Here is a 72,089-nt window from a genome sequence, read left to right on the forward strand (position 1 = left end):
AAGAACCTGCAATAGACTTATCTTGTATGGACAAATAGGATGAGTTTACTTAAACTACCTCTTATTAATGTTTTACTAACTAAGTGGTCTTATTCCTTGACAAAGGCCAGTCTCTATATCTCTTGATTCACAAGTCTTAGGTAATTCAGGCCGCAGTAACATGAACTGTGAGTCTGTCATGTATTATGTACACAGAACCCACCAATTTCCTTCGACAAAATACGTTAGTGAGAGTGCATAGAGAGGGTTTATAGAGTTAGACTTTTTCAATCATTTTTAAGAGACAGGTTTCAGTGTTAAAAATAAAATGAACTGTGAGGTTAAACTTTTTTTTTTGATTACACACAACAGTGTATGGTGTCCTAAAAAAACAAAAACGTAATTCCATTTGCCTTTTATTTTGGAAATGCAAGGGAATGCAAAATAAAACAATTAATTAAACTAAATATGCATAAATTAGCAACATTATTAAACACAATCCATTATTAATTATTGCAAACTCTGTAATGTGTAAGCACATTCAAATCAAAAATATTATCACTTTTGTAAAAGACAATATTTGTATGTGTTGTTACTTTATAGATGATTACATGGAATATTCAAACAACTAAGTCTTTACAGTTTCAGAAGAGTCAGCCTAGGAGCTGGTTTTGGTTGGTCTGACCATCACCGAGCTGCCGGTGAACAGCGTGGTGTAGAACTCCATCATGAACTGGCTCTTCAGGCGGTGCTGGAAGTGGACATATCTCACCCCTGGTCCATAGCCGGAGAACACATGTGACACCTGCAGGCCAACACAGGGACATGCAGTGAAACATTTAGATACAGTATAGTCTGATTATTTCCTGTCAGGGGACTCAGTGGATTAGTGTTTTTCTTTCAGGAAGGTTCCTAACGGAGTGAAAAGATTAGGAAGTAAGTGGCAGCCATGATAAGAGCCATTTAAATTCTCTAGATGACAGGAAAGGAGCTGCAACGCTTCCTTTGATATCTTAATTAACATAAGAAACACTGGACCATCCTTTACAAAAGTGAAAGGGATTTTAAATGACCAACTAACGCAGTTCATGTAATTGACGGTGTTTATTAAGGATTTTCATCTTATGCCATATGTTTCTAAAATTCTTATATTTTTTGAACGTACAACAATATGTTAAACCAAAAGGCAAATTATGAACATTACCCTTACAACTGTAAAACTATCAAATACAGTTTCACAGTGTTTACTGAGTTGGGTGGTTTTTCTTAAGCTATTTTTTTATATCACCATGCTCAGATGGTAAATGTGTAGGCCAAACAAGTAATGCATATATTGCAAAAGGCACGCATGCAACTTTTATTTAAATATTTTCATACAATCCTACAACTAATTGGGTTTGATGTGGGATTAATATGAGTGGACAGAAGGTTAAGGTAGAGTGCAAACATCCATTTTATTCTATTAAAGTATACATGGTTACCATTAAAGTATACATGATTGCTACCATTAAAGTATACATGGTTTCAATAGCTCATATACTGAAAATTGTAGTTTTTCCTATGACGTTTTCCAGTGAGGTTAAGAGATATTGGTTAGAAAAAGACATAGGAACTTATTTTTATTCGAAAATGTGACTATAACCAGTGACTCACCTCCTTCCAGTTGTGTGAGTAGTTGCTGAGGTCCTCACTGGGGTTGACACTGTGCTCTGAGATCACTGTGCTTTTGTCAGCACCCAGTAACTTCACCTGCAGCTGGTAGATGGAAGCATGCAGCTGACTCTCCTCATACCTAACAAAATACAGATAATTACATTTTTTGTATCAAGAAATCATCTCACATTTGGCATGTATAAGAGTTGACAGGTGGCAGCCCATTGATTGCTGCCACTGCTGCCAGATATAGAATAAAAGAAGGATAACAATTGATTCTACAGGTCTGCAATCACCAATAGATTTCCAACTGACTTCCATGAAATGTAATCTGGTATTAGTATAACGGAAGCAGTATAGAACATACTCTTTTTTTCTTCTTAGCAGAAGCAATACAGTCATTATTAAATGAAAATGTTTATATCAATAATTCAAATGATCTATTAGGCTTTTAAGTAAGTATGTAATCGATACTTGACCTTGGCGATAATGACCTGCTCCCAGCATATTACCCATTACTTTGGGTATATATATACTGTATATACATATACAATAAATGTTAAATAGTCCTATATGATTGTATACATTTATGCTTGTTTATGAGCAAACTATTTTATTTGTCAAAAGAGATATGCACTTTTATGCTACAAACTAGTAAATTAGTCATATCATAACACTATCTTCTATATATTATCTACACAAATACACACACTGCAAGCAGGACATATGGCCATGCCCAACATATTCAAACATTCCATGAGGGAAACCTAAATGGCACATTGTGTATGATTAACTTTGAAACACACAGTACAGTGTCAGCTTCATGTGTACTAACAAGCTGATAAGACCACAGTGATAAGTATTCACACATGGGTGGGTGAGGTAGGTGAGGTGGGTGGTGGTGCTCATTAACCCACCAGTCTTGGATGAGGATTTCAGGTTGAAACTCATCCAGCAGCTCATCCCACAATCCCTCTGACTTCAGGTCCACTACCTGCTCCATGGTGAACCAGCTGAGGACCAGAGAGACAAGAGTCACATCACAACATGCTCATTATTAATCATTAAGTTTAAAATGATAGTATTTACCACTTATTTAGCGGGGAGATAAAACAAAAACCTGTGTGGTGTTGTAATAAAGACATGCATGACAAACTGGAAAGAGAAATCAGAGGTTTTTTTTATTACTTTATTTGAAAATATCAGCTTAGTTCTGATGATTCTTGACTTATTGTCATAAATTGCACTTAATTAGCAGACAACCACATAAGCAACATCTAGAAAGTAAAATCTGCTACAAGTCAACAGCTTGCCTATAAAATAACATTTCACTGAAATAATTATACAGTGAGCAGGTATGTCTAAGAAACCAAATGCCATTTAGTTTTATCCAAAATATCTGGAAGCTTTTTAGAATAACATTTTTCCAAAGGGGAAGTTTGGATTGACCTTGGTAATGTAATCCATTTATTTTAATTATGGCTTTATATGCACCAGTTCAATCTATTGAAGTTGGATGTCTACGATCATTGGTAATCACTGTTAAAAACATCTGCATGATTAACATATGATACAGGGAGACACTCACCTGCATTGAGGTAATTCACAGACCACGGCACCTTCTGGGATTCCACTCATATCATAGGGGAGGACTTCCAGGCTCGTGGTCCAGTCACTGAAGTCGCCTATAAATTAAAAGAGATTTTTACTAAAACTGATTTAAATGTCATTGTTGTCATTTGTAGCTAATTATGCCACTTTCTCCTGCCTCTCACCATCAGGTTGGAATCGTGGAGGTCCACGTGTTGGAAATTCAGGCAGATCAGGTTCAGGTGGAGGGGTGTCCTTACTCAATCCTGAGTGGGAAACGAGACAAAGAAACAATTGTTATTGGTACCACTCCTACTAAAGACACTGTCGTCACACTGTAATACTTCAAAGCCAAAGAATATATCTTTCCGACAGTCTGGGTCACTGGGTGTGTCCAACTAAAGTATTACTCAGCAGCTCATAATGCTCACGTCAGCATTTTGAGACACTTCCAGTGTAGACATGTTTTATAACATTGAACATTTTTACGTTTTTGAAATTGCGTTTTTACCAAAAGTAACAACGTACAATTCAATTACCTGGTTCCACTAATTCATTTATATATATTTTTTGGTTTAATGTAATGTTATTGTGGGTATACAGTAGATACCAAAGATCTATTACTGTTACCTGCCACAAACAACAAAGTACCCAACAAAGACTTACCAAAATAAAGATTACACAATCAGTTGAGGTTCTTATAAGTGATGCACATAAACGTGTCATCACATCCAGGGCCACTTTCTTCCCATCTCACTTCTCATGTAGACATTTTGATATATTTTAAATATTTTCTACAGGTTTTAAAAGACATTGCTATTTACCAATTCTGACACCACAAACAATTATAATGCCTCCATTTTACTGGGTTTAGTGGAGATCGTAAAAACCTGGAAAAAAATATATCCATGGCTCCAGGCAACAAGGGCTAAAGGAAAAAAGAGGTCTCGTGATAAATGTACCCTGTAACCTCAATTAACTCACCTTTAAATTGAGGGATACAGCTAATCAAACGTGATGCAAACTCATTGCATAAATCAAAGTGAATTCATGTTTTTCCCATGAATGAATGTCATTATTTCTCTGTGTTTAGTGTCCTGTCTGTCTGTAACTTTGTGTGGTAGTGTTACCACTGACAGGTCTCTCTTGGAAATGAGACCTTGTGTCTCAATGAGATTTTACACCTGTATAAATAAAGGCTAAATAAAATAAAATAAAATAAAATAATTTGTTTGTCATTTTTCCTCTTGATGTGTTCAAGGTTCAAGGCTAGTTTATTTGTATAGCACATTTTAAGACACAGAGGCAATTCAAAGTGCTTCACATAAGCATTCAACACATAATAATTAAAAACAAAACAAACAGACAATCAAAAACAAACCAAAAAAAAGACAATTCATAAAAGCGATAAAATACTGGCTGCAACTAAAAGTGCAACGATAAGGCACGGTTAAAGGATCTCAGGATAGGCTGCATTAAAAAGAAAGGTTTTCAACCTTGATTTAAAATGAAAAAACAGGGTTGGGGCGGACCTCAGAATTTCAGGCAGTTTGTTCCAAGCTTGTGGTGCATAAAAACTAAAATAAAAACTAAAAGCTGCTTATTTAAGCTGATAAGGCAGAACAAAATTAATCATTTTAGTAAATAGGCCACACTGCACATAACTGTAGACCCTAAAGAAGAATTGATGAACTTGCAAACCAAACCAAGAAAAGCAATAAGTCATGAGTATAGTTTTGCATCACAGCAGGTATTCAGGTTGCACAAAGCTGCTTTGATGCTGAACAAATCTACCTGAGGAAGTCTGCCCCTTATTGGCTGAATTGTTACACTGAAGAAACTGAAACCACTGCAGGATCAAACTTTGGAAGCTACTTTGGAAACACCCATTCTCAAGTTACTGTAACAAGTGAGCTACGTAGCCTACATCAACATGTGTATCAGTATCCTAGTATGGAACTTTGATCAACTCAATGAAAACTCCCTGAACAGAGTCATGTTTTGACAGTGTTGTGTTACCGTGAGGTGAAGGGTTCTTCAGTAAATTCCTCCCCAGCGGTCTGGCGTCAAACACGGACTTCCAGTCAAGGCTGCCGGGCATCGGTGCGCCTTGCAGGCTCCACTCAGACTCACATCTCTGCTTCCACTCAGACATGGTGCAGACAGAGACTGTGTAATCTTACTCTGTTTGATTCATCCAGGAAGTCTGCGAGTATTTGTATTCTAGTCTGTAATCTACGCCACACCCCAGTGTTGCAATGGAAGCAAGGCAATGCATTGCACGCTGCTCCCTAACCTCTTAAAGCCACAGTAGTTAAATCGTTTAAACACGAGTGGCGAAGTCCCTCCCACTTACTTCCGGGGTATGGGACCTTATTTCGGAAAAATTATGCATTGAAGTCAATGGGGAGAGAAAACTTATCTTTCGATCCCGTTTGAATTGTGCCATGAATTACACATATGATGTTTGTCAAACTTAAAAAATCATTTCCATGTCAAAAAAGTCACAGTTTGTCGTAAAACTGTTGAAATATAAGACTATGAACAATACGTAACTAGAAAGACTACAAATCCCAGAGTCGCGTAAGTGATGTCACAATTGTTTACCTCCACCATTCAGATACCTAAGATCAGCGCAATATAGATATAATCTATCTATATGGCCAGTGGCGACTGGTCATTAGGGGCAGGTGGGGCACAGCCCCACCTAGTGTCAGCAGAAAGTATTACAAATAATGATTACAAAAATGCAAAAAAAAAAAAATATATATATATAAAATATATTTTAAGATCATGTTTAATCATCTGATTCGTCTGTACATTGCTGTTTTAGTCTGTGTTCTTCTAATTAGTGTGTCTACAGTCACAGTGTGTGCCTATTGAGCTGTTTAGAGCCATGTGAGACAAAACCTGATTATGCCCCTTCCTCTCGCTGTGAAGTCAACGGTGACTGTAAAAACTTCACTGCGCATGCTCAGAGTATTTTGTAATGAAATGTGTGTGGCAAAAAAATAATGACCAGAGGGGCATGGAGCTACCATCCCCACCATACGTCATCTCAAATCATTCAGAGCTGATTGGCTGTAAGTACGTGTGCCGCGAAAAGTGTGCTGTGTGAAGAGGAGACGAGAGAGCTGCAGTGGCGCGTCCTAAAACCAGGAAGTAAGCACAAAAAAGCAATGAGATTTCTCCAGAGGATTTTAGAAAATAGCTCGAAATAAGATCTGTGGGAAACGTACCTGTTAGATAAATGCACGTTTTGATTAGCCGGATAACATCCACATGTCTACCCTACTTATATAATTTTTTTATCATAAATCTATGGATTAGATTTATGATAGACTTTTGAAACTACAAGAACATAAGGAGGACTTTTACAAAAAAGTAATAGAAATGTTTGTCCAGAAGGATAGGCAAATGGACTTCATCTTCAAGTCAAGGTAAGACCGCCATTTTATTGAAAATGGGATCTTACTAGGAGAGAACAATTCAATATTTAAATGATAAAATGACATTTTTTGGGTATCCTTTTGTTGAACTGTCTGTTTAAAATTAATCGAAGCATCAGACAAAAAAAGCTTTTGAAAATAATATTATATTTTGGTTTAGGTCAAAATATAATATTTGTAAACCTGAAGAGTCAGTGCCAGTGCCTCACCAGCCATGAACCTCACTGCACGTCACTGCAGAAGCTTATATATAGACATCTAAGTTTTTTGTGCCCCACCACTTTTGTACATATAAAAACGCCACTGTGTAGTGTTGCTTACCTCCAGAAGGACTTTTAGCGCGTTTCCCAGTAGACAGAGCTGTCAGAGCGGTGCCTCTCAGAAGAGCAGCCGCTGGGCGGAGTCACAGAAACGTTCAACTGATCTTCACTCCTCGACCGTTAGTGCCAGTCAAAACATACCGCTTTGTTTCAACCACTGCCGTGTCGCCGTTCCCCCGTGTCCCGCCCTCTCTGTCTGTCTGTGTCTATTTCAGTTTCGCTAGCAAGCAGGGGCGGACTGGGACTAAAATTCAGCCCTGGAATCTGACCCAGACCGGCCACATCCGGGGGGGTCGGCATCAGAAAAAAAATACAGTAGCCTACTATTAGTTATTAGAAATCAGCTGTTTATTAGGCTTATGCAGTTCAAGGGATAATCCTCACCTAAAAAGGGAGCCCTACACTTGTATGTGCCAGTTGAACTGGTTCTTCCACCAGCTCAACTCTCTGTCCCTCATCATGAATGCAGTGCAGTGGCGGCGCCAGAGTATTTTTGTTGGGTAATGTATGGTAGGGCTAACCCATACAGTGGTGGGGCTCAAGTCAGTATTTGCAATGTAATTACATACACGCTATATCGCCCTCCTTGACAGTGAAACGCCATGCGTGAGGTTTAGATTATTTCCCTGTGTCAATCAAAATGGAACTGTATGAAATAAAACGGCACATTTGTCTTGTAGTAAATAAAAAGGGATCACTGTGAACGTGACGTATGATAGTACACGTTGAAGATCCAATGGGGATACTGAATGGCGGTTCCGATTGATCTCAATCAGTAATGCATAACGCAGACCCAACGTTTCGTTGCTCTGATTGGCTGTAGGTCTATACAAATTGCATTCGGAGGCATTTTGATCTGACCGCGGCCGCGCTGATATTATAACTCCAGAGAATTTTATTATTTAATTGAATTTGCTTACTTTAACATCATTTTTCATGGTGGGGCTAAGGTGGGGCTAAGCCATTTCTTGGTATGGCTGTAGCCTACCCCAGCCATACCCTGGCGCTGCGCCACTGAATGCAGGAGGCTGGCTGTATATCTGAACTCGCGCCCTCCTCATTCTCTTCATCATATTGCACTTGTTCTAAGCTGCTGATGATAGTGCTTGTGGCACCGCTGCTGCCAAAAATATCTGTCAATTTGCGACATTTATATGCTTCACCTGCGAGTGACTTCACCTTTTTTTCTCTTGCCTTCTCGGCCCCACCTTTTTCTTTTCGTTTTCTTTGATTTGTATCAATGTTTTTTCATTTTCCCTGTCTGCCGCGGCGTCTAATCCCTTCTCTTCGTGTGGCCGGTAGAGGTGGGCGGATCGATCCCAAAATATCGATACTTCCGATATTACGTTACGTTTCAAAATATCGATACTAGAGCCAATAGGATCGATACTTTTATACTTTTTTTTTTCCTCTCCTCTACTCGTCAATTTCATCAAAAACTATGTGCAGACGAACACAAGTATATGCGCTCTTTTCTTCTCTCTCCACTGCTGTCCTCCTCCCCTCGAGGCTCGCGCAAGCGCAGCGCGCTCCCTGCCTGAACGCCGATTATCAAGCTGACTGACAGCAGCCAGCAGGGCAGGACAGCAGCAGCCAGCGACTCGCGAGTGCGACACACACACGCGCATGATGGCTGAGAGAAAGAGGAGCGTTGTGTGGAGCTATTTCACAACTGACAATGAAAACTTAGCGAACTGTGATGTGTGCAAGAAGGCAGTTCGCTACAGTGGCCACTTTGTATTGTTATTTTTCATGTTTGCACTTTAAATTTGCAAAAATAAAACGTTTATTTGTCTATAAAAACCGTCCTGTCTTTAGTCATGAAAATGAATTCAGATTTAGTCTATTTATGATGCATTCAGCTCAAAAATCATGTCATGCAGCTCTCCCCTATATGAAAGTACATAAGAGGCTTTTCATTTAAAAAAGTATCGGTATCGATATCGGTATCGGCGATACTGGCCCTGAAATACTTGGTATCGGATCGAATCCAGATTTTGTGGTATCGCCCACCCCTAGTGGCCGGTCTTTTTTCTTCTTCGTGTGTGATTATTTGACAGATAAGAACCACACAACTGCATTAGCGGCCGCTGTCGCCCTCTGTCGGCCGTCAGCGCAACTTAAAAGATGACGTTAAACACATTTTTTTTAAAGGGCCGGCCGGCCGTCAACGGCCCTTGACGACCAGCCGTTCTGTGGTTCTCCAGATTCTACAGATGGCCAGTCCGCCCCTGCTAGCAAGACTGCTGATAGACCAGCTTCACCAGCTTCACCAGCATAGACCAGCTAAAACCAGCATAGACCAGCATGACATCCATGCTGGGCTATGCTGGTTTAGCTGACCAGGCTGGTCTTGAACCAGCAAGAACAGCCTGGCCAGCTTGTCCAGCCTGGTAAACCAACTAAACCAGCCTAACACCAGCCTAAAACCAGCTAAAACCAGCTAAAACCAGCTAAAACCAGCTAAAACCAGCTAAAACCAGCAACCATCTTAAGCTGGTCTATGCTGGTTTTTTCAGCAGGGAGGTGAGGTAAAGGATCCTCTCTGAGTGTTTAGTAACTTAAGTTATCTCAGTGGGTCCAAACGGTTTGATCACGATTTATGTAAACACATATTTCCAAGGCACACTGTTATAGATATAAAAAAATAAGAGAATAAATGAAAAACAGGTATGAAATCTTTCCAATTCATGACAGTAAAACAAAAATACAGCTTAAAAGGGGGGTGATTTGTAAAATATGAATAAAGAAAAAGAAAATCTGTATACAGTTCTGTTTCATATGGGTGTTGGTTGAGAGATGTATCCATAGATCTAGTCTCTTAAAGGTGGGGTAGGTAATTTTGGAGAAACCAGCTCGAGTGCGGTAGAATTTGAAAATACACAGCCGGGAAAAATCTGCCACTTCCTTACAGAGCCCCTCCTCCAACACACACGAACGCGCACATGACCAATGAGGGCACGAGATAAATCTGTGCACAGATGGAAGGCTGACAGGCAGGTAGGCCATCCAGTTATTTTAGCCGGGCCGGCTGGTCGTGCTTTTTACAGTACTACGGCTTCCACAGATGACATTTTTTTATGGATTTTTTGTCAAAGCACTTAAGATATTCATTGCTATTGGGATGTTAAGAGCATTCCATGTAATATAACGAAAAGTGTATCTCGAGCCGGTTTCTCAAACTTACCTACCCCACCTTTAATTTTGCCTTCAAAGTACACCAGATTGATGCTTTTAACTTCAATATTAAAAAAAAAAAATCTTCGCGGACCCCCCTAGAGGATATTAGGTCGACATCCCACTTAAATTATGTTTACGTGGATAGGACACTAAATACATTTGCGCACTTTTTATGTCAATATGTTTCTGTTTTCATGCCACAACTGTGCGCGTGCATGCATGCGCGAGTCATAGGTGCGCTCCGGTACTTATAAAAATAGCTCTACACCCCTGATTCCAAGTAACGATGACCTTGAGACGAGTAAAATGCTAACTCATTTGTGCACCACTCTATAATACTGAAGATAAAACAGGTGTCTAATGACTAATGAGTCCACATTTCAGACCCAGGGACCACATTTTCTGCATGTCATCATCTCTCTCTTCCCTTTGCATTCTATCTGCCTCTCTGTAATGAAACTCAAAAGAACTGTGTGTGTAAAAACAAATACAAGGCTTTTTCCCTGCAATCAGTTCATAAAAAATACCTTTATTTTACTTCTCTGTTTATCTATCAATAGCTATATCATTGTTTCTCTCCCATATTTAAAGCAATTGAGGAAAGGTATAAAGCTTTATATCCAATAGTCTTAGTCCGTGGGGCTCCACGGAGTTAATTTGAAAGTTATAAGCCAGAAAACAAGTTAAGTATTTGAATTGGAACTCTATTCTATATTTTCTTAGAATATCATTACAATGACAATGTTATACAGTAGATCCCTGAACACACCTTATCACTTATAGAGTGACATCGGTCAGCTTATTGTTTTGTTCCTAGGAACTCCATAGTAACGAGATTATATAGATACTACAGCCCTGAACTTTGCACTGCTTACATCAATGTACCGAATGCTTTCTATAGGCAGGGGACATTTATTGCACTCAAAATGCAAGCTTTATCTTTTGAAATGTAAATATTTGACATTTACAAAGTCAAACCTATATATATTTATTTCTGTATGTTTTATTTTCAGAATGTTATCTGTTAATAAAATACATACATTTGTAGAAGCTCTGACAAAATAGAGATGAACAACTTTTATCTTTGATGACATAAGGTGCGTGTCGTTTATTTACACAGCTAACAACCATTGAGACAAACGTTGGAAACCATAACTACCCACAATGCATGGCACTCTCCAACTGTAACAGTGTAGTAAGAAGGTAAAACAGATAAGGCTCATAAGATAAAAGCACGTTTACTGCAGACAATGGGGTATTATGTACACTTCTGATTTTATTGCCATATCAACAGTTGTGATGTGTGAGCTCATTAATAATGACAGAGAAAGACAAAAATAGTAACATCGCTCAATTGTAAACAACATATTAAACAGTATAAAACAGATAGGTGACATCACTACAGTACAACATGCAGCCTTAAAAGCAAAAAACAGCAGCAACATGTAACGACCCATTTGATTAAGTGCTTCCAACATCTGCCCTATATTGGATTATTATTGAAGCTGCCAAGTAACCTGTTTTTAGTTTTAAGGAGGCAGATAGCTCTGGAACCTGGTTGTTCTCTCTCTAATTAATCTTAATGAGTAGGAAGGAAAATACAAAGGTTGTAGGTGTGAGTCTTTAAGGCCTTTCTTTTTTAGTCTAGCCTTAAAGAGGTCTACTATGGGGGTGTGCCCTGCATTCAATAATTCTGGATGCAGGGTACATCTCTCTGTCCAGTTATTTCCTGTCCCCCGCTGACAGGTTTTCAAACCAGAAAGTTATTATTGTGGGGATATATGGATGCTCTCCATATGTCCCCACAGCTTTATCTGGTCCGACTGTAAACTGTGTTACTGAGCCGATCCTGTTATCCCAGACTTCCCAGTATACAGTATACGTACGGTGTCTTGCCATTCATTTACACATGGCTGGTGATCTGCATTGACTTGATTATTAAATTAGAAATCAGGTTTTTTTTTTGTATTCAGCAAGGTCACAGTGCAGGATCAACACAGCAGATACTCTACAAATGTCTCCCCCTTGTGGATTATAGCTGTATGTTTGACAGTGCAGACAGTAAACTCAACTTCAACCTGCAACATATTGGTAAAATGTCTACATTACAGTGTGTTACAAACCTGCTACTGCCAATCGGCTTCTTACACCTCACATGAAGATGTAGAAAGCTCCAACATAATAAAGTCATGGCTGTTTGCTGACATCAGGACAGAACATCTACACACCTTCCATCACAGACTGCAACTCATGTGTCCAGACTTAAACAGATATTTTAAATAAATAAACTCTCTATTGCCTAATGTTTTGGTTTTGTACTTGCTGGTTGAATGCACTTTAGATTTGAATAAAACTGTGATGCATGATACCCTAAAGGCTATGCATAGTATATAGAACGGGATTGGAACCTTAAAGAGAATGATATACATAAATAATATGGACTAAGCAAATAAAACGCCTGGCAATAAAACAATTTACTGTGGAAAAATACATGTATTATAAATGAATTAGCAACAGCCGATGACAGATAAACTACAATGCGCGCTATCCTTTGGCTTTTTTAACTAATCTTTAAATTGTTGAAATATGTTTTATAAAAATAATCTTAGTTGTGTGTTATCTTCAATTCAATAAGTGTTACCCAAGTAAATAAAAACAAAGCTACTGCATACAGTTTAATTATTGTAGATTGTGAGTATACCTTCTATCAGTGTCTGTTTGCTTGGCTAACTCTGTACAACATTTGAATGCTAAGAATGAATAATGTGGATTCTTTTTATGCTTTAACCACTGGGAAGTTTTAAGGCTTTAATGTCTTTACACAATAAGATAAAGACAATTGAAATGCAGTTGTAGCCCCATTCATGCCACACACAAAATAAATGATCATAACCAAATAATCTTTTTTTTGTATTTAAAAGAAATCGAATAGAATAATACAGTCAAATAGGCAATAGAAAAGAACAAAGTAGTTAAAAATTATGACAAATTTAAGAAGCTGCAGCAGATGGATGTTTTACATATTGAAAACTGCACATACAGCTTGATGTTATGAAGATTAATTTATAGTTCAGCTGTCCATCATGACATAAGAAGGAGGCAGAGCCCGAGTGAGGAGGGTGAATGTTTGGCAGAGAGCCAGAGAGGCAGCAGGGGGCAGCAGACACTGCCCACAGAGCCAACTGCTGCAGAAAACACCCTCTGCCATAGTAACAGTTCTTAATTCATACACACAGTACACAACAGCGGGGGGCGTACTCAATTAAAATGCAAAAGCTTTGCTGTTAGAGTCTTTTTTGATAGTGCAAAAGTAGGACAGCTGACTGTAAAGTTGTGTAACAGACATTCAGTAATATGATCTCAGCTTCCAATTGTTAGACATGTGTTACTGTACTGTACTGACAGGTGTTTACAAAATGTAGTGTAGACTTCTTAAACCCCTAAGGATTAGTGGCAGTAACAGAGTCTGTTTTTAATGTTTTATAGCTCAACCCCATTAAAATAGAAAAGTAATACAACAAGTAGCATATGTGTGGAGACTGCTCTATTTATATTGCAAAAATTACAACCTAGAGGCTTATTTACTTTGCTTATAAAATTGTTTTGAGCACTTCATTGCAGACATATATGGTGTGATAAATTCCCCACCTGCTTATGTCAGTATGCAGTTGGCACACCTGTTGTCTACCCTCGTGCTCTTGTGCATTGTGGGTTTACTGACCACTGTTTGTTGGAGGGCAGTGTCAGCATCAGCCTGTTCATTGGACTGTCAGCTGTGAGGAGTACCACCTGCTTTAAGTTGATGAAGAAGAATCCTCTCTAATAATATTACTACTGTTGTGTTGTATAATTTCTTCTTGAGCGTATATTTGCGCTCAAATAAACAAACTTTGTTTTGTTTATTTAAACATTGACAGGTTTACAGAACACAACAGATTTGATAGATAAAATGCATAATGACAATGCTGAACTGGAATGTACAAACACAATGCACTGAAAATAAAACATCTATTGTTCCCATGCCAGACAGAGCCCTGCTCTTATTGTCCTTAAGCAATCATGTTTTGAGTTGAAGAAAGGACTCCAACGTTTATACAACTGAAATAGTTCTTCTCTTGAATAAAAGCTGAGAGCTTCAAGATAAATGCATCTCCTGGCACAGATGATGAGTTTTAATAGATTTTGAGGAATATTTGGGGGATTATCTGACCAAAATGCATGATGCAGAATAGATGTTTACTGTCTTACCAATACTGAGAGGTAATGTATGTGCCTTCCTTTATTTTGCACTTAATACAAACCTTTGATACATTAGTGTTAATCGTAATCTATGAATTATCTTAAGTATAAGTCGTTTTTCTATATTAGTAGTAAAACATAATACTAATAATAATAATAAATGTAATTTATAAAGCGCCTTTCACGGGACCCAAGGTCGCTGTACATGGTGGACAGACAAAACAAAACAGACAATGAGGAGCGAACAAAACAAGAAAAATAAAGTAAAGGAAGCCAGGGGACCATGGGACTAGGGTCCGAAGGCCAGGGTGAACAGGTGCTTAAAACATTGGGATAGGTTAAGCCACATATCACCCAACTTTTACTCCTCAAAAGTCACGATTGCATTGTCTGCTGCTGGTACTGTCGTCAGTTTCTCTAAACTGCATACTGTAGCTATTACACTGACAATGAAATAACTGATACAACCCCCTTTCAAACAATCAGAAATATTATTTTGATTAAGAGGTATTATAACTCTTTTTTTCTTTTTTTTTGTAAGGGATGAAACCCTCTTTAATGGTCACACATGCAGAGCACACAGCACACACAGTGAAATTTGGCCTCTGCTTTTAACCCATCCTAGTACCAGGAGTCTAGTACTAGGAGCAGTGGGCAGCTATTGTACAGCGCCCGGGGAGCAATGGGAGTGGGGGGGAAGGGGGGTGTCCGGTGCCTTGCTCAAGGGCACCACGGCAGGGCAGGAGGTGAACTGGGACCTCTCCAAGTAGAAGTCCACACTCCATATTTAGGTCTGGTCGGGGACTTGAACCAGCGACCCTACAGCTCCCAGTCCAAGCCCCTACTGACTGAGCCACTGCCGGACTAAACTCACCTACTGGTCCGCGCTTTGATATTGAATTCATAGGCCTTTGTCCTTTTGCAGAGAGTTATAAGGGAAGAACATTTTAGAGTCCTTGCAGCCTCTCTCACTTAACTAACTTACATCTGGGAGGATTCAGGGCTTTGGCCTTAAAGGTCACCTATTATGCAAAATGCACTTTTTGATGTCTTTTATACATAAATATGTGTCCCCGGTGTGTAAAGAGACTCACAAAGTGTCAGAAAATACAACCCTCTCTCTTTTCCTCCTTACCCACATCTCCAAAAACAGAGGTACAACGGAGCTGATCCAGATTTGCTGAGAACTTGCCATCATTACTAAAATATGGGCTCGCTTTACATTGAACTCCGAGCAACGTCCCGCCCACGGCCCAACCTATTGTCTCCCATATACAGTCGGATAGCTGAATCCCCTCCTGCAGCTGTGTGTCTGTGTATTCAGCAGGAGCTCTACGGGACTTAGAGTAAAGTTGTTATATATATAATACATACAATGGCACTGTTCTAGCGGTAAACACTGAAGAAAGAACATGTCAAGCTATGTGCTATCAGAAACAATACGCAATGTGTTTTGGAAATATGGTCTGTGTTTACATTAGCAAGCATCGCTAACACTCAGAGCTAACGCTGTACTGGAGAATGGAGAGAGTATGTGTAAAGAAGCCAGATATAAAAGATACTGTCCTTGTGGTAAACTCGCGAGAGAGAAAGCATTTGAGCTCCATACTGTTTCAGAAATAATCTTTGATGTGGTTTGGAACATAATATTATGTTTAATCACGGCAGCGTTTAGCTCAGTTTCTGTAGACAGCCTTCTCTTCACAGAGCTCACTGCTTGCATGCGGACGCTCCAAAGGGGCATGGCCAGCAGCAGCTCCAAAGGGGCGTGGCCAGAAGCAGCTTGGTTACATTTAAAGGGCCAGACCCAGAATCAGCACTTCTCTAACAGGGCTGAAATAGAGGGGTGTGAGGCATGCTACAATGGGTGATCTGTTTGGTATTTTGAGCAAAACACTTCAGAGACATGTCTTGTATAGATATGGCCCTATAATATATTGTTCAAATATAGCATAATAGGTGAGCTTTAAAGTGAAGATTGGAAGAATATATATATAATGTAATTATATTACTGAATTTAACTATCTCAACTCTGTCGGAATGAAAGATGATATATAAAATAAACCGTCAAACACAATTTTATGTAGCCTATCATGTTTTTTTGCCATGATACATGAAAAAATACATGAATAAAAAGTACATGAATAAAAAGTACATGAATAAAAAGTTACAGTGCAGTTTAAGATATGAATAGTACACACAGAAGTTCCACTTTACTGATGCCTTTCTTTAAGGTTTCTCCGAACATGAGCTGTGTACGCTTGTATGGCACATAAGTCCTCCGCAGCATACACAGAGAAAATCAGCCAGGACAAAGTCCCCAGACACTGATCCCCTGGGGTTACTAGCCCCAAATGTTCATTAACCAAAAACGAAACAAAACCGCTCAGTTTAAATTAAAAGCAGCGGCAAAAAGAAAAGTCTTCAGCCTGGATTTAAAAGTAATAAGAGCTGCAGCGGACCGGCAAGTTTCTGGGAGTTTGTTCCAGAAATTTGGAGCATAATAACTGAACGCTGCTTTACCCTGTTTAGTTCTGACTCCAGTCCCTAAAGACCTGAGAGATCTGGATGGTTCATAATTTAGCAGTAGATCAGAAATGTATTTTGGGCCTAAAACCATTCAGTGCTTCATAAACCAGCAGCAGTATTTTGAAATCTATTCTTTGACACACAGGAAGCCAGTGTAAAGACTTCAGAACAGGAGTGATGTGATCCACTTTCTTAGTGTTAGTAAGGACTCGAGCAGCGGCGTTCTGAATCAGCTGCAGCTTTCTAATAGATGTTTTAGTGAGACCTGTAAAGACACCATTGCAGTAGTCGAGTCTACTGAAGATAAAAGCATGGACAAGTTTTTCCAAATCCTGCTGTGACATTAGTCTTTTAATCCTAGATATGTTCTTTAGGTGATAGTAGGCTGATTTAGTAACTGTTTTAATGTGACTGTTGAAACTCAGGTCAGAGTCCATGACTACACCTAGATTTCTGGCTTTATCTGTTGTTTTGAACATTGCAGACTGAAGCTCAGCGCTAACTTTTATACGTTCTGCCTTGGCTCCAAAAACCATTACCTCAGTTTTGTGTTTGTTTAATTGGAGATAGTTCTGACACATCCAGTCATTGATTTGTTCAATGCATTACTCAGTGTTTTAACTGGAGAATAGTCTCCTGGTGAAATGGTTATGTACATTTGTGTGTCATTCACATAACTATGGTAACTTATTTGGTTGTTTTTCATTATCTGAGCCAGCGGTAGCATGTAGATGGTACAGACTTTTTTGCAACAGAGATGTTAATTTGTGGGCCTTTTCTTGTTGTTTTTTGGTATGATCCGTGAATTTAAACGATCAGCCACCTGTCTACAGTATATTTGATCATAATATAATATTATATATTCACGTCAGTTAGCAAGCTTGGTTGCTTAGCTTGGTTGCTAACGTCACAGAGTTCACACAGTGAATTCAAAAGAAGTAGGTTTCAGCTTATTGACGTTTGACCAAATATCAGGAGCCAGGATATAGTATCCACTGCTGCTCTAATTTTGACCATTTAAAAATATGAAGTCATAGAGTTAAGGTATTAGAGTCTAATACCTTAATTCTATGTAAGTGATAAACTAAAACAAATCCCCAGAATACCACTTTCAATGTTACGAGAAGTGCCAATAAAAAACCTGAAACCAGCCGATTTAAAGTATAAAAATCATGGGTAATTGTGAAAGCAACCTTGTGCAACACAAACTGAGGACAAACCTATTTAGGTGAATCTTCTGACCTTCACTGTATTTTTCCCCCAGGGCTATGGCACTGGGCCAGGTGTGGATGTATGTAACATTGCACCGTACACCATGTGCACTGATCCATGGTTACACAATGTACTCCACGTCTCTTTATTCATTCAGATGCACTGACACATATTTGATACGCTTAAATACATATTTTCCAACTGGAGCACATTGTAGTCATGTGTGTACTCCAGTTAATCCTATTGAAAGGGCTATATCTATTTACATTGCACAGTATGTGCATGACTCACTTATTAATACAGTGTTGAAGGAATGAGGTTGAGGACAAATGCCACATCCCTTATCTCAGTATACCAGTATAACGGGAGGTGTGTGGCGCAGTGGATAGAGCCTTGGTATGGGGATCAGATGATCACAGGTTCAAACCCCAGTGCAGTCAGCATGTTGTTGTGTCCCTGGGCAAGACACTTCACCCCAAATTGCTCCTGTGGGGATTGCCCACAGTATTGAGTATGTAAGTCGCTTTGGATAAAAGCATCTAACAAATGACATGTAATGTAATGTAATACCTACTGCTTTAAGGAATGCAGTGTACACTATTAGTTCAGTTAAAATAAATAATACTAGGTTAAACCTAATATTTTGTATCTAAACTTAATATTATTGCTTCAAACTAACCTAATACAGTTATGTGAAATCTGTTGACATAATACATCTAATTTAAGTCAACATTTCAGTTTTTTTTGTGTATAATTCTGCTGCACATCTTTACATATATATTCATTATGGTGATAAATAGTGTGAAAAGAAAGCTATTGTTCAATATTTCCATAAAGAAATAAATGGTATACTATTTAGCTCTCCTGTTGTTATTTAACCTGATTCAAAATAAATCCATATTTTTTGCAGCAAAACAGCAATGATCATAGTTTTTGCAAAGTTTAGTAAATGGGTTCCACTGTATGGGGCTAAAGCTTGGAGACGTTGGGACAAATCTGAGATGGAGAGAACTGACTCGATGAAATTGAATCTGGGTCCTGGGTGAGAGGGGGCTTCTGCAAGCCTGTGCTAATTATAGCCTCCCCCTGACCACACTGTGTACACGTGACCCAGGCAGCTTTAATTTCAATGGAGTACCAAACACCAACTCTCCAACAGGACTGCAACAAGTCAACCACCCAGGTCTGCAAAAAAACAAACACTGCCTGCATAATATCCAATTTAGCCAATTTATAATCTGCATTGCATCAGTCAGCAGTGATTTCAGACTTTAGGTAGTCTCCTAAAATAAACATAAGCAGTATTCTTTTATTTCAACTCAAACCTATATATGTATATTTTGAAAATGTTAAGGAACATGTATTCCCATGAATGTTGCTGAACTGAATCTCCCGGCTAGTTCTCTAAAGACAGGTGTTGTATTTAATGTCAGAGAGAGGCTCTAAATATAGTCAGCCATAAAGGTGTTATTTAAAGAGGCTCAGTTTGTGATGATATATGGTTGCCTAGCACATAATGATACTTATCCATGTTTTATTTTAATTGTTTCCTAAAGAAGTGACTGCTGACAATTGTCACTACCTTTGGTAAAGCTATTGAAATTATACATTTTCCCCATTCTTGACCATGGTGCTAAGGTGCTAACCTAATACTCAGGGTGCAGCACTGGACGCAGCTGCAGCTTGACACTGTGCTATTCTGACACAGGTCAGTGCACTCAGTGACTGCAGTGTCCTGCAAGGCTTCAAACTAATGCTCACTTCCTCCGACATACACTGCGGGATAAGAAGACAGAAAATGTTGAAATTCAACACTCTAAGGTTTCAGAAAATTCAATCCCGCAAACTATTTATTGGACCATTAATAAGGTCAGTTAATAAGTGCTGAAGCTGTAATGCGTGAACATTTTATTGGCCTGATGACAGTCCCAGGGAAACCTCCTTGCCAACATGAGCAGAAGTCCCATCATAATGTCACAGCCCTGTTGCATAACTGTTCTAGACTAACATTATTCAATTGCTCTGGGTTAAATGGCAGCGGCCAGCCGCTCTCTCTGGGGTGTCATTTGCAGGTGATACCCCTTCCTTCTGGAGAATTCATTTAGTTAGCTACACTTTTATGAGACTTACTTTAAAATATACCTGAAATTTATAAATAAATGTCTCTTCCAATGCGGGCATCCAGTGCTTAAATATGGCAAAAATATACCATATTGCTTGCAACATTGTTTCACTTGCACTATTTTACTATCTTATTTATTTGTGTTTTAGGTATATTACATACATACTTAGGTTGCACTGTTGGAGCAGTAGTTATTGGACTACATTTATATTGCACTTTTGCAGTCTTTGCAACAACTCACTTTTACATATACACGTCATTCACCAATTCACACATTCATGCAGAGGCTGTCATACAAGGTGCAAAACTAGCATTCACACACACTCACACACACATTCACACACCCCGCTGGCCACTGTTGGCCATGCCATCGGGAGAAATTTGGTCTTCAGTATGTTGCCCAAGGTTGAGTTTTTTTTACAGCAGGGGATCAAATCTTCCAATTGGTGGAAGACCGATCCACCTCCTGAGCCAAAGCCACACCTCTGATATGACAATGAAGCACATCAATCTTGATTAAGACAAACCAGTTTTGCAGAAAAAGGTGACATATTGGAGCCTGGGGGGGTTGTTGGAAACCTGCACAGAGACTCATTTGGTGACCTCTCTCTTGGAGGAGGACAGGCAGCAGACAGCTGTGTAACAGGAGATGGGATTTCATATCAGGGCAGGGGCTTTGTGACCAGCTGACTCTCCACTCGCCTACAACTCTGGACCCTGGCGGCACCAAAAGCAGAAGAAGAGTTAAGAGAAAATACAACAGGAGTAGAGTGAAAGAACATACATGCGTGACGAATAAGTGGCATAGTTGGGTTGGATATGAGGGAGGGAGGGGCTGGTTGTACAGACGGGTTGGTAAAGTTACCGGGGACTGGAAGGAGCAGGTGTGAGCCGGTCAGCTGTCAGAGACGCCTGGGACACCCCACAGAGACAAAGCTGCCTGCTGGGGTGGCCCCCCTCTGGGAACAGTGCCTGTGATAACGCCCCATTTAAACATTTACTACAACTTAAGCGTTTCAGCATTTCTTATGCTTGCAGAATTATATCACCAGTAGTGTCATCATAAACTTTGTCTCCAATTGCGAAATATTTTGATTTGATAATTTAATATTACTTTGGGTGCAGGTTTACTAGTTCGGTGTCCCTTAAAAAGGTGGGGGTGGTGTGTAGATGGTCAAAAACATTTGGCAGGTGTTGATCCCTGTGGAAAAAGTTTCTTACTCTGATAAAACTGAAATGTTAACTTTAATTACAATCTCAACAAATGTCACATTATTGTATAAGGTTACAGTAGTTGAAAGCAATAATAATAAGTTGAACCTAATAATTATTTAATATTATTGCTTTTAAATAGCCTAATACAGTTATGTGAAATCTGTTGACACAATGCATTTATTTAAAGCGTTGCAGACTGTATTATTACACAACCTATTAAAAATTCAAATACACATTTGAGTTGAATTCACTTCACTAAAAGAACACAAATCTGTATTGAAGCAATGCCTGAAGCAGCTGCAGAGCATAAGCATTGGTAAAATAGTGTGAGACATTGGAGAGAATGTGGAATCAAAGAAGCAAGGCTAATGAAGCTAATGTCAAAAATGGCATCATCTTTCTTCTTCAACGTTCCATGTGATTGTCAGTATTCCCATCAGAGATTCAATGTCTGATAATTGCCATATCAATTAGCCCGACTGAGCGTGTGGGGGTCGACATAGAGAGGGTGCACACACCAAACAAAACAGTACCCTCTAGTACTATCCAATACAATAGCTTGGTCTCTTTTCTCTTCCTCTTTCAGGAAGAAACCAGCAGAGTGGAGGTCATCAGAAGGGTTAGACGGCCTCAATCTAGTCTCCTTTCTACGCTTTCAGAACGCAACAATCATCAACACACTGATGATACTGTTTTCACTGATTTTGACAACTGATGATTAGCTGCTGTTGTTGTATACAGTATAGTGTATCCATATTTAGCTAAGTGCAAAACTGACCTTCTTCCTTCAGAGGATCATTACTCTATTACATCATCAAGGAGGACCCTAACCGAAACCCTAACCCTAATTACTCATCATCATAAGGGTATCCATGAAATGGACATACTTGACATTTGTCCGGCCACATACAGTATTAGTCAGATATAACTCTGATTTCCATCTGCTGGATAAAGTATTTATCTGAACAGCAAATCAACATGGCACCCATTTGCAGTCTTTCCCCCTTCACGCCTCACACAAAGACCCATGATCTCCAACGCCAAAAGTGAAGCTCAGCTTTTTTCAGTTCCTTCAAGTCCCCCCCGACACCACTTCTCACCTACCCTTGTGACCCCTGCCCCCCCCCCCCACCCTCAGATACACACCAAGGGTGGGGGGGCGGGGGTACAGCAGCAGTGGCCGTCTTGGATGTCTGAGATGTAAATGCGTCCCTTTCATAAAGTGTTCAGTACGGTGGGTCAAGCCAATAAGGGCGCGGCAGGCACTAAAATGGACAGCCAATGGCTGAGGGTCTTCCCGGTATATAAACAGGGGGCAAAGCCTTTCAGTGTTGGGTGACCCTATTTTGACTGTGGTGAACAGGATCTGATCCCAAGGATTGTTACCTCTTTCTTGTCTGCTGTGAAGGTAAAGAAATATCACAGAGATTATACCTTTGTAGTTAGGAGGTGGTGCAGATATTTGGAGACATATTCGGAGAACCATTCAAACAGTTAGATGGAGAAGATTAATTGTTTTTGGCTTTTTACCTCTTTGATGAAGAGTTTGGAACTCAAAGACCCTCAGGAAATTGAAGGATAAATGCACAACATTTCCGGATGTTTGCATCCATATGATGCTTTTTAGGATATAGAGACCTACTGGGTATCAGAGGTCATTCAATTTGGACAGTTTAGTCCTATTGATGATATTAAATGAAAAATATGCAAGAACATGATGTTTTAAAGTAGATACATATAGTTATTTTCCCTGCAAATGGTTCTTTCCTCTGGACGCCGATTTATGGGGACAGGTGTTTCACATATATGAGTAAGAGACTGCCTGAACTTAAGTCATTACATTTCAGCTATTTAAGAGTCACATTTAAAGATGGCATTTTGGGATTCAAACGTACAAGATAATTGCTCCTGCGATAGAGATGATAACTGCATCAAAAATGTTACTTAGTTAAAAAAATTGGCTTATTACCAAAATGCTACACTGCAGTTCGCTACAGATGGTATTTCATTTGATGTCGTACGTGCGTCATTGCATGCGTCAGTCAAATCTAAAGTTAATCAGAAGTGATTAAATCTGGTTGGAGCATGATGGCATGGACTGAAGGGAAGAAATGGGCAGCTTCTAAGACTTCTGTAAGAAGTTCAGCATAGTGACAACTTTAAGTGATGCACTAAGTGTCTGAATATGCACAGTAAGTGTTGATATAAGTGATACAAAGAAGGGGTTTTTAAAGGGGATGCATATCTAAAACACTTGCATATTTATGTGTCAAAATGTAAATTGGAGAACTGGGGTTGTGCGTATAAGAACTAAAATACTTCTTGTACATGTGAATGACATTTAAGAAAAAAGGGTATGCCGTCAGATGTTCTGATGCTAAAAATACACAGCCAACACATGCTCCGACCCCAACTCTATTTCAATGGGACATCTGAGCCGTCGAGAATTGAGTGACACTTGTTACCACGATTCCTCGGATTCCACTAAACCTCTGCAGCTGTCTTGCAAAATATCCAATAACTCCAAAGTTTTGTTTTTGTGGATGTTCAGATCACCTTCACAGATAGTGTCAGATTAGAATGAATTGTTTTTCATAATCCAAAACCTCTGTTCAAGTTCATTCATTCTGTGTTTTCCTGTCTTTGCAGTGTTAGAAAGCAATCATGCCTTTCGGTAACACCCACAACAACTTCAAACTCAACTACAAGGTTGAGGATGAGTTCCCCGATCTGTCCAAGCACAACAACCATATGGCAAAGGTGCTGACCAAGGAACTGTACGGCAAGATTAGAGACAGGCAGACACCTAGTGGCTACACCCTGGATGATGTCATCCAGACTGGTGTCGACAACCCTGGTGAGTCAAGAGAGACACCTACATTCAGATGAAACAAAATGATCAAATAAAAGCTGAAACTTGTCTCACAGTCTCATCTTCTAACATCTGCTTTCCTCCATGTCTCCAGGTCACCCCTTCATCATGACTGTTGGCTGCGTTGCTGGTGATGAGGAGTCCTACGAGGTCTTCAAGGATCTGTTGGACCCCATCATCTCAGACCGTCATGGTGGATACAAGCCCACTGACAAGCACGTGACCGACCTGAACTTCGAGAACCTGAAGGTGAGAAACAAGCACTAGATGGATAAGACTATAGCATGTGAAACTGAACACTACACAGGATAATTTAAATGATTTGCACAACTTTAAAAAGACTGATAGTAACTTATCACCTGGTGATGCTCACTGCTGTACATGTGTGGCCTGTTTTACTTCATAATCACACTTGATCATTTTCATTAGGGTGGTGACGACCTGGACCCCGCCTACGTTCTGTCCAGCCGTGTGCGTACTGGCCGCAGCATCAAGGGCTTCACCCTGCCCCCCCACAACAGCCGTGGCGAGCGCAGAGGCATTGAGAAGCTGTCCGTTGAGGGTGAGTTATTATTAGTTTTAATACATACGTATGCAAAGGGTTGTGTAGGCTGGGTTAGGATCAGAGTTGGGCTGTTTTGAGGGTAAGAGAAGTATATGCTTCCCTTCTTTTAATGCTCGATCATGTCATGTCAATTTAAGAAGAAGCTTCCATTGCTTAGTCTTTCCTGTTTAGATGGATCACAACAGCTGGTTACAACTGTGCATCTGTCTCTGCAGCTCTGACCAGCCTGGATGGCGAGTTCAAGGGAAAGTACTACCCCCTGAAGTCCATGACTGATGCCGAGCAGGACCAGCTGATCAACGATCACTTCTTGTTCGATAAGCCCGTCTCTCCCCTGCTGACCTGCGCTGGAATGGCTCGTGACTGGCCCGACGGCAGAGGCATCATGTGAGTGTGACCAATAATAAGATAATTTTGTTGTTGTTGTCAGCAGCATGTTAAAACAAGGAATTGCACATGTGAAAATAAAGAGTAGAAAATAAACAAACATAAAATGTAAACATCTCAAAATAGAACAGAACTAAAAAGTAAAATATATACACGTTGACAGTGAAAGTTCAAAAATCTGTAGACTTTCTGTCAAATAAACACTATGAAGGGGCAAATTACAGCTAACAACATTTAAAAGTAGAATATTATTTACATTAAGTGTGCAAGGAATAGCATATTATATTCAAAATATATCTAAAATGTACAGTGTGAAGAAAAGTCCAGTTATAAGTTATAATGCTGAGCAGACCAGCTTTGAAACACTTGAAACTCTCATTAAGGATTATGTTTCTCCAACAACTGTTTACTGATCCTTTGCATCCATCTTCTTGCAGGCACAACGACAACAAGACCTTCCTGGTCTGGGTGAACGAGGAGGATCACCTGCGTGTCATCTCCATGCAGCAGGGCGGCAACATGAGGGAGGTCTTCAAGCGTTTCTGCGTTGGCCTGCAGAAGGTAGATATAAATAAAAACAGGATAAAAACAAACTGAGTTTGGATCACTGCTGGATGTTTCTCTGACTCTTCCCTTTACTCATTTTCCAGATTGAGGAGATCTTCAAGAAGCACGGACACGGCTTCATGTGGAACGAGCATCTCGGCTACATCCTGACCTGCCCCTCCAACCTGGGAACCGGCCTGCGTGGTGGAGTCCACGTCAAGCTCCCCAAGCTGAGCGTACACGCCAAGTTCGACGAGATCCTCAGCAGGCTGCGTCTGCAGAAGCGCGGCACAGGTACACATATCCTCCACTCTTCAGTCTGCACTGAAACATGTAAAGGTTAATTTATTTAAAGTGGACCTATCATGCTATATTTGAATAATATAGTGTAGGACCATACCTATAGAAGGCATATTTATACTTTTTTCTTTTCAAAATACCAAACAGATCATGCATTTTAGCCATGCCTCATTTTGCTCAATTTGACATTTTTTAGCTCTGTTTTTGCAAGGGTTGATTCTGTGAGCAACAGCACCATCTAGAGGCCTGGCATATGTACTACAGCGTCTCCAGCGCTTTCGAACGGCAATGGCCGTGGCTGTCTCCTCCTGATTGGTGGAGAGTTGGCCCAATAGCCGTAGCGCCACTGTCCTGACGTCAGGACAGTGTTCAAATCTGGATCAGTTTTTATCAGATCCGTTGCAGCCCCTTTTTTAGAGATTTGGGTATGGAGGAAAATAGAGAGGGTTGTGTTTTCTGACACTTGGTGAGTTCCCTGGAACACCGGGGACACATATTCATATATAAAAGACGTACAAAAGTGCATTTTGCATGATAGGTCCCCTTTAAGTGTATTATGTCAAATCACATTACTGTATTAGGTTAGTTGAAAGCAATATTATTAAGTTGAACCAAATATTTTTTATTTCAACTTAATATTATTGCTTTCAACTAACCTAATAGTTATGTGAAATCTGGTGACATAATACATTTCATTAAAGAAAACGTTTTTTCAGTGTGTTAGAACCATGAGGATCTGACATTCTGCAGCATTCTGAGCCACAACATGGGATGTGTAATCTGACCCTCATCTCTTTTCTTCATCCTCTCCAGGTGGTGTGGACACAGCCTCCGTGGGTGGTGTGTTCGACATCTCCAACGCTGACCGTCTGGGCTCCTCCGAGGTGGCCCAGGTGCAGCTGGTGGTTGATGGTGTCAAGCTGATGGTTGAGATGGAGAAGAAGCTGGAGAAGGGAGAGGCTATCGACAGCATGATCCCCGCCCAGAAGTAAAGAGGGACAATCTTGCATTTAACTCACGACCATTCATGTGCAATGGAGCCAGCTGACGGGCGTGCAGAGGAGACAGAAGCTCACCAGAGACTATTGACTCTGCTCGCCTGTGTCTTCCTTCCAGCTTTTTGGTTCCTCTGCCATCCTTCTTTTTTTTCTCGTTCTCCTGTGTTGGTTGGTAACATCCTGGGATCAGCCTCCACTGAGCTGGGCTCGCCTAGCAGACGTGGTATCACCTACTTTTTCTTATGAAAAGTAATGATTATTGACGCTGTTCATATTTCTCAATAAAAAAAGTACCCCATGAAACAACTAAATGGATGATTTTGATGATTTTGTGAATAACAGTCAGTTTAATCTTCATATATTAATACTTACTTTGCCAGAATATCAAAAGCCATGACCAAATATTCAGATTGAGACACCAAAATAAAGAAAAAAAATGCCAACATCAGTGAATTTTATTAATCTTCAGCTCCATGTTTTCCTTATAAACCACAACCACTCAATCTAACTTTACAGTTTGTTTCTGAAGGGAGGAATTAAACAGCAGAGCAGTGTAAAATTACTCATACAGGTCAAACTGTGTGTGTTCTTCAGTCTCTTCCTTTTGCATAAAACATTAACTGTTTCCAAAATCAGTTTTGAAATGACAGTGCATGTTAAATACTGCGCCCCCTGGGGTCTTAATACTGTACCAACCACCATCTAAACCAGACCAGGGACACACTGTCTCTGAGCAGGTACACACACGTTTACTCAACAACATTTTCAAGAATTTTTCACAGTAGATTCCACCTTAAGAAAATGTTCATCCGTCTTATACTAAGAGTGAGTTGTTACACTAAGTTATTTACTGTTGAGCTATTATCACTTCAATATTTTCCACCGAAAGTTTTCGCAAACAACCTGTTCATATTTGCCTTCAGGAGACAGTGATGTGACATTTCTATGGCTTGAATGCAACTCAACATTTTAGGGACTTATTGGGGTCGGTTTAAATTCAAGTTGGAATAGAAGCAAACGGCACAATTTATTCCCAATGTAAGGGTCCTTGCTGAATCTACAACTGAATATTTGTATCTTCACACTGCACGTCGTGATACTTTCCAAGGCATGTCTCAATACTTGTCAGAACTCAGAAACCCATCTTGAGTGTACTAAACCTATCCTCTAGCAAACAAGGTGGAGTGAAATCACTGCATTTCACCACAGCCTTCCTGTTTGATTTTGTGAGCGGGGAAGGGCCAGGTGCTACATTTAGCATAATTTCCTCGTATTAATTCATGTCTATAAAACAAACGTGTCTTCCAATCCTAGGTGCGCATCATGTTCAATTTTTTCCCCTAAAACCCAAACTCTGAAGTCATGCAGGATTGCAGGTTGGTTTTGTTTCCCATTGTCACTGACAGAATCTGTTTTAAACTAGAATGACTTCCCTTGCTCTAGCTATAAATAAACCTTGAGCTCTAAGATATATACTATATTCATATATTATATACAGCCATCAACTGACTGATATAAATCCTGTTTTTTTTTAAATGATATAATTCTAAAAAATAAATAAAGTACCTGTGCAAATATCCACAAATTGAAGTGTTTCACATTTAAGACATTGGCGCCCTCCAGTGGCTAGTTCTTGGTATTACCTGTACAGGTACACTGGAAGGAGCTGATTCAAGTCAAAGCAAAGTGCATTGAGGTCTATATTACCTAATGCTAATATACACCACAATGAGAAACGTCCAGGGAGAGGACAAGGACAGACTCCTGGTGTCCATATGGGTGTCTGCTTCTCACCCCGAGGGGGACAGGTCGACAGCCCCCCCCCTGTTGGGCTTCATGAAACAGCACACATTAACAGGACTGAGGAGATGTCATACATGGGTCTACAATGTGAGATTGTGGATGATGGCCGAGTGTTTCTCAAACGAAGAGCTGAAGAGAGCCACATGTTCATCGTGACGATAGAAAAAGGTCGGTGGTACATACCAAGGTGGTGGACAGCTAAGGTTGGCGTCCCTTTAAATGTAGGGAGTCGGGGGGGGGGGGGGGGGTTATGATGGGTGGGAAAAGGGGGGTGGGGTGTTTAGGGTCACCATGAGCAAAGCCACAACTGAGAGATAGTATTAACAGTAAATCAGCAGCCAAACAACATGATCTCTGTAGCCTACGTAAATATCACAGTACGTTATTCACTAAAAACAGGGAGGGAGAATAGAAAGCCGTCTCAGTGTTTCTGTCACTCTCTATTTTTCTTTAACATTAAATATGAAGGCGCTGGGGGTTGTTCACTTAAAAGGCAACAGGACTAACAAGAAGAAAACACTGTGCACTGCCTTCATCGTGCCTTACCAGATTCAGAACCCCCCCCCCCCCCTCCTGCAGACCAGACACCGAAAGAAGAGGGTGGACATTAGAAGTGCATGTTTCTGTGTATGTGTGTGTAAAGGTGTGTGATCTGAGAGGTCTCGCTCGTGTGTGATCTGAGAGGTCTCGCTGTTTGCTTTTGGTGTTTCCCATCAACATACTGAGAAGCCTGAGGTGGGATCACATGGCACAGAGCAAAGAATTCCACTGATAATAAACCAATCCTACAGTACCTCAGTTATTCTAGGGAAGGAAAGCGTATGGATTTGGCGAGGGCTTGGTCTGCACAACCACCACGTTGGTTTAAATCACCTGAAACCGTGGGGGGCTTCTGTTTAGAAAGATATTCTCAAGTGTGTCACGTCTGCAGTATAATGCTTTTGAAGAAAGGTATGAGATGAAAAAGGGGGGAGGGGTCAACAAGTCTAAATGCTTTAACCAAGTCTTACTGACCGGCACTGACAGACAATGAACCCAGCCAATCAGAGAGCAGCACCTGTGCATGTAGTCTTTAAGAGAAAAAAGGCATTCAATGAAGACAATGGTATTGAACTTATACAACACTATGCAGTGGTGTAAAGTAACTAAGTAGATTTACTCAAGTACTGTACTTCAATACAATTTTGAGGGACTTTACATTTCAATTATTTGCTACTTTGTACTTCTACTCCACTGCAATTCAGAGGTGAATGGTGTACTTTTACTCCACTACATGTATTTAATATATTTAGTTACTGGGCCAATCTGCAGAATGAGTAGTTAGTTTTGGTACTTTAAGTAGATGTTGATAATACTATTAATACTACTAATAGTACAAGATGTAAGTACTTCTTCCACCTTCTGACCTTATACTATTTAGCTAAATCAGCTGTATAGATTTAATGTTGATATCAGTGTAGAAAGAATGGCACCAAAATATTCTCTTTTTCTTCTTTGTATAATGTGTTTGCAAACCATGGGGTTTGTTTCCCAATTTTAGATGTCTGCTGGTCCCATACAGAGAAGTTAATGTGATTGAGTAACGGCATTCTATTGGTTCATGAAGCGGAAGAGGCCCCTGTGATTGGCTGTTTCAAAGGCTTGTCACCCCTCTCCCACTGACCTTAATCCAGTGCACTCGTCACTGATGTATGTTTGCTAATCGGAGCAATGCAACCCTGTGTGGCTACTGTGTGATCACTGAGTCGGACCATATCCACGATTGTGCATCTTGTTGTCCCTAGGTGATGACGAGTCAGCATATAATCATTGGTTAGTGGAAAAATGCTGTGACGTATAAAAGAAGAAGTTAAAAGAAGGAGATGGCTGGTCAGGAGATGACGTTTGTGAACAAAGACCAAAGACCAGAGCAATAAATAACAAAATAAAGAGTCATTATGGCTAGAGTAGCAATAAAAAATATTCAACTAGTATCCATCTGATCCAGGTCCAGTAGGTGCAGTTGCTCAGCTGGCTGAGCTGGGGGGTTGATTGGATGGAAGGGGGGGGCCCTCAGTCTGTGTGACTTTACGGGCCAGGTGTGTGTGTGTATTTGTGTGTGTGTATTTGTGTGTGTGCAGGGGGGGTAGTCATGAAAGAGACAGAAGTCTTTTCTTCCGGGTCCAGCCCCTCGCCTATTATTTTCTCCAATATTTCCAACCCCCCCTCCCCTAGCGCAGTCACATCCACCCTCATTCACGCAAAAACACACACTCAAACACACACTCAAACACATCCTCCATTCAAAGTTCAAGGTCCTTGGAGATTTGGGTGGCAATGTCCCGAAAAGCTAGCGGTGTCCCCCAGAGTCTCGTGTAGCGCACCCCGTTAGAAGTCTCCGAGGTGCCTGTGGAGAGATGGCACACCTCGGCCTCGAAAGCAACGCGGCCCCCCGCCACCCCGTGGCTGCAGGAGAGCAGGAAGGGGCCGGCGTGGTGGACCTGGCAGCCACAGCCGAGCGCCGCCTCCCGCAGAGCCAGAACCACCTCCGCAGGGTCCCGCCTCACCCCCCCCCCTCAGATCCCAGCCACGTCCGACGGCCCGGGGCTCGGACGCTTTTTGATACCCAGGTAGATGGCAACTGGGGAGAGGGGGGGAAATCAGAAAAATGTTTGATGCTTATTTTTGGAGATATTCATTGATCTGTATGATTCAATCAGAATCAAAAAGCCTTTGTCCTACAGTAGGGAGATTTACAGTGTCGAAGGCAGATCAAAAGGCAAAAGGAAAAATAGCAGACTTATTAAATAAAAAGTTAAGCAAATGTTATTAAGAATAGAAGCAAATAAGAACACCATGTTAAAAAATAAAGTAGCATTTTTTTTGTTTAAGTAAGTGAACATATTAAAGTATTGTACGAGCCGGTTAAAAAACATACATATATAAATTGTAACAAAAAAAGGAAATTGCACATATCTGTATATTGCACAATATACTAGCCAAACATTTATTGTATGCTGTTTCTTAGTATCATTATTTAAGTTAATTAAAGCACTTTTATTTTTAAGGCAGATTTGGGCAACAGGTAAAAAATAGTATTTTATGCAAAGGCAGGAGAAGAGGTAAAGCGTTTTTTTAATTTATTGTTTGATTATTGGAAAGAGAATTAACTGCACAGGCTATTCCATTGCCTGGACATTGGATGTACTCACTAAGACTCAGTGTGATTTGAGATTTCTTTGTATTTCTTAGCCACTACACTTATACTACACTATTAAAACAGAAGTGACCCATCATCTATCTTCTATTAATGCTGCTGCAACATGGGAACTGACCTTGTGACCGCAAATCTCCTGATTCCCTCAGATTCATTTGTGACCCTGTGGAGAAACGGACAGAGTGAGAGGTTACACCCCACAGAACAATGAGCCTTCTGAGCCACAACTCTCAATGAGATGTCATTCACTAGTGGATATCAAACCGTTACAGCAAGCAAGCATCAACAACAACGAGCACCTGATGTGCAGAAAAATGTCTCCTCACCTTACAGAGAATCACTTTCTCAAAGTTTGTATAGCATGCACATGTAAATGCAGTCCATTTACCTTGTTTACCACACACTTCCATCCACTCTCAACATCACATGAAATACACATTTAATGATTTTCAACCCATCAACCAATAAAGACTGGTTTAAGCCAGCCTGTAATGACAATGACACTCATCCTGAAAATGAGAGTGAAAACAAACGAATCCTCCTTGAATGCAGCATGCTTGTAAGCGAGTGTGTGGGATCTTCACAGTATGAGGATGATTAACAAGTCATGCGGACGAGCAATAATTCCTAGATAGAGGTATGAGCACGCAGTCAGACAGATGGGGCGGCACAGGCAGACAAGAGAGAAGCCAGAGACATGGGAACTTACTAACTGTTTTTGATCCTTGTGGAAGAGTACAACCCGACACTGATTTGTTTGAGCCCTGGCGCTTGGACGGGTCAAGGTTGACCCTGATGCCATGACAGGGGAAAGCACAAGAAGATAAAGATGGAGAAAAAGAGGGAATACGGGGTAAGAGAGAATATAATTGAATCACAGGGGAGCAAGTAGTGGAAAAGAGTGCAGTGCAGCAGCTGATTGGCAAGGATAAAGCTGAGGTTTGATAAGATTAGACATGTGTGTTTATGACGACAGGGAGGGGGGGGGGGGGGGGGGGGGGATAATCCAGGGCCACAGAAGGGCTTGCCGAAAGGCCAGGGTGATTAAAATGTTCTGATAAGCATGGATCCATATCCAGGCTGCGCTGTAGCTGAAAGGAAGAACTGCACAACAACGCTACACAATTTCATATGATAAATATTGGTTTAATGTGACGCTATTCTTTCGATGACATATTTGAAGTAGGGATGCCAGCGATTATTCGATTTTTCGAATATTCGTTAGTCTCCATAATCGAAAATTATTTTTAAAATTCGATTTTATTTATATATTTTTTTATTATTATTTATGTTTTTCTTTTTTTTTCCTGGCTTAGTTTCAACCAAAATATAGACTAATGCTAATAATAGTAATAGTATTAATAATTGTAAATGGCCATTGGTCACACCACCAGTTTGTTTTACTGTAAACTTGGAGGAAGCCGCAGAGTGCAGACTGCTGCTGCCTGCTGCAGCCTGCTACACACCGACCCCGCCCCCCCCCCCTCCCTTCTCCGTCACACGTGCGATTGATTTATTGGCGATATATAGAACAGTGAGAACAACACAACTAAAGATGAACAAAGAAGAGTTCCTCGTGGAACTACTTCGAACTGACAAGTGCAAATGAAGTCAAATGCAAGCTCTACGAAAATACTTTTTTTTTTCTCTCCCGCGGGGGGCGAATAATCGATTAATATTCGCCAGGGCTGTCCGATTTTCGAATTTGATCATGGTCAGTTTCTGGCATCCCTAATTTGAAGTTTGAGCAGCTGAATCAGCAGAAAATGTGCATAATCTACCCAAAACAAGCAATGCAGACATCAATTGTACCACTTTCTCTGTGAACATAAAAGAACATTTTGAAACCTGTAATCAAATCAAAGCTATGCAGGAAGGAGAGGTAGGACGGATTGAAGCAACTGATAAGGACAACTGTACAAATCTAGACTACATGTCACAAAACTCCCTTATAAACAGTTCGAAAGTGAAATAATAACTGTTTTATTTAAGCTGTAACATAACTTGTTCTCTGAATAGTTTGACATTTTAAAAATAATGATTGTAGACTAGAGTTACATAAGAAGATTGATACCACTCTCATGACTGTATGGTAGATATGAAGCTAAAGCCAACAGACGGTTAGCTTAGCTTAGCACAAGAACTGAAGACCATCTAGCCTTGCTCTGTCCAGATAAAAGATGAAAGAACACCAACCAGGATTCTAAAAGATGTAGTGTTAATACAAAATGTCGATTCTTTAATATATGGATTCTGAATGTAATGCTTTTAATTCTAATTTTCAGAAACAGTACAGCGGTACCAGCCTCTACTCTCACAGCCACACACCACTGCATAGCCTACATAGCACTCGAGTACAGTTAGTACATACTTTTAGTTATTTTAAACTAATGTTGTTACTTACTAAATACATTCTCTATTGCCTTTGTGATGTTTCAGAGGCTGGTAAACATGCTCACTTCCTCTAGGAAAAATCTTGTTTTCATGAATGTAAAAAATAAAATGTTTTGTCAAGGTGTTATATTGAATGATCGTTTTCCCCCTGTGGTATTGGTAGGTTTCAGTTAGAAATGCCAGTTACATGACATCACTGCTTTAAAGACAGCAAGGATTGCCTTTCCCCCATGATTCAAGACTTTATGCTATAATAATCTTCTAGCTCTGGTTTCATATTCATTTAGCTATTTATATATATATATATAGTAGGCTGCACGATTTGAAAAAATAACTAATCATAATTATTTTTGGCTGAAATTGCGATATTATCACAATAATAATAGGGAATGATCATTTTCAAATAAGTATTCTCATTATCATTGGGAAATATATCTTAAGATGATCTTGGTATGATTTTTTAAGAGGATCTGTACCAAACAAAGATATTTAATTAAGTCTGTAGAATAGGATTTGTACACTGGGACATTATTCAGCATCGATCTAATTCAGAATAACTTTTTCACATAGTTTGCTTGTAACAAATATTTGACCTACGATTTAAATATTGCACTAGATCGTGATTTAGAGTTTGGTGTTATTAACTGTGCAGCTCTACTTGAATACAGTCATGAGAGTGGCCTCAGGGCTGAGTGTGTTGGCCTGTACCTGCGGGTGAGTTTGGAGGTTATCTTGGTGAAGAGGTTGGAGGTGGCCCTGGTGCGGGCGTGTGGCAGGGGGCTGGCTTCATGGTGGGACAGGGTGGGTGAAGTAGGCGGGGCCGAGTAGACCGGGGTCCCGCGGTCCCTCAGCTGTCCCCCGTGAAAGGTGCTGCGGATGGTGGAGCCTCGGGTCAGACGGCACCGGTCCGAAGAGGAAGTGGAGGAGGCCGCTCCGGCGGCGGAGATGCTGAGTGTGGAGGGAGACGCTGCAGGCAGGCGGTGGCTCAGGGAGCTGAGAGCGGAGGAGGAATAACGTGTGTTAAAGATCTCCTATCATGCTATTTTTAGGCATGTATTATGGGTCTCAGATATATACAAATATATAAAAAAATGTCTATGATGTGTTTTGCTCAAAATACCAAACAGATCGTGCATTTTAGACATCCCTCATATGCCTCTGTTTCAGCCCTGTTAGAGAAGTGCTGATTCTGGGTCTGTAGCTGATGGCCCCGCCCCCTTTTGAGCACGGCAAGGCAAGCAGTGAGGTCTCCTCTCTGCCTGCAGATTCTCAGCTAAATGCTGCTGTGATTAAACGCCATATTATGTTCCAAACCACTTGAAGGATTATTTCTGAAACACTACAAGGTGAGTTCCTTTTTTTAATGTCCTGCTCTTTTAGCACTGCTCTCCAGTACAGGTTAGCTCTGAGTGTTAGCGATGCTTGCCAATGTAAACAAAGACCATATTACGTCCAAAACACGTCGCACATTGTTTCTGATAGCGACGTTTCTGATAGGGCCGTGGGCGTAAAGCCAGTCCACATTTCCGATATTACGTCATATCGGCAGCAAATCTGGATCAGCTCCGTTGTACCCCCATTTTTAAAGATGTGGGTGAGGAGGAAAAGAGAGAGGGTTTTATTTTCTGACACTTTGTGACTTCCCTTACACACCGGGGACACATATTTATGATATGCTATGATAGGACACCTTTAAGCTGTTGCAGGAATTGTTTTTTATCATTTGGTTTCAAATGAAATATGGAGTCAGTCAACTGGAGTTATAATGACACAGATACACCTGACATGCTTTACCCCCATACCACCAACTAAACACATTCCCTAAATCTGGCGCTCTATTTTAGCTGCATGGTTTGCCATCCCTCCCTCTGCTTTGCCAATACTGCTGCTGCCCTGCTTCTGCATCACTGCTGCCTTTCTAAACCCCACTACCACCCCAGCATCCATCCCAGAATGCACCTGTGAGCTCCCGAAGAAAGTTATTCAATTATTACTCCTTAATACTTTTGCATGCATTGATGAAGCTAGACCCTAGCCGTCAAACTCAAACTCTATGCTGCTGTGAATAAACGTGAATTGTCTGATGAAAATAGACACTTTGATTAGAGAAACTCCCTATTTCCATGTTTTTATGGTACAGTTAATAATTTAATCGTGTAAAAAACAGTAGTAAAAAGGGAACAGTTTTCTTGAATTTCTTTTGGACTCTCCCATGTTACTGGCATCAGCTAAATAATCTGGTACATCTGTATATAACATTGTTTTTAAGTTATGTTAACTATAAACATTATGTTACTTATTTAAATGATATTAGCTTATATTAAATTACACCTCTGTTAACTGTATGAAGGAAGAAATAATATGCAGAAACTGAGCAAGTACTGTAAGCTCCCAAGACAAAAAGCGTACCAGGAGGTTGTATTTCAGATTTTTTCACAAATCCTCCTAATGAAAGATCAATTTAGGACAATACTGCCTTTCCTTACTAAATAATACTGGCAAAATGAGTGGAGTACCCATCTTCCCACCTTCTATCTACCATTGTAGCTTCTATGTCATTGCTTTACGGCAGATCCATAGGATGATGTGTTTGCCTGTTCATCTACCTATGTGACATGTACTGAGAAATGTTAACCCTCTAACACGAACGCTACCTGTTTTCTTTGCCGTTCTGCAGGAGAGATTGTCTGTCAGTGCCCGAGCGGTCGGTGCACACGTACGTGTTCCTGCGCGTCATGGCGCTTCCAGGGATGTTATTCTGCACAGAGGGGAGTAAAGCAGAAGAACAAGTCAGAGTTAAGAGTCACTTTGATAATCAGTGGAACCATTTACACTTAAACTTTAGTATACACCAGGATCATGTTAAAAAGTTACACTAGCACCAAATTGTCTTTTCTCATATCTGATTTAAATGTTTTCCTATGAGGCCTTATAAATTCCTCATATATGTATGTGCATACATGATGATATACTGTACAGTATGTGCATTTTAAGTAGATAGCTGTGCCGATTTTTAAAAGAGGTAGCATTGAACAGAATTGTGCAAACTAACTATAGTCAATATCTTTTTTGCTTTGCCTAAAATGTAGTTATGACTTGGAATGAAGTTGGCTTAAAAGGTGTAACCCAGATGTTGGTAATCATTTATACTATATATGGTTTATAAACAGTCAAACCAGGACAAAAGTTGCGCAGTTGACAGGAAGACAACAAAGTGTAGTTATATGTACTGAAGATGTCTAAATGTGATGATTATGAACCAAGAATAGAAATGAGAAACTCTGCCTTTTCCAAAGATTTCTAAATGGAGTTTTCTGGACATCCGTCACGTACCGTGGTGGCAGTCATGTCTTTGCGGCGGTCTGGGATCTCAGACTTGTTGGGGTTGTTGGCACTGCTGACCATGGGGCTGGAGGGGGGGAGGCTGTGGCTCCCCATCACGCTGCAGCTGGCCTTACGTGAAGGCATCCGGCCCTCCCGCAGCTCGCGGTCCCCCGTGCTGGTGGGGCTCCTCTTGGGGTGCATGACGGGCATGGACGGCCCGCCTTTGTTGTGGAGGACAGCAGAGCACAGACACATAGAGACTCGTATAAGGAATATTCTGCATCAACAGTGGAATACGCCCTCCATACAATGCTAGGCCCAGCATTCCAAGTGAGGATATATGTTATGTTTGTATGAAAAATACATGATAATATTACAATCACAAGGAGAAAACCATCCCAGGCTCCAGGTCTCCTGAATGTAGGGCCCAGAAAGAGGGAATAAAGACGTTAGAAAAGAGACTCACAGAAGTCGCTGTGTCGCCGCTGCCTGTGATAGGTGGAGGCACTGCGCTGAGTCTTGCTATGTGAGGAGGAGGAGGTGGAGGAGGAGGAGGAGGTGCCGGTGGCTGAAGAGTGCTTGTTGGTCCCGTTGGTGATGGGGCTGGGTCGTACTCTGGCCAGGGACAGGCTGCTGGCTGTGCGGGCCTCACTGGCCTCCTGTGATGTCACAACGGAGAGAGAGGAGTCAGGAAGGGAGAAGATGGGTCTCACAGCGAGAAGGAGGATAAATAGGTAATCGAGTACACCAGGGGTTTTGGTCTACCATACAACAACGTTTTGAATAGCAGTTCTGATAAGAGAGGTAGGGTTTCAAACAGTCCAAATGATTTCAACTTCGACCTTGTATATCTCTGACCATCTCTGTATGTATACTTTGCATTCTCATGGTCTCTCTTCCTAAATCAGTCCACTGATATAAACCATACCTATCTATGAACTGGAACATTTAAAGAGGGGGGGCAGGGGTTTGGAAGGTTGAAGGTGAGAGCAGAGGTGTAAGAAATTCTAGGAACTTTAATTTAAGTAAAACTACAAACACTGTTGGTTTTCCGTTTTAAGTAAAAGTCCTGGTTTGAATGTATTACTTCAGAAGAGAAGTATCACCAGCTAAATGTACTTAAAGTATCAAACGTTTGCAGAATTGATCTTTCAAAGTATTATAGAATATTATAATTCTGTTTCTATCACTACCAAACACATTTAAGAGCCTTTTATATCTTGACGTCAGTGTCAAGCCAATTTAAGTGACTTTTAAAATAATGGGTTGATAGTAGTACTACAGTACTGCATCTTACCATATCAGCATATCATTGTGTAAGAAAAAGATAACATTTGGTAGATATATGTGACTCACATCGCCTTTGCGGCCCAGTAGTAGGTAGGTGGCAGTGACTTCATTGTATTTCTGATTAAGCAGAGCATCCTTGATCTCCTCTGGAGTGAAGCCCATCCCCACCATCACCTCTGAGGAACACAAAGAGAAAAGGTTAGAGCCATTCATACAAACATCTGTTAATGACTACTTTGACCAGCAGGGTTGGGAGGTTTACTTTAAACCTTAAAAATGCTGATTTTAAGGTTCATATTTGTACTTTGTGCTGCTACTGTGACATGTCTCCATGCTTTAATGTTCAAAAAGGTATTTTTCTCATACTGCCTGTGCTGCAGCACCTACAGAACATCACAGCGTACAAAGAATATCTCAAATCTGCTCCTTCTCCAAGAGACAGAATATGGTCTTACTAAACTATATGGAATAAGAGAATTCACAAATCAGGTCTCCACCTACTGAACTATTAAAACCAAGATAAAACCAGCCGTTACAGGAGTTATACAGGCCTCACGGTACGTCCACACGGCAGCGTCGCGTTGAAGCTTGCCGGTGGGCGTGTCTGGCGTGCGACCAACAACCAATCACATTAATCTCCCGCCCCGGACACACAAGCACGCGGTTTGATTGGCTAGAGCTTGTACTGGCATATGATTTGATTAGCTGGCGCTTCCGTCGACGCTTGAAAAGTTGAACTTTTCTCAACTTTCGAAGTGAGCAACGGAGGCAAAGCGACGCGACGGAACCACAATGCAGTTCGGCAAAGCGACGCGACGGAACCACAATGCAGTTCGGCAAAGCGTGACGTCACCCCATTCAAAGTGAATGGGAAGCGTCTCCGTTGAAGCACGCGACGCTGCCGTGTGGACGTACCGTCAGGATTCCAGATTAAGCCAGGCTTTAGTTTCCTTATGCTGTTATGTACTAGTTTAGTACATGGAAAAACAACAGTATATTCTTTAACAAATCTGGTCTTTACCTACAGTACTGGATTTAAAAAAAGACGTAATTTAAAATAAAAGAAAGAAAGAACCCCTTAACACTTTTTTCACTTAATATTGTGAGACTCATTAAGGGCTGTATTGTGTGCATGTGCTTTGTAATATAATGTTCCTTATATAACGATGTATTGTAACTCTGTAAACCTGCTAGTTACCCCCATTTTGAAAAACAATTACTTTTGATTAATTATTCAAAGTTATCCGTACAGGTTACAGTTACTTTTGTTTTGTTATATAATTACGTTACATGTACTCCATTACTCCCCCCTGAATCAGCTGTGTGGTGGAGAAGGTTTCTGGGTGAAGCAGCGGACTCACCTATGCGAGCTGCGTCACTGAAATCTTCCACAGGTTCTATGTGGGGTTTCAGGTCTTCCCCCTCATACCCTGCATTAATCCACTTGTCCTTCATGACTTGCTGTACAACAGAAACACAGAGAACATTCAGTTGTGTCTAAAATGAGCTAAGCTACACCTTCTGTGCAGAGTGTACTCACGTCTAGGGTGCAGCGTTTGGAGGGGTTGAGCACCAGGAACCGGCGGAGGATCCCCTCGCAGTCTGTGGACATGTAGAAGGGAACGCGGTACTTCCCCCTCAGAACACGCTCCCTCAGCTCCTGTGGAACACATATCACATGATACCAATGTTAACACAGCAACCATATGCGTACAATCAGGGGTTAAACTGGGATTTGTCATGTGTCGACTCGGGGTAAGGTAATCATTTCGAATGAATCTCATCATTTTGAGGCTTTTTCGATGTTAAATTAGACTGGAATTCCTTTAAATCTTAGACGTATACAATATACACACACTTAAAGAGCAACTACATGTGAACTCATTGAACACACATGAAGTTAAAGGTGGGGTAGGTAAGTTTGAGAAACCGGCTCGAGATACACTTTTTGTTATATTCCATGGAATGCTCTTAACATCCCGATAGCAATTAATATCTTAAGTGCTTTGACAAAAAATCCATTAAAAAATGTCATCTGTGGAAGCCGCAGTACTGTACGTTGATCATTATTGAGATCATGATTTGATCACAATTATTGATTGTGTAAGAGTCAAATATATATTTTATTGCTAATTCACAATGAAATAAACGGAGCATTGCTTTCACTCCCATGTTGTTCTACAATCCTGCTAAAGTACAAACGACGGCTGAACCATAGAAGAAAAAATGGACATGGCAATATTCATTTTGCTGCAATGTGTTTCGCAACATGAAAAATCACAGGAATAATTCAACTTTCAATTTTACAATTTAAATTGAAATGCTCTAATCTGGTGCACTTTGAGAACAAAATTAAGAGGCTACGTTACGAGGATAGACAAAGTAGAGCTCTTGAAAACATAAAAGTATCATAAATTCTTTGGTGGATATAAAGGATCCTAACCCAGCATAAAGCACACACCCTAAAAGCATGGTTAACGAGACGGGCTGCGTGTTAAAAGAAGGGTCAGGTGGTTTACAGACATCGCCACAGGCCCCTCGCCCTGAGGGGAGCCGCTCTGTGAAGCACTGAGGCTATGAGCGGACACATTTTCTTTGTAAACAAACACAAATAGACGTTATATATAAAGCAAAGACATTATTGAAGATGTGCGAGGTCAATGAAGTAAGAGCATGGGTCTTTGTGCCAGCCCGGCCCATTTCAACCCCTGCCTTTAATGCTACTCTAACATTGGGCAGTATGACCGCCATAGCATGATGCATCACGACACTATCTGCACACAGGTAGATTAAGAAGAGGACATTCTGACTCTCATTATCACCACTTTCTTTTGAACTCTAAATTACAGCACATCCAACACTCTCTGATGAGACCAGTGTAATGTAATGGTGTCTGTTGCAAATAACTATCCGGGTCCCTCCCTGCAGGCAGTATGCTGGGGGGCGGTCACATGAGAGGGGTTAAATACACATTTGTCTCCATCCTCTGGTAGAGCTCCAGGGGGCCATTCATTGCCATCTGCCTGATTTAGGATAAAAATACTATTTAAGCTTTTTTAGGAGCAGGTTCTACTACAGGGTGAAATAACAATATAGCAGAGAAGACAGTAGGGTGACTCAGGAATATAAATTAAATAGTTATTTTGTACACATAAACTAATACTGTATAAAGATCCTTTCTTTCCTATTTATTAAAATAAGTGACTGATTTTGAGCACATCAAGCAAGGAACCCCAGACATGTAAGCAGATGTTAATTAACAATTAAAATACACCTTTTTTAACCACTATATCCCCACTAAGATGACATCCTTACATCATTTGGGTATACAAGAACATATCAGACCAACAGTCATGTTTTAAAGAGTAAAGGCTAAGGAACACATAACCTCACAGTTTGTAAAATGTAAAATTAAACATTAGATTGAATGTCATACACACTAAAATGCTTCAGATATTCTGCATATATTATCTGGTGACCAGCATTGCAATCGACAACTCAACTACCTTGCTCAACTGTGCAATCATGATCGCTCATTTACATGGAGGTTTCATTCCAGCACTACAATAAAGGTATGGCCTTTCTCTTAGAGATAATTTTACAGTAACTCATTCTTTTCGTTTACTGTTTCACATTCACGCTTTCATCGATAGCTAGTTTCAGCCACAGCAGGCAGCCGTTTTCAGTGAAAAGCCTCTGAAAACCCAGTGCACACTACCTACCAACAGCAAACAGCACAAAGAGACTAGCTGGTGAACACATGGACGCCTCTAGCAGCTCAGAGACAGATGTTGTTAGCACAGATTTAAAAAAGAGCTGAAGGAGAGTAAACACTGGGCTTAAATTCGACAGGTGTCCAGCAACACAATTTCAGATGCTAATGCTGCTGCAAGTGGACTCATGTGCACACAGGCCACTGGTTGCTAACACCTGCATATAGCTTTGAAGTGGTTCTATCACATCCTATCATCCACTGCAATGCAGGAATGAGTGCTAAAACAGGAATGAGTCAGCATTTAACCACCCTCAAAATGAGACTCTCTCCTCAAAATGAGACTGCTAAACATCATGATTTTGAACATTAGCCGCCTTTAGCTTAGCGGTGTTGATGCCCAGCAATGTGACCCTGTTTAGTGTTTTTAGCCTAATGTTGAGTTTTACTTCTAAAAATGGATGATCCTGCTGAACAATGATGTATGTATCATAAATGTGAATTTGCCAAAGATCCTAATCCTAATTTCAATTAAATGTGCAGCCCCTGCAAATAAAACCCCATACACGGTGTATCTGTGGATAGATTTTATTTTTTAAGAATGTTTAAGCTTAAAGGAACAGTTATTCGTGCTGTTGTAGGACAAATTATAATATATTACTGTACAAAATTAGCCCCTAAGTAAACTCAGGGCCCTGCAGGCACCCTGACAGACAGACAGACAGACAGACAGACAGACACACAGACAGACAGACAGACACACAGACACACAGACAGACAGACACACAGACAGACAGACACACAGACAGACAGACAGACAGACAGACACACAGACAGACAGACAGACAGACAGACAGACAGACACACAGACAGACAGACAGACACACAGACAGACAGACAGACAGACAGACACACAGACAGACAGACACACAGACACACAGACAGACAGACAGACAGACAGACACACAGACAGACAGACAGACACACAGACAGACAGACACACAGACACACAGACACACAGACAGACAGACAGACAGACAGACAGACAGACAGACAGACAGACAGACAGACAGACAGACAGACAGACTGACAGACACACACAGACAGACAGACAGACAGACAGACAGACAGACACACAGACAGACAGACAGACACACAGACAGACACACAGACAGACAGACACACAGACAGACAGACACACAGACACACAGACAGACAGACACACAGACAGACAGACAGACAGACAGACAGACAGACAGACAGACAGACAGCTCCTCCACACATCACTTGCCTTCAGGTTCTGCCCATCAAAAGGCAGCGAGCCGCTGACCAGCGTGTAAAGGATGACCCCCAGACTCCAGACATCCACCTCGGGCCCATCGTACTTTTTCCCCTGGAAGAGCTCCGGGGCGGCGTAGGGCGGCGAGCCACAGAACGTGTCCAGCTTGTTGCCCAGCGTGAACTCGTTGCTGAAGCCAAAGTCGGCAATCTTGATGTTGGCGTCGGCATCCAGCAGAAGGTTCTCCGCCTGAGTCATACATGTATGGATGCAGAGGAGGGGGGGGGGGGCAAGCATGCACAGCAGGAGGCCGAGAGGACAGGAAGGGGACAGAGAACAACACATCCAAGGAGGGAAGGGGGGAGCAGGGTAGGAAATAATGGGATGGACGAGGAGAAGAGGAATGGGAAATTAGGATGGACACAAGAATGGGAGTTGTGAGGAAGAAAAGAGAGCGCGAATGAGAGACAGATGGGGGGTTGTCCAACATAGCTACTGTACATGAGTCATAGTGTATATATGTATGTCCCTGTGTGTGTTTAGGACTAATAATCTATGAGAAAAGGAGCAGAATCTGACTGCCTCATACCCTTTTCAGCTTCTGCACTCATCAGGGCTTTACTGGGCCCTTTTCACAGACACAGATTAAGACTAGTCCCAGATTATACATTTGAGTTCAGTGTAATCTGTCAGTGGAAGAAATGTCCTAGTCTTGACCTAGCCTTAATCCAGCATCTCTGAAAGCAGCCCAAAACATCTTCAGAGCTTCTCACCTTCAAATCTCTGTGGACAATGTTCTTCGTGTGGCAGTAGTTGACAGCAGAAACAATCTGTGAACACAAAGGAATCAACGGAGTTATGGTACGGACAATTAAAAGTGAGGATTGGTACAATGTGGGCATCCATAGGCGATGAATTTGTACCTGTCGAAATTTGGCTCTGGCTTCAACCTCCTTCATTCTCCCATGAGACACGAGGTAGTCAAACACTTCACCTGAGAGCAGCAGAAACATATCAGTCCAGTCGTAAAGACAGAAGCGTAATAGCCATGCCATTATTTGAAATATGACAAGGTACATGTGCTCTCATGGTGTCAACTTCGACTTCAATGTTCTCAATTTTGGAAATACGCTTATTTTCTCCTTAGATTTATATTACTATCATAAGTTATCATTTAATGTGAAGTTGCACCAGATAGCATAAAGACAGTACAAATGGGGAAATAGCTAATGTTGCTAAATGTTGCATTATCGAAATGCACATAAGATTCCCTGGTTGGAGCTGCATTTGTAAAATGGATGTATATAATGTACTGATAGTATTTCTGATGGTGAAGGGAGTTGAACCCACCTCCACTGGCGTACTCCATGATAAGGTAAAGGGTCTTATCCGTCTCAATCACCTCGAACAGCTGTACTGTAGCACAAAACAGATTCAGATTAAAATCACATACATCTCAACAAATCCTGTTCAAATAAAAAACAATAGCACAGCAGTCTGTTTTTCATAATACCAAGAAACCCGCTGCTTATGCTGTTGGTTTTTATATTATCCATATGGTATTTCAGCTCTTCAATTACCACCCTCATGACCTCTGGAGGCCTGAGATGTCACTCACAGCTGGGTCACTGAATGCTCTGAAGCTCATTCAAAGCATTACATTTTGGTCTGACCACACACATGGAAGCATCACCAACAAGCTTGGACACACACACACACACACACACACACACACACACACACACACACACACACACACACACACACACACACACACACACACACACACACACACACACACACACACACACACACACACACACACACACACACACACACACACACACACACACACACACACACACACACACACACACACACACACACACACCCCCCTTACCTATGTTAGGGTGATTTAAGCCTTTCATTATTCGTACCTCCCGAAAGAGCTGGGGAGAAGAAACAAAATATTAATAACATCTTAATAATGTCAGACATTATAAATAAATAAATACAATAAATCAGTGTTCAAAATTGCAATGAGGGCATCATGTTCTTGGCAAGAAATGCTTTTACATTATGGAAAACCATGTATGTTCCCAGACAATGATCATCATTCTGCCTTTTGACCCTGTTTTCAGCTCCAAAAAACAATTGTTATTGTATTTGTTAAACTTGTAGTTGAAATGTGCTTCTTTTAAATATTGTATTCTCTTACTCATCACTATTGTCACTACCTGAGAAAGACATCAACTGAATCTCAAATATGGATCGTCACCAAACTGTTAGAAAATGCTTCTGTCCATTTTTGAGAATTGTAGGAGTACAGAAACTCTTCTGGATGGTGGAAGTTATTATTAGAAGAGTCTTCAATTGGTGAGATGTTTTAGTAAATGCAAAATGTTGCATTTTTAAGCATCTGCAGATAGGAAGATTAACATGGGTCATTACCATATTGTGGCCCTAGTTACTGTATTAGCAAATGACTAAGGGAACTTCAATTTGACATATCAAAGTCTGCAGTTTCTCCAGGATGTGGGGAGGACTACACATACGTGCCACATCTGTAGAAAAGCATTTTATGTCTCCAGATGAAGCTGACAAAATGTTGATAAATGTCCTCAAGTGATGTCACTGGAGTCAGTGCTGGTGGGGTGTGAAGACGTCTGCAAATAAAAACAGATCTGGACATTTTTCGTTTCAATACTGTTTATCTCCTCAGGCTACATTAACGGCTACTAGCATAACAAACCTGAATCTCTGCCGAACCGTTAGCTGTTAAGTTGCATTGAGGGGAATGTAGGTGATTTTGACAAGAAACTACGAGGTGTGAAACAAAAAAGAACAGCTATGTGGATTTGTTGCATTGATGTTCCTTTTTTTAACTGTCCATGATTCTGGACAGGAATTGAAAGCTAAATCGGAGGAGTACAGTACACTTTAAAGATGACATGAAATGGCCCAGTGCCTTCGTTGTTTATCATATTATAGTCTTTATAGCTCACTAATGTGCAATCAATTCTGCTACTTACATTAAATGTAAAACCCCTATGAGATCAGGGTGGAAAAGTACAAGCAGACACATTTATAGAGGACTTAATGCTCATGTTCAGGTTCATATCAGTATGTAGTGTCTCTCCTGTGACATGTCTCCATGCTTTAATGTTCAAAAAGCTCTTTATGTTTCTCATACTGCCTGTGCTGCAGCACCTCTGTTCACCCTCTGTCTGAAACCAGAGCCCAGTCTGCTCTGTGGGAGAGAAACTCCCTCTGGAGGGAACACAGGGATCTTAGCCTTTGCAGACCATTTACATGCACACAAACCTTTAAAGCACACTACAGGGAAGAGAAAGCCCCCAAAGGCACAATAGAGCCTCTTTAAACGTTTGCCTTAAAAATCACACTTTGACTTTCTGGCTCATCAAGATGAGAACTTGCAGAGGGGACGAGAACAAACAAGAAATATACCCCACACACATGTGATGAACCTCAATCAGGGCATCGATTTATACAGAGTACTCTGTCTTAATCTGAACTGAATTACTCAGAGTTTGTTAGAGCAGAGGATGCAATCCCCCTTGGTTCTAGTGTATACCAACAGGCCATGGCTGACTCCCAGTGACTCTCCTCCACATAGTCACCTGGTCACCTGGTCACATGGTCACATGGTCACATGATCACCTCTATACCCTCTTCTCTCAATCCTCTCCTGTTTCCAATGCGCCTCCCTCCATTCCCTCCTCCTTCATTCAATCCCTCCATCGCAGTCTTCTCCTCTAGCAGGGCCCCAACGTCACTGTTGCCGTGGCGACCCAGGTATTAAGACCGGGCTCTTTCCCAGCCTCTCCAGCTGTGCTAGAGGGGAATCTTGGGATATGCTCATCATCCGAGCGCCTCTTTAATCCGCTGCACGTCACGGCAGGGCTGAGCGGTCAGATCCGTCAAAACAATAAACAATCCCCCGGCAACGAGTCCGACCCGGTCACCCTTAATGACTGCAAATAAATAGCAAGCCTAGAATAAAGCTGACAAGGATGGACACGTGCTCTGTGGCAATAAGGCTGGCTTTAATTTATCCCCACAGAATAAAACAAATTGTGTTAAAATGTCAGTTTTATGTATTAATTAATATGATTCTAATTTCTAAATTACACATATTTGATTTGTTCCAGACATTAGATAGACCAGTATGAAAATCTCCTGCTATTTCTTCTAAACGGATGTTGAGGATTTATATTTCACATCTGTGATTTTACCTCCCTTATTCCTCCCCCTCTCTTACCCACCCCTATACAATGCATCTCCCTCTTTCCTTCTCCCCTCTACATATATTACAGATTATGCTAATATGGGCTCTTTCATGTCTTCGGTACTAAGGATTTTCTCTAGCCCACGGGTACGTAAAGAAGCCCGCTATCATGAGCGGCCAATTGTAGAGTATTCTCTCCAATCAGGGGCCAATCCCAGCCTCTCTCCTCAATCCTGGCCTAAATGTTGCACCATTGTCTTTCACAGCAGCAACTGAACCAAGAAAAGCACAGAGCAAGATATACATATATTTTAACAATATCCTAAAATTAGACTAGATACCATGTTACAGAGATGGAGTACTCGAGTCCTGGACTCGGACTCGAGTCGGACTCGAGTGCCGATTTTCGGGACTCGTGACTCGACTCGGACTCGCGCACTGATTGACGCGACTCGGACTTGGACTCGTGAATTCTCGCACACGATGACTTGGACTCGGACTCGGACTCGTGCATTTTTCCCCCCACGATGACTCGGACTCGACTTGTACATTGACCTCCGACTTGGACTCGGACTCGGACTCGAGCAAGTTTTCTATGGAGTCTGATGTCCTCTATCCTGGCGTGTGCACCGGCTGCGAGGCGAGTTCACGTACTGGGCCCCGCTATTCCAGTCTAAAGATGTCTAGAGACACACCCCGCATCTTGCTGTATGCTTTCACACATTCTGCTTCCACATTGGAAAAGAGCAGCGCAAAATGCTCTATGTGGAAACAATATTGAAGAGAAGGCTCCGTAACACATTACTCTAAACATCGAGTTCAGACATATAGGCTGTCTTGAACACTATCATCAGAGTAACGTGATCTAATCAATAAATAAAGATTCAGCCGATAACACGAAAGCACACGGCTACTTAACATGCAGAATGACGTCATTTTGCATGCTAAGTAGCCATGTGCTTTCTGGGGCTAAATCTTTATCAGTAAACCGATTTAACCGGTAAAAGTTCCTTCAAAATAAGAGTCCCGATCTTATTACTATCAAAATAAAAGTGCAAAACGAAAACTTTACCATAGGAAAATATTGGCATACAAATATAATCACTTCTCTAAAAGGTAACTCATTTTAAACATAGTTTATTTATATATAATAATATTAATATTAGTAATAAGCTTTATATTTGTATAGCACCTATTACAAGAATTGTAGCCAAACTCGCTTCACAGCAGTTCAATAGACAGATTAGTATAACATGACAGGATAAAAGCAATGTAGAGGAGCAGCTACATTTCAACACATATATCCACGAAGATTAATACATGAAGACTTGTGACTCGGACTTGACTTGGACTCTTCTTAGGTGACTCGGACTCGGACTCGGACTTGAACACAGGTAATGATGACTCGGACTCGGACTTGACTCGGACACTCCTTGGGTGACTTGGACTTGGACTCGGACTCGAACACAGGTAATGATGACTCGGACTCGGACTCGACTCGGACACTCCTTGGGTGACTCGGACTTGGACTCGGACTCGAACACAGGTAATGATGACTCGGACTCGGACTCGACTCGGACACTCCTTGGGTGACTCGGACTTGGACTCGGACTCGACTACGACTCTCCCTTGGTGACTCGGACTTGGACTCGGACTCGAAGAGTGGTGACTCGAGAGTGACTTGGACTCGTGAATTGGTGACTTGACTACAACACTGCCATGTTATATTGGATATCATAATATTGAACAATTGTTGTCTTTTCTTGGTTTTTAAGGCTGTTTTACGGAAAAGGGATTTCTGTGTTGTATTATGTTTCTTCAGGCTTGGGGTGTAATAAATTACATGTAACTGGATTATTTAATCAGGATGAAATAAATAGGTTACTGTACTCCCTTATACATTTCAAAAGATGTCTTCAAATGACTGTTACATTTCAAAAGATTGGGATTACTAGCAGGACAACAATGTTAGTAAAAACCTAAAAAGAGCATATAGTGTTTGTTGTAAAAGGATCAGATGTTATCTCTTCTCTGTAAACTGTACTGTTCTGAAACCCAAAAGTAATGGAAAGTAATCAGGTCACATTCTTTTTGTATTTTGATACTTAGATTAGGTTACTGAATACTTATTTTTCTCCAGGTAACTAGTGCTAATCAGAGATGGAGTACTCGAGTGCCGATTTTCGGGACTCGTGACTCGACTCGGACTCGCGCACTGATTGACGCGACTCGGACTTGGACTCGTGAATTCTCGCGCACGATGACTTGGACTCAGACTCGGACTCGTGAATTATCGCGTACGCTGACTTGGACTCGGACTCGTGAATTTTTCCCCCCATGATGACTCGGACTCGACTTGTACATTGACGCTCCGACTTGGACTCGGACTCGAGCAAGTTTTCTATGGAGTCTGATGTCCTCTATCCTGGCGTGTGCACCGGCTGCGAGGCGAGTTCACGTACTGGGCCCCGCTATTCCAGTCTAAAGATGTCTAGAGACACACCCCACATCGTGCTGTATGCTTTCACACATTCTGCTTCCACATTGGAAAAGAGCAGCGCAAAATGCTCTATGTGGAAACAATATTGAAGAGAAGGCTCCGTAACACATTACTCTAAGGATCGAGTTCAGATATATAGACTGTCTTGAACACTATCATCAGAGTAACGTGATCTAATCAATACATAAAGATTCAGCCAACACGAAAGCATGCTAAGTAGCCATGTGCTTTCTGGGGCTAAATCTTCATCAGTAAACCGATTTAACCGGTAAAAGTTCCTTCAAAATAAGAGTCCCGATCTTATTACTATCAAAATAAAAGTGCAAAACGAAAACTTTACCATAGGAAAATATTGGCATACAAATATAATCACTTCTCGAAAAGGTAACTCATTTTAAACATAGTTTATTTATATATAATAATAATAATAATAATAATAATATTAATATTAGTAATAAGCTTTATATTTGTATAGCACCTATTACAAGAATTGTAGCCAAACTGGCTTCACAGCAGTTCAATAGACAGATTAGTATAACATGACAGGATAAAAGCAATGTAGAGGAGCAGCTACATTTCAACACATATATCCACGAAGATTAATACATGAAGACTTGTGACTCGGACTTGACTTGGACTCTTCTTAGGTGACTCGGACTCGAACACAGGTAATGATGACTCGGACTCGGACTCGACTCGGACACTCCTTGGGTGACTCGGACTCGGACTCGACTACGACTCCCCCTTGGTGACTCGGACTTGGACTCCGACTCGAAGAGTGGTGACTCGAGAGTGACTTGGACTCGTGAATTGGTGACTTGACTACAACACTGGTGCTAATACACATTTCACGTAATCTTCCCAACCCTGTTTGTCTTTACCACCTTAGTCATTATATCCACATTACTGATGAATATTTATTACAAATCTTGCCGTGTAATTAATGTAGGAAATCGATATGCTCCATATGGCAGAGCCCTAGATAACATATTCATTGGGATTACAGTTTTCCTACAACGCATCTAATATTCCAGCCAGGTATAGTGCACAGATATGTATTTTCTTTCATGCTATAACCAAAAGAAACATGATGAGTCAAAGTCTCAGGATTACAGGAAGCCTGGGATCAGAGGGGCAACGGAGGCTTTGGGGAAACAATGAGAATTTGTAGTAAAGCCTTGATAATTCTGTGACAACCCAAGGTCATCGCTATCACTGCATGCAGAAATGATTAAAAGACCATTTATAAAAAGTCAAAAAGGTACAAATAAAATAAATAGGATCAGAAGGATCGTCATCTGTAATCTCTATTTTCTCTGGGCAAAGCTTTTGTGCCATTTTTACACAGTAAAGTCAATAATAGTAACAATGGGGACTACAGCATTTTCATAATATGTATGACATAACTAAAGGGCTAAAGGCTATTTCCCTTAGCTATATTCTTTAGGGGGGGCAGAAGTTCAGATATGCCCCTTCTATTTGAAATATACATCTTTTGAATCTGTGTAGCAAAACATACAGACATCTTCAAAACTAAATCACAAATATAGACACATCAAATATTTGTTCAGCCCTGATTTGATCCTTCTGGTCTTTTCCCTTATTGCCCACAGGCAGAGTAGCTCATGCATGCTGAGGGAGGAAAGGAGATTCGAGAGAAAGGGACACACTGTAAAGGAAGACACTTTAGCCCATATGCGCATTTAAGCAGCATTATGGGCAAAGACGGGTTGATTGAATGTCTCTGCATCCTTTGTCTCCCGATGTCTTTATACACATTCCCTAACCACAAGACACTTCTTAACCTGAACTTGTGTGATCAAGATAGTTGTGCTCCGGATATAAAGTGGCGATATCGAAGCATGTGATCAACCTATGATTTATAATGTCTATGATTTGGGTCTGCATGTCTACCAACCAAGATCTACTGATGTTCGCCATTCCAGATCCTGAAATGAAATGAAACGTGCCTGAGGTTGCCCTTGATATCTAGAGAAACCAAAGTGTCCACTGTTGTGCCGCTGACCTTCATGCACAACAAACTTGAAGCGTCCACCACTCAGGCTAAACACACAACTTGCTGACCAGCAGGAAATACAAATCCAGTCAATCAAAAGCCCTTCTTAGCATCACAGCATTCATGGCTATCCCCAATGTTTTGGAAAGAAACATTAATAACCCGAAACACAGAAAAGGTTTAGCTGGGTGACCATGTTTCCGACGTGAGTCACCCCGCTCTCAGGGCAGAGATTATTCTGGAGAAAGACGTGAGAGGATCTCTGGAGCGGGGGTATCCTCCCAGTCCCTAGCACCTGCCAAACAGCATCACCCCCTCTCCATCAGCTGCTCTCTCATGCCTGCCCTCTCCGAGGAGGAAACAGCTGAGGATCAACCTGAACCTCTCCAAGTCCCCAATGGCATGTCAGGATTTTGTTGAATTACATAATAAGGAGCAAACTGTTCACATTTCTGATGCCCAGCTTCTGCAGATAGCGTCAGACAGTGGAGCATGTTCATATCAGTATCAAAAGAGGAGACACTGACCTTTTGAAGGCTGGTTGGGTTCAACTGAGTTTTGTCAATGATTTTTATTGCAACCTGGAAGAGATGTCAAAGCAAGTTTTTGATGAGGAAAAGGAAACACATTAACATCAGCCTTTGCTTAAACACAGCCTCCATTCATGATGCTCAGAAGCCTTTCCTGATGATCCAATGAACACCTCTACGTACCCTACCCTATCTTTGCCATCTTTTATGAACAGCTTTACAAATGAATCATTTACTCAAGCTTTAGCTACAAGCCATTTACATATACAAAATTAGGTAATTGTACAGTTATGCTATTATTGTTCATAACTGATCTATAAAGTTGTATTTAATGACTTATTTAACAATAAAAAGCAATTAGCCATAACGTATACAAATGTGGTACCCATTTATGCATTTTTATATAATTTCAGTGAATTTAAATAATGTCTCTTATTATAATTTATTTGGTTACTTCTGCTGTCAGGATATCTCCAGAGAATTTAAAAGTATGCTGACTTTTCCCAAAAATATTTAGAGTAGGAAAATGTCTAATTAAGGAGAATAAAAAAGAAGGTAAGACTTCTACTTGTTTTAAATATGGTGAAAACTAAAATGTTGCAGATTTATTGCTGGACCAAATCCCATCTGTATGACACCGTCACCTTTCCTCCCCCTGCGAGCATCATCCATCCTCCACCCATCCATCTCCTCCTCCCACCATGCACCTCTGCTGCCCCATGTCTCACCTCCTTGCCTGTCAGGATGTGGCGGGCCAGCTTGACCTTGGCAAAGTTTCCCTTGCCGATGGTCTTGAGCAGGCGGTAGTTGCCGACGTGCGGCTGCTCGTCGGAGCAGGAGGCGATGGAGATCCTGCTCCGGGCCCCCAGCGAGCGGCTGGACTGGCTGGTGGCCTTGTCTGAGCGACTGGCCCCCAGCGACACATGCTGGAAGAAAATAACATGAGAAGGGAGAGGAGGTGTTAAAGAGAGGAGAGGAAAGTGGTGAGGATGGTCACTCACTGTGCCAACTATGGATGTATAAGGAGAACTGGATACAGCGCTGGAGGTGGGGCCCCATTCATTCCTATAAATGTTGCCCAGTGGCGCATAAAGCCTAATTGGACTGGCTCTAGTACAAAAATACCTTGATTATCTGAGGACTCGTATAGCATGCACAATTGCGTTTTCCTCTAGCCCCGCCTCCAATCCAATGGAACATGTCAAGTCTAGGCTCAATAGAACGAAAAGAGTGGGAAGTAACTCTGGATTAGGCATTTAGCGCATTTTACAGCTAATGATTTAAATCACTATTCAAGTGTCAGTTGACGTTTGGCCACTACAAGAACAAGCCTTTACGCCTGGCTCACTTCCTGTGTGCCAACACCAATATAACATGGAGAAAGGCTTCAGGCTTCCAAAGCAGATCGAGGACTGCCTGTTCCCACCATCAAATCAAATCAAATCAAGTTTTATTTATATAGCACATTTATAAACGATAAACGACCATGGAGCCCTCATGGTCTTCAGAAGCTAAATGACCTGTGTTAGGTCCTCCTGTCTCTGGGTTTTGTTCTTACCCTTATTTTCCTTCAACAAAGCAACTTTGAAATACATACAGTGCCAAAAACAAAATACAGGAGTGTGCATGATGTCCATTTGCACCTTTGTTGTTTTTTGGCAGTTACTAAAGTGATGTAAGCAAATGTCCAGGAAGCTCCAGTCACACTGTGTCATTGCTCACACTGAGTATATGTGTAAGGCACCAGGCAACCTTTTATTTAACAGATGGGTGTATCTCTGACATAAGATGCACCGGTGAACAATCAATTAATAGATTTAAAAGTGACAAGTTTCAATCATTACATTACAGTCAGCGTGTGTTGAGTTGAGAGAAGCTACATGTGAAAACATGCCCTTCATTTGGGATTTAGCAGCTGGTGTTCAGAACAGGAACATCTTGTTTCCATCATGATCATGTTTTCTGGAGGTCTACTTTCTGCTGGAAGATGTCCTCATTTAATATGACAGAGTATACAGGTTTATCACTGTTTATCACTGCAACCTGAGTTAGTATTCACAGCTCTGTAAAACAGTTTCCTGCTACTGCTGCTGCTACTTCTGCTATTACTGGTGTGAGGAGTGCACCGATCTTGTTCTTAAGTAAAAGTAAAATTCCAGATACACTTTATGAATCCCTTACCTTTGGTAACCACTCTGTTGTGTTTACACACCTCGGCAGTGGCCTTGAAGGTGAACTGGCACCTCTCCAGCTATCACTCCATATTATTATTTTTTGGTCCGATCTGGACGTGAGCCTGCGACCCTTCGGTTCCAAGACCAAGTCCCTACAGACTGAGCCACTGCCGCCTCTAAAATACTCTGTTACAAGTAAAGGTCCTGCAATCAAAATGTTTCTCAAGTAAAAGTACAAAAGTATTCGCATCAAAATATCCCAAAGTAAAAGTAGTCATTGTGCAGATTGGTCCATTTCAGAATAATATATATGATATGTTTTATAATGATTGATCATTAAAGTGTTCTCAAAGCTGGTAAAGGTGCAGCTAGTTTGAATGACTTTGTATACTGCAGGGTAGCTAGCTTGTGAATGTACTCAATGTGTAAATCTGATTTAAGACTTGATTATATTTCACATCATTAATCCAAATCTGTAAAGTAACTAAAGGTATTAAATACCCGTAGTGGAGTAAAAGTACACCATTTACCTCTGAATTGTAGTGGGGTAGAAGAACGAAGTAGCACAACATTGTAAGTCAAGTAAAGTAAACAAGTCCCTCAAAATGAACTAACTAACTACAGTACTTGAGTAAATCTACTTAGTTACATTACACAACTGTACTACTGCTACTGCTAATGCTGCTACTGCTGCTGCATCGCATCAGAACATTGGAGTCACAGATCATTTTCTTCCAGGAAACCAGGAGCAGATGACAAATGGAGGACAACAAATCCCACAAACAAAGCTGGATGTGTTACAGTATGAAACAGCTTCTTGTCATGTGACAAACCAGGGAACGGTACAGAGGAGGAAAGACAGCGAATACATGGTGGGGGTAATAAATAAATACAAATAAATACCAGGAGAGCGAGAAACCAGGATATCAGACAGAAAATGGGAATAAGAGAACCAATGAAATAGTGGAGAGAGGAATATAGGAGTAAAAAAGGAGCAGATGCCGGCACAGTGGTCCCTGGCCCTAAGGCATCACACTTCCATCCCCCCAGCATGCCATCTTGCTCTCAACACACACACACACACACACACACACACACACACACACACACACACACACACACACACACACCACACACACACACACACACACACACACACACACACACACACACACACACACACACACACACACACACACACACACACACACACACACACACACACACGCAGCACCTTCACCCTCCTACCCATGCTTCCATTCCTGTTCCTCATGCCCCACCTAGAGCCAATGTGGCCCCTCTCTCTCCCTACAATACACACCGGCAAGTCCCAGCCACCAGCTCTGATGGGTGGCAGCAGCTCATTCATTCACCAAGTGTACCAACATGGCAACACAACATTTCATCCAGTCACTCCAACTCATCTGTCATCATCGCTTAATTGTGGAGTGATGACAGCAGATCGAGATCCATCTTAATGGAAGGAAGGGCTCTGCATTCATAATCAATCATGCACAGTGTAAGCTCACACACTTATGCACACCCAGTTACAGTCAGTCAGTCACACACACACACACACACACACACACACACACACACACACACACACACACACACACACACACACACACACACACACACACACACACACACACACACACACACACACACACACACACACACACACACACACACACACACACACACACACACACACACACACACACACACACACACACACACACACACACACACACACACACACACACACACACACACACACCAACTGGCTTAACCATCCCTCTGTGCTGCTAACAGACAGATGGGGGAGTCTTGCCAGAAGTGTTTAAGGGAGAGAAATGCCATCATGCCAAGCCTTCATGTCACCATTTTGAGATAATTAGATAGATAGATAGATAGATAGATAGATAGATAGATAGATAGATAGATAGATAGATAGATAGATAGATAGATAGATAAATAGATCATGGTGCAACATTCTTACATTCTGTGTTTCTCCCATGAACATATCCTCTGCGTCTGTGTCTATTAGAGGCCTCTACTGTTCTCCACTGTACTGGATGTATGGCGCTGTCTGACACCCACTGCTCTGGGGTTGGGCGCTTTGTAGGCTGCGCAGCAATGGACTGCACATCATTTTACGCAGTAATCCCCGTTTCATACCAACCACACATTTTCTCTATACATTTATTTTGGGCTCTCGTCCCACCCATCCATTTTCTGGAGACGCACACTGTTATATATATTGAGGCAGCAGCAGCTGGCCTTATAATAAGAGGTGACGGCTGGTTTTCAGGCTTTCTGCGCATATCCGCTGAGTGTTATAGTATGCGGATGGACTCATTCCGGGCTGTTAGCCTGCCATCAGTTCTTGCCTGCGCAGACACTCAAGGTTAGCCCATTTTCAAAGATCCTGCTCAAATATCCACATAATATCACCTGCAGAATCCTTCCACCTAATGGGGAAATTAGCTCCATGACCCTACATGGAGAACACACCCCGTGAATGCAAAATCCCACATATATGAGGAGAACATTTCAGGGATGCACATTTTGTCTTATGCATGCACACCATCGGAGGCTATAGGCTGTAATGCACTTACATGGTCTCCAGTACTCCTGTCGTTTCCAGACGGTAATGCAGACCGAGAAGACATGTTGTTTTCTCTCTCCTCTTTCCCTGAGTGAGAATCAAGGTGTGTTTGCGCGGATGATAATCACAGGCTCCACAGACCGAATAACATCCGCAGATGCGACCCACCGTCCCGAATCAATCTGCCTCTTCTCCAGCCGGCCGAGCCGCGGTCGAGGGGAGACGTCTGCCTGTCATGGCAGCAACGGGGATCTGGAGGGGGGATGTCCTCAAACAAGCTGCATTTTCCACCATGCACTTTGCAGAAATATGGCCGATCAACGATGCAGCAAATGCAATGCAATGCAAATCCCGAGCATCGAATAAGTGCTAAAATGCGGAGATGTTTGGCCGGAGCCCAGCGTCTCTGTGGCGTCTCTCCACCCCCTGCCTCATTTCGCCATACAAAACAAACACGGTTCCTTCTGGAAGAGTGTCATCTCCCTCTGTCAGAACCCTGCCCGGTACAATGCCCCCTCTCCGCCGGTAACCCTCTCCCCTTTGCAGCAGCTCGCAGGAAAACACAGCTTACGGTGCAGCGGGGGAAAAGGCCGAAATGTTCAGAAATCGGTATTCCCGGTCGGTGAGATGCGCACCGCCGTGAAGCCAGGAGGAATACACAGAGGCAGGACTTCCGGTCTCTGCTGTTGAAAGCCTTTGTGAATTAATGATAATTCATAATCAATATTGATGTCTATTTTTTTTTTCCAGCTATAATTACTTTTAGCATTTAGGAAGACACAGTTGTATCCAATTTTGTTTTGTTATATTTCAATGTTATAGTCTGTAAAATGTGTAAATATGTACATTAACATTTAATTGAATTATTGCAGTGCATCGTCATTGCTGCTCCCTCTGCTTTTATTTATTTGTGTCTATTTGTATTACTTCAGAGAGAGATATCAACGATATCATACAATACCTATATGTATGAAGACAATAAAGATATTTTGATTGTGTTACAATACATTTTGGATTAACTCAATAATTCAAATAAATACTGGAAAAAGATATCAATAAGATGGCTTTTATTTGAGTATATTCTGTGTAAGACAAGATAACTATATAACCTTAGAAAATAAGAAACCAATATGTTTTCTCTAGAAATGTGCCCTCTACTCAGTGTTTTTAAAATAAAATAAAAACCTGCCTTTTTATAAACATATTCATGCAGAAACGTATAGACCAACAATACAATTGTACTACACATGACCCAATAGTAATGTTTTAAAAGAAAAAAGAAAATCTGTGCGCATCTTAAACTATCGATATCTATTTTAAAATGAATTTTACCTTTGTAATGCTCCTAATGATACCCAATTTTAAATTAAAAGATGTTGTTTTTCTTTACATATAGAAATAAATAAAGAAATGTGTTCCACTGAATTAACGACAAACGCATATAAGTCACACTATAGGATCCAAGCAATATTGCATTTGAAAACAATTTTTAAGACGAAGAGTTGAATGATCTTTATACCTTTAGTCATAGCTCCTTTACAATCACTTTGAATTATTTACCAGCCTGGTTTGCTCATATGTACACTGTATATATATTTATCTATTAACTTGTAAATTACTGGATGCAATTGTGTTCTTTGTCACATTGTATTTGCATATCAAATTGATGTACATTTCTTCTGTTTTATTAGATAATAATATGATAGATCAAGTTCTTCAAAGCCACAAATGTCTTGATTTTATTTTGAAAAACCCAATGTCTTCTTTTCCTGTCCGATCTGTCTCAGCATATTTCCCTTGACGCAGTTGAGATGCGCCACATCAGAGATGCTCACAGGTTCAACACAACACAACACACTGCCGGTTTCACCAACGTAGATTTGTGCGTAAAATTAGCATGAACTGTCAAAGATGGCCGAATACAGGCTCAGCATCCACATCTCTCATTCATTCAGAGTGTTCTGCTTTTATATGATGTGGGGTTTATATCGGGTAGTATGGCAGTAGCCTGCACCAGGGAAGAAGCCAGCTTTACTGAGAGGCAGTGCTCTTCTTTCAGATAAAGCAAGTCATTTGAACAGACAGAGGTATCTCTTCTTATTCAACACCTAAAACCCTGTGTCTGCAATGCAAATTAAATCTAGACTGGAAATTGGTTCATCCTTTGCCTCCTAAAATTGGCTTCCTATGATATCCTCTCCCCCTCAGCACACACACAAAATACTGCATGGACACACTACCAGCTGGCGGGGCTTTTAGAGGTGCAAAATACATGAGCAATGCTTATAATTCACTCTTCCTCTGCCTCTCTGATGGTAACATTCCCACTGGCTTTGTAATTGCATATTACAGTCTCACAGTGATGTTATATGTATCCTGTGATAATATTCATGTTCTATACCTTTACCTTCATTGAATATAGGCTACCTATAAGATTATGACTTCTGATCCCTTTTTTAATTTAGGCTTATATATTGCAGGTGCTTGCATGTGCAAATCTTGCAAACATTTTAGGGCACACAATGGCTTCTGTTCCATATGTGCACCATCCATAATCATGCTGTTTCCCTCTTCACTGTTTTGAGATTCCCTATGAACCTTCAAAGACCCACAGGTGCCTGTCTAAAGGGAACATTGACAAATGTGGGCTGAATGAGGCCATTTACTTTACCTGCATTCTGCCCAAATGTATCACTAATACTAACCCATGCACTCTCCCATGAAAAGTGTCATGGCTTGTATGGGGTGTCGGTAAGGTAACCGGAAAACTGCAAAAAACTCTCACTTGACCCGTTACCAGACCACCTATCCTAACATCTTAACATTTGAGGTCAATGTCAAACCTTAACCATCATGTCTAGACAAGACATGTACATATGTTGCACATGTAACATTAAGCTGTCTGTGGCTCTTTTTCTGCTGTAACAACGTACATTTCCCCTCTGTGGGAATTTTGTTTATACCCATACTGTATGCATGGGGGAGTGTGTGGGAGAGAAACTCTCTCTGGAGGGAATTTGGAGATTTTAGCTTTTGAAGACCATTTACATGCACAAAAACCTATACCACACTACAGTAAAGGAACACACCCAAAACAGCATAAAAGGGCTCCTTTAACTGAAATGTATGGAAATTCTGAGAGAAAAACTAAAAGCTGTTGTGCTACTAAAGACAGAAGACACTAGGGGCTAAAACCATCCCACTATGGAAAGAAGTTTCTATATCATTCATTCTGTTTTAAGTGTTTATAAACACATGATGGCATCCTCTTTGTGCAGCATTGGTGCACTTGTGCTAGAGCTTGCAACTGGCACCACTCTGCCGATTACGTAGAATCGTAGATAGTCAGTGGTTCGATTCCCAGCCCCTTGAGTGAACATGTAGATTTATCCTTGGGCAAGATACTTAACCCCAAGTTGCTCCATATGGCGTGACCATTGGTGTGTGATTGTTAGGTTCCTTGAGCAGGGGCAGCTTGGCAGCCTCTGTCTCTGTATGATTGTGTGTGAATTGGTGAATGCTGACCAGTATTATGGTTTGTGCCAGAGGGGTCGTAAAGACTAGAAAAGTGCTTTATAAATGCAATCCATTTACCATACATTTAACACTTTTCTTTCACATTGCACAATCTACATGTAGTTAGTTGCAAGCAAACTGTACGATTGAAGTAGAAAAGCATGGTAAAAAAGCAAAAAGCTGTCAGTTTTACAAGTGATAAAAACACGTAAGAACAATGACATTGTGAACCTAATGGGTTTTGAATGTGGCTACAACAGTGAGCTGTACAGTATCTGCATTTGTAGTCTTTTATTATCAAATATACAATTTCATCACAACATTTTTTTAGATCATTTTATTTTGTTGTTTCTTTAATTTATTGTGTTTTAAATGTGATATTTTTGTAATGCATTTCCTGGTCTTACAAAAAGTTGCATGAGCACTGTGTTTGACAGGTGCTTTCCAAATAAAATCAGCTTTTTTTATGAAGGCCCTAGCAGTTTGGTCTTGTCATGCCACACACAAGCCACCAGAGGGTGTCAATGTGTAGCTGATCTCACTAATCATTGTTTTCTGGGGAGGTGGAAGTGCAAAACATTTACAAAGTTTGAAATTGGATGCTATTGATTATGATGGATCATTCCATATAAACAATATTTGACCATGTGCTTAAAATAGTAATTACATTTATATTCATCAAGCGGGACACATAACTTGTGCTCATTTGGTAGTGTTACCATAGGTGTAGTACAGTATAGTGTTGCTACCTTGTTATGCTATAACATCTGCTAGCCTGTAGGTGTCAGCACTGAGCTTCCATACAAAGTTATTACCCCCTGTGTTAGGTTGTGTCAGGAATGTGCCCACTGCCCCTCAGCTTGTGTCATGATGCACATCAGTCAGTGCGTAACACAAGCAGCAGAAGGTAGGGGTGATGTACAGATGCACTGATGGGTGTGTACGAGATGAGCAAGTTCATGTCAAATGAACCAATTGTTCAGTTTGTGAGGGCAGGTTTGTGGCGCACCATCAGCAGGGGAGAGGATGTGCAGTCATTAGGCCCACACTTTAACCTTCTGCTGATGACTGATGGACGGGGTCATGAGGAGGTGAGAGAATCTGCTGAAATCTCATGTTGCATTCACAACCCATTTTGGTCAGTGGACTTTCAAGCTCTTAAATCCTTTGAACTCATCCCAGACTGCAAGAAAAATGCTGATGTTTGTATAGAATTGTACACATGAACTACAAAGAAAAAAAACCCAATGCCTGACACTAGGAATGGATGTTACTCCCTAAATGTACTGAGTTGTTAAAAAGGTATCAGATGGCAGAAGATATTCATGTTTCCTGGCACATTGCATGTCTTTTGGAAAGCTCAAATCCTTCACACTAATACAGCTACACTCTAATCCTATAAAACTCCACTAGAGCTGAGGCAGCAGCAGGATTTCTGTTATACTGACAGCCACAAGAAATCATTTTTGTGTTCTCTATTTAATGTTTATCAATATATTTCAAACCTGTTTAAAAGAAGTTTGTGAATCACTATTTCATCACAACCCAAGAAGTTGTTGAGGATCCGGGCTCCAGATTGATCAAACTGCTCATATTACCTTTTATACTGACTGCCAACTTTAGTTCAAAATAATTTTGTTGTTCTTGAAAGTGACCAGTTTGTAAATGAAGATAATAACACAACAGACTGTGCAAAGCTCAGTTATATACAGTTATTATCGAAAATAGCATATAACAGGCTAGAAAGTTATTGCATTATTATTCAGCCTTAAATGTTGCTTCTTTGTGCGTCTTTAGCAACCTTTCCAACGCCTGGCTTCGATTCGTGGACCAAGGATTGGAGCCTCTATTTGATAAGATTGGTAAATGAGACTAGGCGCACCTCAACCTGCTGCAACACATTCATTATGCTAACAAGTTCATGCTGGAAATATAACAAAGCCATGTAATATACAATGCAACCAATTGGACACAATGGTTCTGTTTCTTTTGATACTTAAAGTTTATTTGTTTAATCTGAGTATGTTTTTAATTGAGGTATTATAACATTTCTTATTGTAAAGGAAAATTCTTTCACCACTAGATTTAAATTCTAAATGAGTAGATTGTATTCTGAAATTGCCAAGACTATTTATTTGTACTTTTCCACAGGTTATAGTCTTATCAGCGTGATTGAAACATATCATTTAATCATTAAGTAATAGTACATTCAGTGCGTCAACAATGCTGTTCGTCATGTCTAATTTCATCCTGTTTAATGGGCACCATTACCTGGCTTAGTGATAATTGATATTGCTGGAACTTGAAACAATAGGCTGTAGGTCAGCATAACCTCCAAGCAATGTGAAAACAACACGGCCTACAATAAATTCCAGTCAAGAGTCTTTGGCTCCCTGGTGCTTCCGGGCCGCGGGTCAAACTTGTGTATACCCTTTCTCTCACCCTCTCTTTCACCTCCCTCAGACTTGAAATGCTCTCTTTTGCGGTCTAATGTTAAACGTTTACTCCGAATCCTACCTCAAATTTGGGTTTCCTGCAACATCTCTTCCTGATGGGGTATAGAGCAGAACCTGCTTACGTAAATAAGCCGAGGGAGAAGCACAAGGAGCCAAAGGTGAGACCCTGCTGCCATATTTCACAAGAGGAGCCATTGTTTAGCTTCAGACGTATTCCTTGCCATGCAATGTAGTATCCGTTCTTGCAAATAGCCTGAGCCAATACATTTGTTGTGAACAGTAGGAACAGACAACTTGCTGGCAGGTAGTGAGGATCGTGACAAAACAACACGGGGGAGGCTTCTTCAGAATACTGGATCTGCTCTGAGCTGGACAAATGTGCATCACATTGTTGGCTGGCAGACGGACTGGCAGGAACACATATCTTCTCATTAGGAAACTATTGAGGAACCTTTCAAAATGCAAGCAACAACAAGTACTCCACTGATATATTGATTGACTGATCCATGTATTCATTTAAAAACTTTTCCTAATGAAACGTTTTACATGTTCACACTTAACACTTGTTCTGTTGGTGGCTGCTATGACCATGTTTGTGTTAGGGGCTTTCAACAACAGAGAGTAAAGGTGAGGCCTTTAGGACAGTCCATGAACTTCCCTCTCAAATACACAGCCTTTAAGGATGTCCTCCTGTCCACCCTGTTTTCCAAAGATCTGAAAGCACAGTCACTCACTGTCCTCCCCACTCTTACCTCTTTGTTTTGCCTCTCATCTATTCTTAACCTCTTGCTTTTGTGTTAAAAAACATATTGTGGAAAGTGTAGAAAATGCAGCCCTCTGTCACCAACAAGAGGAAGAAGCAACGCTATTCTTATCATGTGAGGATGCCAAGGAGAAGACTGTCTGCAAATATGAATTTCATGCTTTTTTTTGTTTAACATTATACTGTATATACAGACACAATTTTAAACAACTTTATTTTAGTAGATTGAGTGCATGCTATCTTGTAAAATGTAGTGATTGTTAATTTTGTGTTGTGTTAACCCAGGTTCTGTCAGTGTCTTGCAGCTCACATTGCTCCTGGCAAAAGGCTGAGCTACTGCACCTCACCTGCCTCTGTAGATATGCCTGGTTAATAGGACTGTGCCATTCCCCAAAAACTTGAGGGGTGTATACAAAAAAGCCGCTTTACCTAAGCCACCCATCTTTAAAGAGAAAGGCAGTGGCTCTTAGGCAGTGGCTCTTGGGCAGAAGAGCACTCAGCATGTCATTTGAAAAATATGAAATGTTTTTCATAAACCAAGTGAAAGGACACGCAGGTTTATCCTGAAGGGACAACAATGTGTGTCAGTATTACATTGGAAATTCATCCAATAATTGTTAAGATATTTGAACTAAAACCAAAAATGTCAACCTTATGGAGGTGTTCAATTAAAAAAAAGAGAGTCAATAGGCCTACAGAAGCTTTGGACTGAGGTTCAACTCAATGTCACAAAGTGTCATGGTAATCCATCCCCCATTCACAGACTAAAAGACAGACCGACAGACACCTTCCTCCCTAGAGCCACGCATGGCTAAAAAAGCAAGCTGATGGATTTTCTAAGATTCTCACTCACTCAGTTTGCTTCCTTAATAAGGAGGATCATCTGGAGGTCAGGATTTTCCCCTCTTCTTATTTACCGCTGTATCATTCGTTGATTGGCGTTGATGCTGAGCGTCCTGCTGTAATGAGGCCAGGTCTGAGGTCAGGGGATGTGCTCGCATAAATACAGACTTTCAGGACCAACACAGCCTCCTCTGTTTTTTTCTCACTATTATATACACGTCCAAATAGTTTAAACAAAGGAGAACAAATAACTCCACAGGTTGGGATGTTTAGAGTGTAAGTGGCATCAGGCCAGCGTAGACCTGAGCACAAATATTTATATCCCAGCATCCACCCATGATAACTTTTAACACAGACAAACTGTATCAACAATTAAAGAAATAAGGGCGTGTTAGGCTGATGCATTTTAAGAATGATTTAGGACATTTTCAAAGTTATTTTAAAAGCAGTCCTTGCTTTGAACTAAGGTGTACTTCCTCTGCTCGTCTCGTGCCAAGCCTGAGGAAGATGATTCAATGTGACTGTTGATAACGAAACAAACAGGTTGGCGTGTCTGCTCGGGCTGATCTGGAGCTGGGTATGCAGTGGCAGGCTTGGCTGTGCAGCTTCTCATCGCTAAATAAAGATCCACTTGATGGATATACTCAGATAACATAAATCAGGATATCCCATCAGGAGTGACGAAGTGCACCATTGTTTGGTTCAAGTGGGCAGCCATCCTGACAGACAGTGTATACTGAACATGGGAGAGGAAAGGAGGTTCTCTCTATTGAGTGTTGCCCTGCAGGGTCACGTCCGAACAGGTCATTCATATGTGGTTGCATAACCGAACATAAATAAGACTTGACTGACATGTCCGCAACTCAACCAAAAGCACCTAGACTTAGAATAAGGCGTCTGATGAAGATGCCCCTTTTTTAGCAACACTCATTTTTATGTTCTTTAATACTCCTTGAAGCAAACTTCAAGTAACAATCAAAAGAAAGACAATTAGTCGCTGAGAGGCTGAGGTATAACAAAAAATCAAACTAACTCTGACAAGCGACACAGATTTTTATGATTTTTATGATTTTTATGATGTTAGGTAAACAATATAAAAAGAAATACTGGGTACAGCTTGCACTCCATTGCTCGCTACAGTACATTAAAGATCAGAACTCTTCATCCGACTGAGCATTACACCTGGGGAGCGCACTGCTGAGTGTGAAGGTGTTTGGGTGAGTGGTTCTTGGGAAAAGTTGCAGAAAGCAATTTCAGAGGCCATGCAATTGGCATGTTTTGAATGTGCACTGCACTATTCAATAAAGTTTGGAACAGGAAACATTTTGAAAACTTGTCTGGTGGTGCATTTAGGGATTCTCTGACATCCAAGCGTTCTTGCCTGAAAACATTGCAATCTTATGATATGCTGTTATGCAGTCAACCCAAACAGAAAATCAATAAATAAACAAATATAGTAATTAGTACAATGTTAATTCAGTTGTTTCCTGCATTCAGGGTATGCTGTTTGACACATTTCACATCTCATTGTACTTGTGTGCATCAGAATGAAGAGTTGTGTGAGAGGACTGGATCCTGCAAGTGATAACATTATTCAATATATAAGTATAAGTTATTCTAAATGGCAGTGATGCTCCCTAATGATGGACAGCGATACTGGTTAATGTATACATTCAAATGGTTATTAGCTCAATATTTCACTGAGTACCATGGTCTGAGTTGCAGTATAGGCATTGATGGAAGAAAAATAAACAGTGGAGCGTTTCTTGTCTAGACTTAACAAGCCCCAGTGCTCACAACTGACATGAGAAAAGTTCCCCTCTCCGCCACAACACTCATAATTGAGTACTTTTACATATACAGAGTATGCATGAGAAGAGAAACCAACAGAAAAGAGAGGAGCCGCGAAAAGTGCATGACAGTGTGAACAAAGACAGGGCACGGCTTGCTTCCGAAAACAAACAGTGAATACAGCCAGATGGATTTTCCATTGCAGAGCTGTGTTAATGAGAGGAAGCAGGGGAGTGCTTCCCAGGGATTGCATTGTGATACTGTGGACTGTTCCACCTTCAACCTCTGATCGAGGGAAACCTCCAAGAGTTTGGCCCTCCTCAGTCAGAGATGCTGATCCCTGCCAAAAATACCTGGAAAAGAAAATTCAACATCCGGCTTCAGAGTGCTTTAGAAAAGGATATCAGATAATGCTCTAATACTTATGACTCAAAGCTACACTACCAACGTTATCATTCAATTGATGCCAACTCCACTTAATGTTCTTCCTGTTCTGTCCTTAAATTCGTGGAACTTATTTAATTTAAAAACAATTGCATGGTGCAGTGGAAGGGTCAGAGATCTATTGTCAGTTACAGGTAAACAGCTTGAAGATTTATTTAAAGATGTTTTTGACTTTTTGCAGACATTTGAGTCATTGCCTTTGTATTCAAGTTTGCACGCAAGTTATATTTAATGTATGAATGTAACAAAGCACTGAGTTACATTGTTCTAGCACTCATCAAACTCACTCAGCCATTAGGAATGTCAACAGGCAGTCCAGCTCCACGCATCTGCAATGATATCATAGCATATTTGGCAAGTACTTATTCTCAAAACATAATTTTTCTAAAATTACCTAAAATCTTTCACATTTTGCACTGTCCATTATGATGCATTTAAGATGAAGAAAAATGCTCAGTTACATTTTTCTTACAAATATTATTGCAATGTTATCATAAAACCAAACATAATTGAAGTACATTCAGTCTAAACATTTTTCATTAACTTTACTGGTTCCCACCTCTTACTGTTACATTTCATTTTTTTTTATGATTATAATGCACTCTGTGTGATTATAATACACCCAATATATAACTTGTGAAATCAATGCCAATTGCAAGACAATTCATAGTAAATAAGATTAGTCATTCTTCCTGAACACTTAATAAATAGGTTCTGTTGTTATGTTATGTAGAAACGAAAAAAAAAAATAAAGTGTTGATAGTGTCTTAAAAATCCCCATTCTAAAGTGAGGTCTGGGTTGATAACAGTTAGAGTCACTGACAGGACAGAACGTGTGTACTAATAAAGGCCAAAAAATCCCCTCCCAAAAAGAACAACATTGGTCTGGCTGTGGCAAGTTGAACTGGGGTTAAGCCTTCTAATAAACTAAAAACTATCGATTCAAGGCTAAATTATGGTTAAATCTCCTATTTACCAGCTGTTGTTGGCAAACATCACAACATGTAATAAACAGACTAGTTGGATCACCAAGATAAGCTGAGGCCGAACCCTGGATGACCTGTGAACTAACGTTTCCTCACTGCTGAAGACTTTATAATGGATTTCAGATAAACATGTCTCAGTGTGTCGGACAAACAAGGACTCGCAAAACCCGACAAAAGACCTTAGCTTTAGTTCTACATTTGGCCAGCTGGCCGTTAAAATTCAGACCAAAACCCACTAACTTCATAATTCATGTAAAATAAGATTGTATATATAAATATGCACACCTTGATGTAAACAAATATGACATTTTATGTAGAGAAAAAATAAATGATATGGATTATGATTTGTAATGGTAAAATATGTGTGACAGATGAACTCAGACGATAGCTAACAAGCATCAAGTATGATTTCTGTGAAAAATGGAAAGAGAGGTGGGAAGGATGGGGTGGTTTGGGCAATGGACTCATGTGGACTATTATGGACTATATATTTGTTATGTTTGTATTATCGTTTTCATAATTTGTATCTGTATATACAGTACAGTAAATTAACTTTTTTCACATTTTGTTATGTTACAGCCTTATTTCAAAATTGATTAAATTCATTTTGTTTCTCAATATTTCTTAATACCCCATAATGACAAAGTGAAAACGTTTTTAAAGAATTGTTTGCAAATGTGTTAAAAATAATCAAATGAAATATCACATGTATAAGTATTCACACCCTTTGCTATGACACTGGAAATTGAGCTCAAGTGCATCCCGTTTCCACTGATCATCCTCGAAATGTTTCTATAACTTGATTGGAGTCCATCTGTGGTAAATTAAATAGATTTGACATGACTTGGAAAGGAACACACCTGTCTATACAACCCAGTCTCACGGCATTTCGTGTTATAGTCACGACATTTAATCTATTGATTCGTGTTCATTAACACGATTTTCCCCTTTTTTTAGTGTCACACAGAACGATTTTAAAAGCAATGTATTTCTATTAAGTATGTTTCGTGCCTGCAACACGTCTTTTTGTCCGGTCGGGTCTTGGAAGACCGGAAGCTGTGTGGTTCATAAAAACATGTTCTTACTCAATATCAAGCCACGATTATTGTTTTTATTTTAAATCGTATAATGTCGGACTTTTTTTGCCGTCTGTGAGGAAAAGAAATGGGGCTCAGAGCCTCAGAATACTGAAATCTGTATATTTTAAACATTTCTTTCCTTCTAATTTGTTATTCTTTTCTAAATTACACACTGTTATTTACTCAATAATAACACACATTTATCCTTGTTTTTATTTATTCGTTTAATTCTATCATCTCGGGCTTTTTAGCCGTTCCTCAGGAACTGAATTTCAAAAATAAAGTCACCGGAAACAGACGTAGGCCTATAGAGAGGCGAAGTCCCGCCCTACTTCCGCCCCATGGGACCATATTTCGGAAAAATTATGTATTGAAGTCAATGGGGAGAGAAAACTTATCTTTCGATCCCGTTTGAATTGTGCCACGAATTACACATATGATGTTTGTCAATTTAAAAAATCATTTCCATGTCAAAAAAGTCAGAGTTTGTCGTAAAACTGTTGAAATATAAGACTATGAAAAATATGCAACTAGAAAGACTACAAATCCCAGAGTCGCGAAAGTGATGTCATAATTGTTTTCCTCCACTAAATATAAGAGATAGCTAAGATAACTTTAAGAAGATGCCTGTGTGCTTTGTACCAGGCTGTAATCATACCAGCAAAATGGGTCTTACTCGTTCTTTTGCTTCCCGTCTGATGAAAGGACCAGGAGTGGCTGGCTGGATCAAGTTAGCTACCTAGCTAGTAGCAAGCACGCTAGTTAGCATTACAGCCGGCTTAGCCTTGTCATTTTTATTAGCCTTAACATGAAGTAACATTAAGTTAACCAAAGTGTTAAACAGTAGAGTAGTAGTCATATTTCGTGAACCCTTTGAAGAGTAGGCCTACTGTCACACCGGTGTGATCATTCTATAATACACCTAAGCCCGGATGCCCCCGAGGGAGACATGCTAACGCTACATTAGCATCGGCGATCTTTTATTACTTCATGCTATCTGCACAAATGGTTAACATTGAACATTAAAAATATCAGGCAGTTCAGGGGAATCGAAGGAAGGCAGGCAGGCAGCTTTGCATGACATTCTTCTGGACTAGTTTCATTGTGGATAGTGAGGGTAGTCAAGACAGTTTGGCAAGACAGTAGTGACGGCCATCTTGGTGACGTGTGTTGTTGTGCGAGACCAGATAGTTCATTGAGCGGTTTCACACAAAAAAAGTCTTACTTCACAGTTTTACGGCAAACATTTTTTTTTTTTACTTGAAAAATTATCTTTTAAATTGACAAACATCATATGTGTAATTCGTGGCACAATTCAAACGGGATCGAAAGATAACGTTTCTCTCGCCATTGACTTCAATACATAATTCTTACGAAATAAGGTCCCATGGAGGTCCACCGGAAAGGGAGGGACTTCGCCTCTCTATAAGGGACATTTCGAGCATCATTGCGATACACACCACACACCCAGGTTGCAGTCAAATAGTCCAAAAATCGTCTAACCCTATCATCTATTCATTACATTACATTACATGTTACTTGTTAGACGATTTTATCAAAAGCGACATACATACTCAATACTGTGGGCAATCCCCACAGGAGCAATTTGGGGTGAAGTGTCTTGCACAGGGACACAACGACATGCTGATTGCAGTGGGGTTTGAACCCCATACCAAGGCTCTATCCACTGCGCCACACGCCTCCCCCTATTCCTTGACCTCTGTGTGAAACGTCACAGGGTTAAGGGATAGTCGATAGGAGAATTCAACCCTAACCCTAACCCTAACCCTAACCCAGAGACTGCGGTACTTTAGAGCAAGGGTTCCCAACCTTTTTTCCCAAGAGCCCCCCCAAATGACTCCTGTTGGAAGTTGCGCCCCCCCCCCCCCCCACACACACACACAAGGGGGGGGGGGGCGCAACAGCGGTAATTAAAGTTTAAAAGTCTCAAAAATGCTACAACTACTGTCACA

At 40.8% G+C, this 72,089-nt stretch overlaps 3 protein-coding genes across 4 annotated transcripts; 1 reads left to right on the forward strand and 2 right to left on the reverse strand.

Annotated features, from left to right (window-relative positions):
• Nucleotides 1-315: 315 nt before the first annotated feature.
• Nucleotides 316-5,510, reverse strand: nccrp1 (P1, F-box associated domain containing). Its single transcript, XM_034114590.1, has 6 exons — nt 5,242-5,510; nt 3,408-3,488; nt 3,221-3,317; nt 2,550-2,645; nt 1,633-1,771; nt 316-784 (listed from the first exon to the last, which is right to left on the reverse strand). Exons 1-6 carry the CDS (start codon nt 5,375-5,377, stop codon nt 638-640), a joined length of 696 nt encoding a protein of 231 aa, XP_033970481.1. The 5' UTR covers nt 5,378-5,510; the 3' UTR covers nt 316-637.
• A 17,301-nt stretch (nt 5,511-22,811) lies between these two features.
• ckma (creatine kinase, muscle a) lies at nt 22,812-27,467 on the forward strand. The gene is made up of 8 exons (XM_034113285.1): nt 22,812-22,896; nt 24,138-24,345; nt 24,455-24,609; nt 24,790-24,922; nt 25,141-25,312; nt 25,750-25,873; nt 25,963-26,152; nt 26,972-27,467. The coding sequence occupies exons 2-8, from the start codon at nt 24,153-24,155 to the stop codon at nt 27,148-27,150; spliced, it is 1,146 nt and encodes a 381-aa protein (XP_033969176.1). The 5' UTR covers nt 22,812-22,896; nt 24,138-24,152; the 3' UTR covers nt 27,151-27,467.
• Nucleotides 27,468-31,271: 3,804 nt separating this feature from the next.
• Nucleotides 31,272-59,015, reverse strand: mark4a (MAP/microtubule affinity-regulating kinase 4a). Of its 2 annotated transcripts, none has more exons than XM_034113274.1 (18): nt 58,249-59,015; nt 54,179-54,376; nt 53,448-53,501; nt 46,055-46,103; nt 45,505-45,570; nt 45,078-45,148; nt 44,928-44,984; nt 44,167-44,403; nt 40,704-40,823; nt 40,525-40,624; nt 39,230-39,339; nt 38,340-38,532; nt 37,883-38,094; nt 37,204-37,307; nt 35,258-35,542; nt 32,865-32,947; nt 32,274-32,318; nt 31,272-31,579 (listed from the first exon to the last, which is right to left on the reverse strand). In XM_034113274.1, exons 1-18 carry the CDS (start codon nt 58,300-58,302, stop codon nt 31,515-31,517), a joined length of 2,103 nt encoding a protein of 700 aa, XP_033969165.1. In that variant the 5' UTR covers nt 58,303-59,015; the 3' UTR covers nt 31,272-31,514. The 2 variants fall into 2 exon arrangements, with proteins under 2 accessions (XP_033969165.1, XP_033969157.1); XM_034113266.1 differs by having other exon boundaries at nt 37,883-38,109.
• Between the last annotated feature and the right edge of the window lie 13,074 nt (nt 59,016-72,089).

Source organism: Trematomus bernacchii, unplaced genomic scaffold, assembly GCF_902827165.1.
Source record: "Trematomus bernacchii unplaced genomic scaffold, fTreBer1.1, whole genome shotgun sequence".
NCBI lineage: Eukaryota > Metazoa > Chordata > Actinopteri > Perciformes > Nototheniidae > Trematomus > Trematomus bernacchii.

Bases quoted from the DNA above. Each gene is read 5' to 3' on its own strand.
- ckma (XM_034113285.1), top strand. From the start codon at position 24,153: ATGCCTTTCGGTAACACCCACAACAACTTCAAACTCAACTACAAGGTT. The intron at 24,346-24,454 runs GTGAGTCAAGAG...CCATGTCTCCAG, and splicing joins GACTGGTGTCGACAACCCTG to GTCACCCCTTCATCATGACT. The intron at 25,874-25,962 runs GTAGATATAAAT...CTCATTTTCCAG, and splicing joins TCTGCGTTGGCCTGCAGAAG to ATTGAGGAGATCTTCAAGAA.
- mark4a (XM_034113266.1), bottom strand. From the start codon at position 58,302: ATGTCTTCTCGGTCTGCATTACCGTCTGGAAACGACAGGAGTACTGGA. The intron at 46,104-53,447 runs GTCAGTGTCTCC...TCTTCTCCCCAG, and splicing joins ACCCAACCAGCCTTCAAAAG to CTCTTTCGGGAGGTACGAAT. The intron at 38,110-38,339 runs GTGAGTCTCTTT...TGTGCTCTGCTG, and splicing joins GCGGCGACACAGCGACTTCT to TCCTCCACAACAAAGGCGGG.
- nccrp1 (XM_034114590.1), bottom strand. From the start codon at position 5,377: ATGTCTGAGTGGAAGCAGAGATGTGAGTCTGAGTGGAGCCTGCAAGGC. The intron at 2,646-3,220 runs GTGAGTGTCTCC...TCTGGTCCTCAG, and splicing joins TGTGAATTACCTCAATGCAG to CTGGTTCACCATGGAGCAGG. The intron at 1,772-2,549 runs GTGGGTTAATGA...GTATTTTGTTAG, and splicing joins GAAATCCTCATCCAAGACTG to GTATGAGGAGAGTCAGCTGC.